Below are 69,131 nucleotides of genomic sequence, written 5' to 3'. Positions count from 1 at the left end.
AAAACCACCAGACTTGTCCAAACAGAAGGGAAACATCTTGAGATGATCACCAGTTATGACTGCAGCCAATTTTGCAGCACCCTGGATAAAAATGTCATCCCTCCTTGCCTGGAGATGCGGTGCTGAGCCTGAACCAGCCCTTACAAGCACAAAAGTGATGGAACCCCAGGCTGACCATTGAAATCCCAAGCTCCTGTGCTCTGACTTCATGGCACAGCATTGGGGGATGTGGGGTAGTTACCCTGTTACCTCATTGTATGACATCCAAATGGTTTTCATTAAAAATCTTTAAAGAAAAAGGAAAAAAAAAGGAAACTTTTTGGAGTCTGGAGATCTTTGACAAAGCTCAGCTGGCTCCATGGTCCCTCCTAGGTGTGCCCAGGGTGGTTCTCCATCCTGCCCCCACCCTACCATGGGCCTGAGGCAGCACAGTGTAGCTCTGCTTCCCCTGCAGCAAGGAAGCTGGATTGTCACGTTGATGGGAGTGAACACCTCATCCAAAAATCTGTTCTTGGGGAGGAGGATCTGGTTCAAGGCTGATGGCACTTAAACAACTGCCTGGAGCTGCAAGGCTGTTGAAAACAGAAGTAGAGAAGCAGAGAAAACAGAGCTGGAGGGGTGCCTTGATGGACTGCTTAATCCCCCTTGTTCCAACACAGGATAAGCACAACTTAAACCCTTCCTGATGGGTGTTTGTCTATTCTGTGTTTTTGATTTTTTTTTCCCCTTGAAACTTCCACTAATGGAGACCTGACGTCAGGCAATCTGTTCTGGCGCATTGCTGTATTTACATTTAGTCAGTCCCCAAATGTGTAACTAAAGCTCTCTTACCGCAGCTTCATCCCATGATTTCTCATCCTCTCCAGGCAGACACAGAGAAGAGTTTATTCCTGTCTTCTTCGTGGCAGCCTTTTATTTATTGGAGGAGGTTATCACAGCAGTGCAGGAAACACAGCTGCTGAAGGAGACTCTGGAGGTCAGCTAGTCCACAGCTGTCTCGTCTTCCCCCAGGCTTCGTTTCTCTGGACCAAACAACCTAATTCTTTCATTCTTCCCTCATACATTATATTTTCTAGATTTCCACTAATCCTTGCTGCTAGCAAAAAAAGGAAGTTTTTCAGGACCAGATGTAGTAAGGAAGGAGCAAGTCCCCAATCCTTGGAAGTGAGGAAAGCCTGCTGTGGGTTCTGCTGGGGGATTGCAGACTCACCTTTCATCGTGTGATCATTGCAAGAGCGCAGGGCTAGGAGAGAAGCCAGCAGTACGGCAAGCAAAGGCAGCAAAGCAGGAGTTTTGGAAGGACCTTTGTCCAGTCTTCAGAAACTAAAAGGGTTGCACCAAATAAATATCCAGATCCATCGGAATTTTTCATCCCTGCTGTGACCTAAAAGATCCTGAGCTTGCTTGCTTTCACGAAAATAGGTGATATATTGGGTTGTCTTTATCCGTCAGCTCTCCTGCTCCCTACAGATGTCTCAAGCAGTAACACAGAGGGCCTTCACCCACAGCAGCAGCCGCTTTCCCTGCCCTCCTTTTGGCAAAGGCAGAAGGTGCCTAGAACACACAATGGTTCCCTGATACGATGCTGCTTATCCTGACCATAAAAAAAATCAGCTCCTAATTTGCCTATCAAAAAAAAGGCTTTGAAGGCTAATTACAATCTCTCTATAGTGCTTTTTTCCTGGACTTATTCTATTCTTTCTATTCTATTCTATTCTATTCTATTCTATTCTATTCTATTCTATTCTATTCTATTCTATTCTATTCTATTCTATTCTATTCTATTCTATTCTATTCTATTCTATTCCATTCCATTTTACCATTCTATTCCTATTCCTATTGTTAACACAGCTGCAATGGGACACAGTTTCCAAGTGGGAATTCTAGTTTAAAGGGCAGGTTTCCAGATATCTAAGATGTAGTGAAATGTCTAGGAAGATCCCTCATAGATACCCGGGCTCCCAATGCCAAAAGAATGTAAAAAATCTGCATAGGTATTTCCCTCTATCTCAAATCTTTAAAATCCACGTATCTTAAAAAAACTGGCACAGTGACTTCAGCTGCATGGTATCAGCAGAACTCAATATGACAATCATCCATTCGTCATCAAACACGGTGCCATTCTAGCAAAAGGACTCCCGAGGGCATGAACTTTCCCAATCAGTCATGAAAAAAATATGTTGCAACTGTTGACAAGCTTCCTCCAAACGACTGCAAGCCGAGCAGCCTCCAGCCTGGAGCTCCTGGCTGTGGGAGAATCATCCCAGACATGAGTCAAACGCAGCCAAGTGCACCAGAGTCTGCTAGCAATGACCTTCAGTTCCTCTGTGCCCCAGTTCCTGGGAAAGCCTTGGGTGTCTATGTGGGAGAACCAAAAAAAAAAAAACAACAAACCCCAAAACCAAGGACTAGAGCTGGGTGTAGCTTAGCAGAGATTCACAAGAAATACAACAGCTGAAGAGAGGTCCTGGATGTGCACCTCAGTGGTTTCCAACACGGTCGGCATGAAAGAGTTTTCCCTGGACCCTGGAGATCTGGACTTGTCTGGCTTTACTTCTGGCTACCAGAATTTGTGATCAGCAAATCTGTGATGGGCTTGAACAGAGAAGAGTTTTGTGGACTTAAAGAAGTAAAATGATTGAGGGCATGTTGTTAGCCCAAGTCACAGCAAGACCCTGTGAAAGGGAGCTGGGCTCAGTCTCCCCAGGCTCACCTGCCCCTCTCCTTGGTGTCTGTGTGCAATGGGTGTGCACGAATTTCTTCCTTACAGCTAATCTAAATCTACCCTCTTTCAGTTTAAAGCAAGGACATAAAGCGTGGTACAGAGAGGATGCAAGGTTGGTGAGTTTGATCTAGAAGGACCCAAGGGCCAGAGGGAAAGCAAGAGGAAAGAGATGAACTGCACGAAGTTCCTGCCAGCCCATTTCTCCAGGTCCCTCTGGATGGCAGCACGACCCTCTGATGTATCACTCACCAGTTTTGTGTCATTGGTAAATTCTGTGCCACATCATCCAGATCATTAATGAAGATATTCTCTCTCCAAGAAGTTCTAGGGAAGAGCAGGAGGAAAATGCTTAAGGTAGTAGGAGTCAAGAAGAGGGCACAGGGTTGCTGTGCTCCAGAAAAAGCCAGAACCATTTGAGTGTTCAGTGAATGAGTCCTACCACCACTCAGCCAGTGACTCCTACAGTGTCCCTGCCACAACTCCCACTTCTCCTCGGGGTTACAGGGTTGGGAACTGTCGAGCTGTGCTGGCAGGACAGGCAGAACAGGCGGCTGATGCTGCACTGCCCTCCGTCCTGCAAAAGGCGTCTGTGTCCCAGCATCCCCATCCCTGCCAACTGCCTTCTGCTCAGGGACCTGCTCTTGTCCTACAACCACACCCTGATCCAAACAAGGCCACCCAAAGTGCTTAGGAAGTCATTAGCTCCTAGTATACAACACACAGTATGTTTCTCCCCACACTTCTTTCTTTCTCCCGTCTCCTTTCTCCTGGTACCACCACGCAGCAATGACCAGAAGAGGCCCAGACCCCTCCACTGCTCCCCAGCGCTCTGGTCTCTCCTCCTGACTCTCTGCCATGTTCAGGGAGGCCAGGAGAGCATGTTGCATGGTTGGTAGCCTTCATCCTAACTAAAAGAGTCGGGAGAAGCTTACACAGCCTCTTCCTCGGCACCAGCTCTCGCTGTGGCCCCACGATGCCTGCAGGGATATAAATCACGAAGAGCTGAACTCGGACCTTTGGCGGGGATGACACCCCAGAGCTGAACTGCTGACCATGTGCTTGTCAGACCCGGGTCCCCAGCTTGGCCACCCACCCTGACACCAAGCAAGGCTGAGGACCTGCACCAGTGTCCCACCGGGCTGAGGACAAGCACTAGATGGAGCCACTCCATCGGGAAAGCGGGGCCTGCTCCGGCCAGCAGCACCCCCTGAGCCCCTGCACAGCCAGCCCGGCCTGAGCAGGGGGCTGCAGCCTGGGCCCGTGAGTAAGGGCATCTGGGATGGGATGGGATGGGATGGGGATCCTGCCTACATGGCAGCTGGAGGCTGTAAACGAGGCTGGTGCCACCTCCATCACTTAGAGCTGGATGTGGATGAAGAGAAAGTGTTTTTAAGATGGTCATATATAAGTTTGCATAGCTCAGAAGAACAAATGAAGGCTACATAGAATAGAATAGAATAGAATAGAATAGAATAGAATAGAATAGAATAGAATAGAATAGAATAGAATAGAATAGAATAGAATAGAATAGAATAGAATAGAATAGAATAGAATAGGACAGAATAGAATAGAATAGAATAGAATAGAATAGAATAGAATAGAATAGAATAGAATAGAATAGAATAGAATAGAATAGGAATAGAACAGAATAGAACGGAACAGAACAGAATAGAACAGAACAGAACAGAACAGAACAGACCATTTCAGCTGGAAGGGACCTACAACGATCACCCAGTCCAGCTGCCTGACCACCTCAGGGCTGACCAGGCCAAAGCAGGTTATTAAGGGCACTGTCCAAATGCCTCAAACACTGACAGGTTTGGGGCATCGACCATGTCTCTAGGAAGCCCGTTCCAGTGTTAGACCACCCTCACCCACCTCATTAGGAAATGTTTCCTGATGTCCAGCCTAAACCTCCCCTGGCCCAGCTGTGAACCATTCCCACACGTCCTGTCCCCGGATCCCAGGGAGAAGAGCTCAGCACCTCCCTCTCCACGTCCCCTCCTCGGGAAGCTGCAGAGAGCCAGGAGCTCATCCCTCAGCCTCCTTTTCTCCAGACTAGAGGAGCCCAAAGTCCTCAGCAGCTCCTCACAGGACATTCCTTCCATGTCCTGTGCTTGACTGCCCGCCTCTGGGCTCATTCAAGGACCTGAACATCCTTCTTAAACAGTGGGGCCAGAACTGCACACAGTTCCTATGTATAGGAAGGGGGGTTACTGTGTAAATGTGATGTAGGATGGGGAAATTGGGATCTAGAAGGTGGGATGAGGGACCACAGCCATCAGCATGTTGGGGAACCTGAAGCAGGATTGGGATCCCACACCCATGGTGCTACCCATGGCTCAGGAAAGACTTGATCTCTGGCAGTTCCCATGGGGGAACAGCAGTTTGACACTGGAGGGTTCTTCTGTCTGGCCGAGAAAACACAAATGCATGCCAGCACTGTTGGCCAACTGAGGCATACTGAGACTGGAAACACAGCACAGATTTTTAACAGGGGAGGTAATTAATTGTTGGAGCAACTCATTAAGGTATTGGCAGGCTCAGCCACTGACAATCTGAAATAGGGTTGCATACCTTTCCTGTAAAATGTTTTTATTCAAATATAAGTTAATTCAGGGCTATACTGCATCACCCAGATGTTTTCTTCAGAGTCAGTCTGTCTGGATTGAAACACTGGGTTTAAGTGTGGCCCTTGGTGTTGGGGAGTCACAGCTGAACATGATGCTCCTGCAGGCGTTACGCCTGAAAGCACAGCGTCCTCCAGTGATGATGTGGACAAATACATTGCACAGGTCTTTACTCCATCCCTAAGTGAGAGAGTCCTCTTGCCCTCTCACTTAGTCCCACTGTGGTGCAAGCATACAAGAGCCTCACCGAGTGACAGCACAGGCATCCATTCAGTTTTCTCTTGTAGCACTCTCCTGATGCTATGTAGCGTGAGCCATGGCCATTCAGGCCTGGATTAGAGCCTAGATCATATATCAGTTTCTGTCATCATCTTTTCTTGTTTTTGACACCTGGCACCAGGCAGACGCTGTCTTTACACTGGCCATTGTGTGGGACCGTGTCCAACCGCGTACAGATTCACAGGTCTGGGAACAGTCGTCCCCATTCCCAGTAAATGGGCAAGTAAACCCTTTGCCTCTTCTTGGTAAGAAAGGTGAGAAAAACAAAATATACCTGATGTTTCAGGGATGCAAGTTTTTGCTGCATTACCCCTGCCCAGGGTGTTTCCAGTTAACAGCTTATTTCTGAGTGTGAACATCAAAACTGCCACTCGGCAAGGTGAACTGCAGCTCCCCCGCTCCAACACCGAGCGCGAGTGCCAAGAGGCTGCACCTTGCCAAGTGTTTACAGTAATCCTTGGCAGGTACCCAGGGTTTCAACAAAGACATCTGCTAATCTGCACAAATGAGCTTTCAGGAAAGAGAAGCTTGAAGGTTTCAGGAAACCTTGCTCCCAGCCAGGCTCTGCGAGTTGCAAACTTGCCTGTCCCAGCTGGGGAAGCACACCTGAGTCTCCTGAGACTGGGATTTGTTTCAGACAGCAGTTCCCGGTAGGTTTCCTCACTTGGATTAGTTATTCGGCAGCGTTTCTGGCCCCCATCCTTGTTTCTGCTGCGCATGGATCAAAGGGGATTCTTGTGAGATGTCCACATGGGACCCGAGTCAGGCCAGGCACTCAATGCCTGAGCAGAGCTGCTCCCCCACCCCCTGCACTTCCCTCCCCTTAATCACGAGACTGCGGGGAACCAGGACAAGGAGCAGAGGTGCTGGGGAGAACCTGGGTGCAGAAGAAAGCCTCATCCTGCTGCTGTGGGACTCAGCGGCACTATTTGTCCCATATGGCCATAGGAGCCAGGTGCATTATGCTATAGGGTGTATGGGGTTAATTCAGCAGGGATGTCCTTGCATCCCCTGGCCTTAACGCGCTGAACCGGGCAGGTGCACCCACCATGCTCCCATTCAAACTCCCTCTCTGGAAACATGCATCAATACTTTTATAGCTCTGAGAGAAATACGCCAATTTCCCAGGAAATGTGCTCAAAATCTAAAGACAGATCAAAAGTTTTAAGTGTTTTCCTTCTCCAAAGGCTGCAGCCAGTCCTCCTGCATGGCATTCCGAGGTCCCGAGCTGCAGCCCCATCTCCTGTGGCAGGGGCCCTGCTTGAACACAACCCCCTTGGAGAGTGGATAAAGCCTTTCCTCCCGAATCCCAGCTGGCTCTCGCACAGCTCCTTTCCCTCTCATGGAGAGAGGCTCCTTTCAGTTTCCGGGCTGGGAAATCACATGCTTGATGGCTTCAACATGATGTAATTGTTTTTGGAAGAGACCTGAGCACTGGTTGGGTTTGCTTGTTTTTCAGGCGCACACCAACGCTGGGAAGGGGCAGGCGGCGTGACCGTGACCAGCCTGGCCTCCCTCCCGGCACTCCCAGCAGGGTCAGGTGTCCCTGCCACACTGGCAAAAACACTCAAGTGCTGATTTTCACCATTAATAATTCCTGCAGAGGGGAAACCACTGAGAGTGGCTGGTGGGTGCAGTGACACTGGAGAATGCCTCAGTGTGGGTCACAGCGGCCTTTCAGTTTCCTCCTGTGCGCTCGTCTCCAAAAGTGGGGGCTCCAACAGAAGCCGATAAGCACCAGTCCAGAGACGGCACCCAGTTCAGAAAGTCCCGAAGCTGCAGATGGCTGGAAACCAGGAGGGTTTGCTGGGAAAGGGCTTGTCCTTGGGCTCCTTCCCCTGTACCCTGTTCACTGCATAGGGTTCCCCCCTGGCACAGCAGTACCAGAGGTTACATGTAGGGCGGCTGTAGCAAACCCGTCCTTCAACTCCAGAAGTCACTGCTGGAGAGTCCTCGCTCTGATGCCGGTTGGTGACAAGGTGCTTTGCCAGATGGATCTTCGATCTGCCTCATTAACGCAACATTTTATTTTTAACAGCCAAGAACATGATCTGGAACGCAACCTCCCATCCATCTCTGCCCGCAGGTCCCCAGGGACATTGCATGGGTTAGTCCTCACCTGCCTGAGATGTAAAGTGGCAGCGCAGGGAAGGCTGGCCTGGCCAGCCATCTGCCATCGTTCACCCCCTCTCTGACCCAGCCTGGAGCCACTGCAGTGTCCAGAAACTCAATATCCAGGCCACAAAATGAACCCTGCAATAGTTGAATTAACCCTACCTGCTCCAGCAGACTTATGGTTGAGAGCTGGAGTGAGCACAGCTCAGAAGCTTGTTTGACTTTCCAGCACAATCCTGCCCAAAGCTTACTTACTCTTTCCTTGAAAGGTGAATCCTCTACACTTCGCTGAGAAAAACTCGAGGCAACCTTGGAACAAGTCCTTGTGGTATGTGCATGCAGGCTGGGATAGCCGCAGCCCGTGGGATTCAAGTGTCAGGCTCCCAGACCAGCTTGTGGACTCACCAAATCCAGGTGAATGATGCTGCATTTGCGATGGGCAGGAGAATATATCCTGCTGGCTGTTGCTCGTCTGCACGTGCGTGGTGGGCTCTGCCCTCCGAACTGGGTAAATACGGAGAATATAACAGGGACGCTGTTCACAGAGATCAGGAGCAGAGAGATCAGTCCTAAAAGTGGCATCACTAGCAAAAGTGATCTTTGGATTTTTTAAAATGGCCTGTGCAGCCGTTTGGTGAAACAGGCACAGCAAGGCTGCTTTCTGCTCGAGGAATGGGGGAGAGTATGTGTGGCTCCAGGCGATGCAGCCGTCCTGGCTGGCAGCACAGGCTCCTTTAGCCAGAGCGCTCAGAATGCATGTGGCAGGGGGGAGAATGAGTGTCCTGTGGGTAGGAAGGGATGAAAGATGCATTATATTCTCCTTAGACCTGTTTTCCTTAAGACAGACATTGGTTTCTTTTTTTTCAGAAGTGACTTTTTAACATTGTGTGATTATGTTAAAAAAGAAGAATCTATTTCTTATCTTCACGGGGTGGAAGCTGTTGCTATTTAATACGAGAGTTGTTGCTCTTTTCTATAATAATTCTTTGATCGGTGAAGACATGTCTAAGCCTGCATTTATGGAGAACAGAATTATGCTCCCATCTAAGCTTGGCAATGCAACAACTTTTCCCCGTGATGTCTGTTGCAAGAGCATCTTGGGATCTTGTCGATGAATAAGGCTCTTTTCGCATCTGGTGTTATATGAGCCAAAACATAGAGTTTGTCTCTGAGTCAAATCATTTACACTGTAACATGACACAAGGCAGGGATAGGATATAAAGATTAGTTTATCTTTTGCTGCAATTCCATGTTGTGGCAAAACCCATTGATTTTAATGCAGGAATTACTGTGGGAGATGGTCAAGCCTGCAGCTTAGACACTTGATTTGATTTCAGGACTTCACTGATGGGAGAATGGTTAAAGTGGATCCAAGGAGCCTTTCCAGCTCTTCACGCTAGCCTGAATTTTCCTCCTTTCTCCTCCTGGCTGTTAGCACTTGTTATTCTGTTATTTGTTAAAATAAATATCCTCTAACATCAGAATTTTCACTGGAGACTGTGATCGAGTCACTCCTTAACCTTTTTTTAGTTAAACTCAATATAGTGTTGCTTTAGTCTGTTAGGTGGGTTTGTCCCACCTCCAATCATTCTTGTAAGTCTTGTTGAACCCTTCCCAATTTGTCTTTCGCAGTGGCAGCATGCAACCTGCACCCTCATTCCAATAACCCCGGGCCCAGGTCTGGTTAGATCCATTCTGATTATATTCAAGGGTCTGACTCAAGCTGTTTTAAGCATCTGACAGTAACAGAAGTTCATCACCACACATAGTCTGGCCTCTTTCGTGGTCCTGAGTCCACCTGCAAGAACAGCCTGCCTTTCTACACCCAAGCAGTGTAGGGACAGGAACTCAGCTAAAGCCGAGGAGAGAGCTCAGGCCCCATGCATGCCGCTGGCCAGAAATCTTTTGTTGACTCCATTTCCTTTTCCTCCCAAACTTCCTTCTGATTTATCAACAGAAAAGTATATAACTGGCAGAAAAGGACCAGCTCTATCAGCCAGACCCCAGCAGGAGTTTTTGCTCCCCTCCCTGCCTGCACAGTAGGATTCTGCACCCGGTAGATACATCACATCAAACACTGCAAAGGTCTGGATGGAAAATTTGAAGTTATGGTGACCTCCAAACAGAGAGGTTCCCTAAAGCTCAGCTTGAATTTTTGTAAGTCCAGCTTATAACAGGAATGAAACAAATACAAATGCTGCTCCCAAACTTGGCCTGGAGAACTGCATGGATAAATCCCAGGTGCTTTCAGGGAGATTGAGGGAATTTAATCTAGCAGTACTACTTCACTTCTCCATGCTACAGACCATCAATGTTTGCTGTGAGGGCTTTACCCTCTTTTCAACTATTGGTCTTGGAAAAAGGACTCCCAAAGAAAGCTGTGCGGCTAACAAATGTCTAGGACTACTCAAAGGCTTCTGGTTTGTAACAGTTTGAGCTGACTCATTTCTCAATTTATTAAGTGACCAATAAATTCAGACAGCCTCAAGATGACAGATGGCCCTATGGGGAACCGTTTTTATGACAGCAGAACCCCCTGGGGAGAAGAGGTTAGTCTAATCAGAAGAACATGGGTTTAGGACAACAGAAACAGCGTGGGAATGGGTTGGTGCAGTCCTAGAGCCAATATTATGTCCTCTGAAGAGTGTGAATTTTTTTGTCTGGAGATCCAGCAGATTCACCACAGGGTTTCTTGTTGTGTTTTTCAAACCCATTACTGTTCTGTTGCTCTTGCTACTGGATTCCTCGAGTCAATAGCACACCCCATGAACACAAGCACCTCGGCTTTGCAAAACCCAGTGACAGACAGTAATGTGCAACTTCATCTGTGTATTTGCGCTGTGGGAAACCAACAAGTGCTACTTTGGTTAAAGTCTAGAGGCCGGGTGTTTGGTGTGGGCTGGAATGCTGTAGCTTTAACCCTTTAGGCATGACCAGCCCTGAGCTTCCTCTAGAAAAAACGTCAGGTCATGGATCCATCTCTCTGGTGCAATCTTGCAGCAAGCACGTTTTGATCTCACCACCAACTCTAACTTGCACTATTAACATCAACAAAACAGACATGTGTTGAGCGGTGCTCCAAAGAGCAAGTGGAGGAATTTAAAAGGTTTGCAAAGGCTGAGACATTGCACCCACCTCACAGGTGTTACTGTGATGAAATGTGCCCAGGCTATATCATAGAATCATAGAACAGTTTGGGTTGGAAAGGACCTTTAAAGGTCATTGTATTGGGTTTGCATGGCAAGGTTTTGGTAGCAGGGGGGGCTACAGGGGTGGCTTCTGCAAGAAGCTGCCACCAGAGAATCAACCCACCACAGTCATCTATTCCAACCCCCCTGCAACGAGCAGGGACATCTTCAACTAGATCAGGCGGCTCAGAGCCCTGTCCAACCTGACTTTGAACGTTTCAAGAAGATACATGTGATATATGGGAGATGGTCACTTGTGGAGGGAGAAGCTCTGGCTCCTGCCGAAGCTGGGAGCACGCGAGGTGGCCAAGTGCCTGGCTCCAGCGTAGCGGAGCTACCTCTGCTGCTCCGGGACTCACTGGCCAGCCTGATGGGCCGGGAGGAGCGAGCCAGCCCACAGCCTGTGCCACCTCCCTCCCCGGGCAGAGGCGGCCAGGCTGCGCTGCAGAGGTTTGAGCGAGTGGCCCCGAGGCGGGAGCACGAGGCGTTGGGGTGTCAGAGCTCTCCCTGTGCTCTGCTGCTGCCCCGCGCACGGCTGAGAGACCTCAGGTGTGGGGCAGGCGGTCCCGGAGGGGGAAGTGTGGGGGATGGCTTGATGTTGCCTTTGTGTTTAGTTGGTATGAATTCTCTTTTTGTCTAATGGATGGATCATACCTGAAGACAAAACCTCTGTCCTACAGCATGCTTTAGGGACTTCTGTTATTTTGCAACAGATTAATATGAACTTTAAAGCATTGCATGCATTTTTCTGTAAGATTAATACCAAATGTCTGATTGAATTTTTAGCCCATTTCCCTTTATACAGATTTTTACAGTCTGGTTTAATTTCATTAGAAATTCCAGTCCCTGACACTTTTGATTTATCTTAACAAATTTCATAAGCAAAGACTCAGCCAGATGCTTTTGCTGGAGCGCTACTGCTTTAAGGAGGAAAGTGTCAGATCTGTGTAAAGACCCACTCTGTGTTATACTCCTGGTCCATCCTGTGATCTGTCTAACGAAGATTCTGCCTAATTGTTGCTACTAGAATTTCCCAGGCTGCAGTGAAGAGCAGAGACGAGAGGCACTGCCTGTTTCCTCCTGCGGGTCCAGTGAAGACGTCCCGTTTACTGGCACAGAAGCTGAAGGATCCTCACAAAGAGCAAAACCACAGGCCCCACATTATCAGCACAAATCAATGGTGCCTGTATGCTCTCAGCCTGTTTTGTAAAGGGCACTTTCTGCGTTAGGAAAGCAAAGATACTTCGGGTGTTGGTTTTTGCATGTTTTGCCAGGTCCTAATATTAGCTGCGGTTTGCCTGCCTACAATAAATCCTGATTGATCTGTCTGTAAATATTTAGCTAGTGACCCCCCCATCTAGCCATCAAGCCTGGTGAAAGAAATCTTTCTCCTTTTTAGGTATTTTGTTTCAGGAGGAGGAATGTCATCTTCTTGTACGGTCTTGTAGATGAGATGACTTTGGACATGCCTGTGCCCTGTTTTATGCCCAGCTCTGGGCCCCAGTTCTTCCCCCAGCAGTTGTGCTGCTCACCCCTGGGGACAAGCCATGCGGAAGGAACCCTGGATGTATTTCTCTTCATGTCTCTTCACACAGGACAGTAGGGATGAGGGCCATGCCAAGCTGGGCTTCCTCCACCAAGGTCATCCTTCTCCTGGGAAGTTAAAAATGAAAGGCATCACGAAGAGGGAATTAAAGCTCTGAGGTTTGTGGGGGTTATCTTATCTCTGGGCAGGGTTGTCACTGGGAAATAAAAGGAGGAAGGGAGAGAGGGAGGGGGGATGGATGGATGGATGGATGGATGGATGGATGGATGGATGGATGGATGGATGGATGGATGGATGGATGGATGGATGGGCAGGGAGATAGATGGAAGTAGGACTTTGAAAGTAGGAAACCAGCAGAGTTGGGGGGGAGAGCATGGATGCCAGTGGAGGTGGCACTGGGCTGAGGAGCTGGTTGGGAGGCTGAGGACATCAGGAGAGGGAGAGGATACCCAGAGTAAAAACTAAATAAAGCACTGGAGATAAGGCATCTCTAACTAGACTGTGGTTGACTGCCTTTGCTTTTCTGTTTTTGTTTCTTGGTAGCCCTTCCCATCACATATGATAAATAGAAGAAAATACGTGAGTATATCCCACATTTTATCATATTTCCAATCTGAGAAAATTAGTAACTTGCACTAGAATTGCACTTAGTCATTTTGTTAGTTTGTGCAAGAGCTAGTGAAAGGAGCTAGCGGAGTTCCCAGGGTGGGTGGCAGAGGAGTTTGGGCAGGACGACAGCCTGGAGTGCCACAAGAGCCTGGATGGGGGACTGGGACGCAGCAGCCAAGTAAAGAAAAACTGCTAAGAGGATACACAGCATGGCAGCTCCCCCCCACTGCTGCAGTTCCTGGTGGGGCTGGGAGGAGGTGTGAACATGGAGCTGTGCCGACATTCTCACAAGGCAGGGAGGCAGCCACTTTGCAGAAACGGAGTGGAAGTGCATCATAGCATGCTGCAGCTGCTGGTTTTTAATTCAGACCATCTGAATGTCTGTAAGAGGGGAGAGCTTATCGACTGCTCGGGATTTCTGAAGGTTCAAGTGGAGGACAGGGGCTGGGATGAAAGGGGACATTCCAGAAGGGAGGCTGCACAACAGCAGCTGCCAACAGCTGAGCCTCCTCAAGGGCTGCCTGCCCCGACGCGCTCAGGATTTCCTCTCTGCTCTCCTACCACATCGCTGGATCCGTTCCTGCCACAGGGAACGTGTCCATGCTACCCATCATTAGTCGGTGTGATGGCTTTGAACATTTCAGCCCTGTGGGAAGCTGGAGCAGGTCTTCCCAACATGATAAGAGACTGTGCAGAGGCAGGGGGAATCCTGATTGCCTCACAGACACAGACCTCAGGATGTTTCATAACAAGATTCCAAATTATGGCATTCAACAGTGACTGCAGAGTTGAAATGCCTGAAGTAGAAGTTTGGGGTCAGGCCCATGCTATTTGTCTATTTGAGAGTTTGTTCCAAGCCTACATCTGTAGTGTTGGGAGCAGAAGTGCTTCCCAGCCCCTGGACCAGACCTTCTGCTTCCCCAAGGCAAAACCTGGGGGTGATGGCTGTGCTCAGCCTGCCAGGGGAGGAAACTGCTGCGTACACTGAGAGGGACGGTGTCCTGGAGCCGCGGCACCTGAAGACATCGCACACGGCAGCACACACCCGCCCGGCCTGCTAGAGACAGCCTGGGTCTGACACCCGACTCACCCGACCGTGCTGCCCACCTCTGCCTCCCCCAGCCCCTCAGATGAGGCTTCACTCCGGGTAACACCCTGACCCTAGACACCCTGACCCTTGGGAAAGGGCATAGTTTATTCAGCCTCATTCGGCTCCATTGCCCAGCAGAGATCAGTCCCAGTATGCTGACAGAATCTTGCCCAAAGTATAGGAGTACAGACGTGATGCGGGCATCTTCCTGCCCTCCCTCTGTACTGAGGAGGGAGGAGAGTGCACACAGAAATGGTTATTTATAGACTTGTAATCTGGGGAGGAGGAGCCTTCACAGCCCGAGTAAGTCAACAGGTTTTTGTCTGCATCCTGCGGACTTTAAAAATTGCTCACTAGGTTAATTCTTGTAAATGAATGCGCTAGAACCTAAACTGCCCTGTGTCTACGTGCATTCTGCCATGGAACAAGCAATGCCTTCAAATGTGAGGAGCACTGTGAAGTGCTGCTGCCATGCTGCAGTGAAAGGTAAAGCCATCAGGCAGCTTGGCCAAAATGTAAAGCCAAATTCTTCCTGTCAGGTGTCGTGTTTGCAACAAGCTGCATATTATTTTGGAATGATCTGCACACCACAGCTCAGAAACCCAGCAAGTCAACCTGGCTTTTGGACTCTGCCTGCCACTTCTTAGCTTGGGAGCATATAACATTAGCTGCCAGGGATCTACTAATAATTACTCATGTCTTATCTGCATTGTATCATATGGTGAAATTACGGTGGGATGTGACAAGACCGGCTATCTAAGAACAAAGTCCTCTTTATACACAAAGCAAAACCTGTAGAGTGAATATCAACTTTGGCTCCTCCTTCTGCTGAAATACTTCAGTCCTGAGCTGTGTTACCTGCCAGGGACAGGCATCTCCATTAACTTCTCGGTTACTGATCTCTTCAGATCAGTGAAGACAAAGTCCCTCGAGAAGTTAGTCTGAAAATCCAGCACAGATCTCCCCCCAAAAAAGTACTGTATACTTAGATCTAGGTGCTGATCAATAAAAGTTGTAGCTGGGATGTGTTTTTGACAAATGGCTACAGTGAGTTGAATTACAGCCAGCTCCCTTGGAGGAAGTTGTTGCTCATTTTGGGTTAAGGAGTTACCGGTTAAAGCAAAGAGCATTCAATCAAAGTAGTACTGTCAACCTCTCAACTTCTCAGAGTTCATGAGCTTGATCTCTCCAAAATAGATGTAAAGAATTTCTTTTTAAAAAGCAATATTTGAATTCTTCATTTACTGCTTAATTCTCAGAGCTGGGGCTTAAAAAAAAAACCCACATGGGGGGAATATTGTAGAATTTTGTCAAAATATTGTAATATTCTGACAAAAAAAAAAAAAACAACAAAAAAAAAACAAACAAACAACAAACCGTGCTTATCTTCTAATATATCCTTAAATATCTGAGATGCTGTAAGGCTTCAGTGAGTGGCATCTCTGCTTCTGATGCAATCTGTGACTCTCAGTAAAGTGATTTTGAGAGCACTGCATTTGGAAACCCTTTAAGCCCCCTCTGAAAAAGGAGGCATCAAAGAGAAGTCCTGTAATCTAGAAGAACGCTCAAATTTCCCTGAACTGAGCAACCAAGACCCAAAATCAGAGGCTGCTTTTAATAATCTTGGCTTTATCTTTCCAGTGCTCATTTCCTCTTTCTATACACTAGTGCTGGTGCCTCTGCAGAAGAATCTGATGAAGATTCAGCTTCACAAAAGTTGGTTGGTTGGTGCAGTGCTGAAATCCTCGGATGACCTCCACAGCAGAGGCAAAATCAATGTTTACCCGATACTCCTAACCATAAATGAGCAAACAATAGCTAGCCCTAGCCCTGCTCACTACGCACCCAGCTCAGATCGAGAGCTCATTCTGAACGGGACATACAACTGTTAAAATGCTGACATGTGTTTCCCGATGATACACCAGAGCCAAAAGCAGAACTTGTTCAGAAAGACAAGCAATTTGATCATATTTTGGCAAAGATAAGAGGAAGCTGTACAGAAGCGTATTCCCTGCAGGGGCCAAACTCTGATTAATTGGAACTGCTTGGTATTCAAAAGAGCTGATAAAAAACTTGTGCAAGCCATTGGGGCTGTTTCTTATTTTTCACTGACACAAGCCATGAATATGCCATTCAGTTGAAAGGAATTACACATCAACGCAGAGTAACCAAGATCAGAATCAGACCCATTCTACAAAGGCCTGGATTTGTTTGTTTTCATATCTCCCACCCCAGTGAGATAACAAAACCAGCCTATTTCCAATGTTAGGATCAATTTATGTGGACTTCTTCTGCATAGTCCTTTATCACCAGAGAAACGCTCACATCCCAGCGTTATACAAGTGAGGGCTTTTAAAGTCTTGGGCTCCATTTCCCGCAGAGGTACGGCTGCAGTGCTAGGCTGCTTTGCTAACCTTGCTCAAGTTCAAGTCTGGTTGTGAGAACACGGCTTGCTTGAAGTTATGTTATGCAAGAGGATGAGATAAGATGACCCATTAATTTTTAAATCTACCGATCTACGTGTCTTCATCTCTTTCTCAATAAGAAAGGGATGTTACAAACCTACTCCAAATAAGATCATATACAGAAAGAGACAGGATATTTATATAGGATATTTATAAAACATCGGCACCTGAGAACTTCAGTCATTGCACCCTACAAAGACAGAGCCTACTGTTTGAGTTTCTACTATATATACACAACATGTAAAACATGAGAGAAAAGCAGTATCAACTGTTTTACACGAGACTGAAACCAAGGAGCTAAGGAATTTGTCAAGGATCATAAATCAGTAACAGAATCGGAAATTAAAGCAAACTACCTTAAGTACTTCTTTCGGTTTGGGCAGGAAAGTGCTCTGAGATCTGTCGATAAATGTGCATATAAAACACTGTTACTCCTAAGGCAACATCTTTAGCTACGTGATATCCAAATAGCTTGAAGAAGTGAGGTTTTCCAGGCTAAGTGCACTAATTCTGGGTGCAATTCTACTCCCATTTACAGCGACCTGCAGCAGCTCGCAGCCTGCGGTGTGAGTCTATTCTGCAGAAGAGGTGGGTTCCTTGCCTGTGTTTACTGAAAGACAGCTCAAGGGTTAAGGCCTGGAGTATGCAAGTTACAAAGCATGCTGTGTCTCATGTGTGGGAGTAAATGTCATATCCCACTGCACAGGGTATTTATAGAACAGCACTATTTGGGAAGTGAAACTTTTTAATGGTGAAGTTTTCAACCGGGTGCTTCAGGTTTAAGCTCTGAAGAATGAAACAGCTGAGAACCCCATTTTACACTTTGCAGCTCTGAATGTTACAGCGAAACAAGAGGGGTCTGAGTCCCGTAACCTCGGGTCTCTCCCATCCACGCTAACAGAGCGTTTCTGCAGCTGACACATCAATCCCACGTCCCCGAGCACTGCTCATCATCGCTGCCCACACTACCTGGTGGAGGAGCTCTTCCCATGCACAAGGTCCAACGCAGCCCTCACATGGGTCACCCTCAGACAGCCATGCAGCTCCTGGGGAACACCCCGCAATCCTGCTGGCTGAGCACCCCAAACCCCCAAGTTACTCCACATAGGTCCTCCGGTGTAACTGTGCACGGCCCAGCACCGAACCTCAATGCAAACTGAAGTAGGTGACTCTCTTTTCGAGCGGAGACCTTCAACCAGGATGAGTGGCTCTGGGAAAGCCAGCAGCAGCCTAAGGCGCGAAGGCAGACGCCTGCAGCGGTGGTGCTGCGAGTGCAGCGGGGCACACGAGGGCTGGGCCTGGCTTTGTAGAGAAGGGATTATGATGAGAGAGCACGGACTGCAGCCACCTAAAGCCAGGGGTGGCAGGGGAGAGGTAAAGTGGTCTGAATTCTCCTTTGTTAAACTGGTGACGGGCCACTGGGGCTGAAGCTGGGTCGGTGGGATGAGGCTGAAGATCATCCAAGGCGGTACGAGCTGTCCCCATCTCTAGATCCAGACTGAAGCTCTCACTGCCAAAGGCCCGCTGGGTTCAAGTTCTTATACAACTGAAACATGCTGCTCTTGGCTCACATACACACAGCGAGCACCAGACATGAAATAACAGATCGAAAACTCCACGCTAAGAGCTTTTTTTGACCATTGGTCCCAGAGTAGATCACTGTAATCAAGCCAGGCAGGAACAAAAGGCCTTTTGTGAAACTAGCTGTGCTCTCTGAGCTGTGACTACAATCACAGCACGCATTCTGAGAAGTAGGTCTTGACATTATTGGGTCACCCGAAGGAAGGGCTATGCATATTTTGCACCAATTATTAATGCAGCTATTCATGTTAACTCTCTAAAACGAGTAACCAATACACCCTGTGCAATTTACATAAATAGGAACACAGTTATATTTGCATCTGCTCCATTTGTACTCACGTTGAGAACTACTCGTGGGTTTTATTGCCGCAATAGAAACCAGAGCTTGGCTATACGTGCCCGTGTAACTACAAAGAAGGGGCAGAGCAGAGGTTGGGCAGCCAGTGCCCGTCTCCCAGCCTTGCCTTCACCAGCCGGGTTGCTTTTGCGCTGGTCAGTCAGACACACAGTGTTCTCACCCTCCTCCAAATACACTTTTTCTGCTGGAGAGACATCAGAAGTGTTCTGACAGATCAGTACATGCTCCTGTTACTTCCAACTGATGGACTCCTCACACCTTTGAGCTATTATTGTACTGCTTGCTCACTGGAGCAGTCATTATTACATTATTTACACTCTGTTCGTGCTTTCAAGACATTCTTCACAGCTTCAAGAGTGACAAATTTCTCTACTGGTAAGGTGATTGAGACCATTGATTCATTTCATATAACTTAACCACAAAAGAAACGCAGAGTATTCTGGATTTCAGTATTGAACCTGGGTTTGTAACAATTTCAACATGTGCTTCTCATACTCTCAATCCTGTATACTTCCTGTCCGCTCTCTTTAGACAACAATTACAGAATGTAACTTCAATGGAAAACATGGCTTGTTCAAAATCCACAAAAATGAGTATCAATGTCCATTATATTTTGTCAAAAGCTTTGTTTGATCTTCTTTCCAATGTGATAAAAATGTCAAGGTCATAAATACCTCTAAATGCAACATTATGATCACCTCAACTACTCTGGCAAAAATAACCTAACAAAGACTCCCTCAGATTTTTAAAGGCAGGACTGTTGTCAAATTATTTCAACTTCTGAAAAGCATTGCCTTGTATAAATTTCTCTAATTGTTCTTTATCTCAACCAGCAGACATCCCACATTCTTTAAGCGAGCATAACAGCCAGAAAAGTTGAAAAAGATGTGACCGGTCATTTGCACAACTCTTTGCAACTCCTTCCTCACTTGAGGTTTTCCTACTGCTTGAACGCAAGGATGATTCTATACTCAGGGGAAGTCAGAGATCGAGTGGATCTCAGGTCTGCGACTGTAACACATGCTGCCCAAGGGGAGGAGCACGCAGAACATCAACTATCCTTGAAGCTCAGTTCTCTCCATACAACCCACTCAGCTCAGTCCTGCCAGGAAGGACTAAAAACCTCCTTGCAAGAGCTGACCTGATGATAGCAACCCCACTCCCAGCAGTTTCTATTTCCACTTTAATAATTTCCAAAAGTGTTGGAATAACCTGCAGAATAGCCTACTGACTACACCATACCAAGTATGATAGTGACCTACTGCAATAGATTAATTTAATTCTGGTTCTGTACTGTAACTGGGCAACATGGGTTTATGTTGCAAAATTATACAGCTTATTTGCTTAGGAGAGAGCTCTCAGGACTGAAAAGTTGTCTTCAAACTATGCAGAGCCCAAGCAGAAGAGGCACTTGTCTGGAACCAGCCTGTACTGAATGTGAGGGATATGGGATCTTGCTACTAATTTCAAGACTGCTCAGAGCACCATCACAGAGGTTATTATAGAGACTCTTTGCCACAGCAGTGAGTCATCCCCTAGCATGGAGCAAAGCATATTGTATGTCACACGAGTCCAAATCCAGAGGGACTAAGCAAGTATCAGAGCGTCCTTTATTGAAAGCTCTGAAATTACTACTTCTGACATTACTTATTTTCTGTGGTCCCCACCTCTCTGAGGCAAGGTGTTTAGTTACCCAAAGTGAGCCCTGCCTTTAGCATCAAAACAGAGAATAACACTACTCGGGCAAATTAGAATCTGAAGAATAAACTGTCACTTACTGAGGAGCATCAGACTCCATGAGGGATAAAAAAAAAAAAAAACTACTAAAGTTACCACAAACCACTCAAAAATCCTATCTCCATAGCACAGCTGAAACCCTTTCAATCACCTCCACAGTGACTGGGGATGAAGGTTCATCCTCATCTCTCCCATGGCCCTGATATAGCTCTGACATCAGATGTGGACATCCCTTCTTGCAGCTTTTCTCTTAGCATTTGACCGGTGAAAGGTAACACAGTCTTGGCACAGGGTAAGAGAAGGAGAAAGCCAATAGAAAGTCTCAGCTTTTTGAGCCAAAAGCGGTTTCATTTGTAAGCGTCAAATGAGGCGGCTTGCACAGAAGTCATTACAGCAGCTCTGGTCTCCCCGTTCAAAGCTACACGCTCCTCCAGCGCCTGTACAAGCAAATCTCACTACGTTTTCTTGGGAAAGCCTGTACAGCCGCTACAGCCTTACAGCAGCGCCTTCCCTCCCGCGCGGCCTCCTGAGGCGGCGGGGACCCGAGAGCCGACGGGAACCCCGGGCCAGGCAGCCGGTAGCGTTACCGGAGGGGCGGCGGCGCGGCACCGAGCCGCCGGAGGGGGGTGAGGGGGCGCGCGCCCGCCTCCTCTCTACGCCTGCGCACCGGGCCGCCTCCGCGCCCCTGCCCTCGAGGCGCCCCGCCGGCCTCCCGGCGCATGCGCGGCGCGACGGCGGCGCCGGGAGGAAGCGGGGGAGGGGGCGGGGACTGCTCGGCAGGAAGCCCCGCCCACTTCTGGGAAACCCGCTCCGCCCCCGGCGCTCTCCGCCCCATCCCGGGAGCCGGCGGTGAGGGGCGGGGCCGGGCGGGGCCGGGCGGTGGTTTGGCGTGGTGGGGCGGGGCGGGGCGTCGTCACGCGGGGCGGCGGGGCGGTGATTGGCTGCGCGGCGGCGGGGGGGCGGGGCCGGCGCTGGCCACCGCCTGTCAGTGAGCGGGGCGCCGCTGAGGAGGCCTGAGGGGCCGCGCCGGGTCGTGCCGCCGGGCCGGAGCGGTAGGTGCGGCCGCTCGGGGGGCCGGGATCTGGGGGGCGGTGTTCGGTCCGGGAACGCTGGAGGGCATCTGTCCCGCCGGGCCCGATGGAGCCCGCTGCCGGCCGCCGCTTCCGTGGCCGCCGCCGGGAGGAAGGGGTGAGGGAGCCCGCCGCTCGCTGCCCGGCCCCGGCGGGAGGGAGCCCGGTCCCGGCCGGAACCCGCCGCGGGGACAGCCCTGGCTGCCCGGGAGCGGCGGGGAGCTCTGAGCGGTTCCTAGCGACTAACGGGCCCCGACTGGCAGCCGCCCTCCCTCGCCCGCACACGCTGCCGGCAGCTCACAGAGCGCTGAGCCGCCCTCTCTGTGTGCTTTTTATTTTTTTTTTTTTTTAATTTTTATTTTAAAGCTTGGATGTCGCTTTTCTGCGCGGAGGCTCTGCTCCTCGGCTCCTGAGCTGCCCGGTTCCCCGCCAGCCGCGCCTGTCCCGGAGCACCCGCCGGCCGGAGGAGGTGAAGCCGCAGACTTTGCTGGGTGCCGCTCTCCGAAGCGACCCCCGGCCCTGGAGAGGGGAGGAGGAGGAGGCAGGCCTGAGATCAGCTAATCAAAATATACAACTGAATAAGATCTGAAGTTCGGTTAAACTGCCTGTCTGCTCACCTCTCACATCTAGCCGTAGCGCTTCTTTTTGAGATTACTTTTTTCTTCTTCTTTTTTCTGGCAAAAGGTTAAAATGCTTCTTTGCTGATTAATAAGTTGCTGCTGTGGTTGATCTCAGATGCTTCCTGTCTACTTCAATCGGTTACATTAGAAACATGTGTTCAGTGCTTCGCACATGTAAGAAGCAGCAATCGAAACTAGCATCCATAAACAACGTCTAAATTTCTTTTTTAACTGGCTTTCTGAACTCTTTTATGAGTAATAACTCGCACCTTCTTTGCTGTGACATTAGTGATAAGAATAATCAAATTGGGCTTTGAAATACGTGTCTGCAGTGTGCTGCTCTATTGCATTTTAACTAAGTTAAAATCTGTTATTGGCACAGCCACTAGATTCCTTTGGAATGAGTCATTTGCTATTAACTATTAAATTTTAACTGCTATAAGAGAGTGAATCTTTGTGTAGCATGCTGTGAAGAAGGAGTATAACAAACAAACACATAACAACCAAAAAACCTAAAGGTTTTGTGGGACCCTATGCAACATTGCTAGAGTTAATGAGCTTTGCCACTGTCTGTCCTGAATCTTATTTCAGTGTTATATGTGAGAAGGCAGAGCTGAGCTTTTGTTGTAACAATGATGTGGTGCCTAATTATTACTCTGGGTGCTAAGAGGATGGTGGCAAAGGTGACTGTGCTGTCTCTTTAACTTTTCTTCTGTGACTTTTGAAGTTTGCTGACAAGTGTCAGTTGAATCTGGTGGTGGAGACAGGGGGATAGAGGCCTGGAAGACAGAAATGTTTCCAAGTTCCAAGAAGAGCAGCTGACTCAGAGTAAAAGAGACCTGGGTTAGGAAAGGGCCTGGAGATGCTGGGGAAGGGAGATTGAGAGGATGTGTGGGGGAACAAGAAGGAGGTTTGTGAGGGCTAACCAGGTGGGAATTTAGTCTGTAGGAGACTAGGCTTTGCTCATCACAGTTTAGTGACATCGGGGCCCTGGGCCCTGAGGAATATGGACCTCCTCTTGTCTAAAAGGCAGTTCTCTCCTGCTGTTAATATGGCAGTCTGTCTCATGGGAGTTTGCTCAGCCTGGACAGTTAGCAACTACTGTCAGTTCATATTTCTACTCTATAGTATAAAATCATCATAACTGAATTCGCAGGACCAATCATAAGATTACATAGAAATGCTTCTGTCTATACTAAATTTAACTAAACTTTTGATTTTGCCTGGCATTTGAGACTTACTGCTTCCATATAGAATTACATGGCATTTTATAAATGTGATTGAAAATTTAAGCTGCAAAGCAATAGTAGTATCTGGTGAAACCTTGGTCCTGCCTGCTTGAGCAGAATTGATTTTAGTGTGTATTTGTGGTTGTTGTTGGAAGTTGTCCATTTAGGTGCTTTATTATTATATCGTTATAATTTAGGAAATAGCTTCATTCCACAAGTGGGTCTTAAAAATCAGGATGTCTTTAAGCAGTGTCCTGAAAACCTGTGTGAGAACAGCTAAGCCAGACTGGAAAGCAAAATCTTGTTAGGTTGATGTTTGTTCTGATGCTTTCTGTTACGCTTGTTTGCAAGGCAGTTTGGAAACAGCTGCTTCTTTGAATGAATGGGGTTGCAGTGATGTTTATAAACTCTGGGCAAATGGTGTTATTTCTGTCTTTGTTCAACAACATGAAAAGAATTATTAAGGGCTGAGTTTTACTCAGGCTTGTACTTGAGGAAGTGAAGATAGGTGTGTTTAGATACTTATAGAAATTTTGCTGATGGTTAAACCCAGTCAAATATTTTGCTACAGATTTTGTAACCAAACTATTGCAATATACTAGTGTCTGGCAGCTAAGGAGACAGTTGAAGCTCATTATCCTGATGTTTACAGTAAGCAACACAAATGGCTGAAACAGGATTTTGAAGTATTTACTATCAAACCACTTTAAAGAATATGTTTACATACTTATTATCATTTGTAACATAACTTACTCATGAACATAAGGCTGATAGTGAAATCCTTCAAACAGGCAGTTCCATGGTGGTTTAAGTAGAAGTTTAGCTTTACCCAGTGATCTTCAGGTAAAGCTGTGTGCTGCAGTATTTGACAATATATGGGAGACCAAGAGGAACCAGACAGGATTGTAAAGGAGCCCCTTGTGCAGATGAATGGATAACACTGGTTAGAGAAAAGGAGGTGATGGCTGTGAGCATCCTGGAATAGCAACTGGTGATCTGACTCACCAGTATTTTAATCAGTCAGGCATTCTATTTATTTTTACTTTGGAACTCTTAGATACACAAGGGAAGTCTTTTTTTCTCTTAAGCATGTTAACTTAAAATGGCATTAATTGTGTTTTAAGTCTGTGTTGAGTTCTACAACTTTTTTTTTTTTTTAAGTCCCTTCTGACACAAATTGAAACTTCTCCTTGCTGACAGCACTGAGCTTGTTTAAATAACTACCCCAGGCCCATGCTACAATAATATGCCTTAAACTGACATGGCTGAAAACGGAACTGTCTTAATTTCAGTTCCATCTGATATGTGGGTGGGCAGGGAAGCTCATCGATAGCATCCAGGCAGAGGAGGACAGTGGCGAGGAGGCAGGTATAAAGGGAAGTGGTGCCGGGGGTTTGAAGGGGTTGTACATATATCTACTCCTTGGGCCACAAACCAGATCTTTAGTGTGATTCATTTTTTTTTTTAGCTAGTGTCATCTCTTTTTTTTCCTTCGGTGAAATGCGGTTTTTGGCAAGGTTTGATGTCTATGTGATGATTTTCTAGCTAATACTTTGGATAGGTTCATTTGGCTGCAGACTGGGCATTTTCTTGAATACTTACTGACAGTTGTTAGGACTGGAAGGTCCCCAAAAGGTGTGTGCTCTTCTCACTTGACATTCCCTGCTCTAGTGATGCATAAACTCCTGGCTCTTCCCAGCTGTTGCTTTGTTGTAGTGGTCAGCAAAGCAACATTGCTAAAATGCTAGTTGTGTTGTTTTAATAAACCAGTGGCAGCTGCAAAAGAGAAGGCTAACCTAAGTTAATGCATTGTTCATAAAACTCTTCTCAGTAAGGAAGTGGGAAACCTCACTGAGACAACATGATTTTTTTTTCTTTTTTTTTTTCTTCAAACTAAATGTCAATGTGAAACTGCTGCTGAACATTCACAGTCAGACTAGAAGAAATATGCATACTTTGAAGCTGACTTATCAAGTCTTATGTATATTTTAAAGCTCTTTCCCAAGCCTTTTTTAACCAAATCTATGGGCTGCTTCGCAAAATACTAACTGAAATTCTCCAAAAAGCCATTGGAAAGGGAGATTTGACCCAGGCAGACCAAGCGGGATTCTATATTATGGTGTGCTGGTGAGGTATTTGCATTACTTTATTTCTAGCTATGAGTCTCTCTTACTATGTATATAGAAACTTTGTGAAACACAGAAGTGTTCTTTTAAGGTCCCTGCCACAAATGGCTTCCAGTTGAGATGGAAGAGCTGAAGAGGCACTTGTTTAGAGAAGGGTGGAGGGAGGAGGTTTTAAAGGAGCAGAAAGCACATGGTTCTCTCTTTTATATTAATAATATTTGAGTGTCTCCTTAATTCTGACTCCCTACAAGTCTCAGATGACCTTATCCAGTATCTTAGTTTCACACCTGAGCCCAGACATTATTTGAGAGAGGAGTTGCCACTGCCATCGGACCAGTGCCTCCACAGCACAACTGATACTGTGTTTGGCTTTCATTCTGTAAAAACACACTTTCTTTTTTACAGCAACGAGAACTAACATTAGTTAACCAGAAGTGAGTGTAAAACCTTAGTGAAGATAAGGAACAAGTAGTCTTTAACGCTGCTAGCAGAAGCCCATTGTGGGTTAGGAGTGTAGTATTCACTTTTATCTACTGCATCATTAGCCGACTTCCCCTTTCTTCCTTGAAAATAATGAGCCCAGACACACATCTACAGAAGGAAGAAAGTCGGGGATATTGAAATCAAGAATTACAGATGAATTTGAGTGAGCTGGGTGAGGGAGAGAAGGTTTTGAAGACCAGAGAAGCGTTCTGGGGTATGAAGCAACCACCCTTCAGCTCAATATCCTGAAGCTCCTCATATTGCACATACATAACTTATGTCTGTACAGGAAGCTGTGCTCATCCTGGAGCGGTGGCAAGTAAATAGGCAGCCGAAACCGCAGCTCCAGTGTGTCTCATGTGGGTAAATCCTGTTCTTAGTGGTCTTGCTGTGGAACCCGAGGTACCCAGTTACTGCTCCCAAAGCTGCCTTTTATCTAGAGCTTCCCTGAGAAGGGCGGTGCGTGGGGCCTGGGCCTGAGAGACCCAGTGCCTCTGTCCAAATTAACGGGGTTTACGAATGCTTTGGGCCTCTCTGGATTGCCGCCCCCTCCAAGTGCACAGGGATTAGTCTGGCCTGCTCAATTCTGAATATGTAGCCTCAAGAGAAGTTATGCTTCAAAAAATTATTTAAAAGTTCTGATTATTTTTTTTTAAATCACAACTTCTGCCAACTAACTTTTGTTGTATGTGCCATAAAAATAATTGTGGTTTTGATTCTTATAAGGACCTGAAAACTGTGCAGCAACAGTTAAACTGGGCAGGGCTTGCAGCTTCTGTGCCTACACAGCCTTGTAGACCTGAGTCACACATTAAACTGTCTGAGCTCTGGCTGCTGCTGTGTTAGAGGACGTTGCTTACAATAGCTACCTCTTGGGTTTTTTTTAGTCGGCAAGTGAGGTATGTGCTTTGTTGACTTTAATCTCGGTAATGTTTCCTTGTTATTCTTCTCCATTTCAGAGGGCAACAAGGACTTGCAATTTTGCTTCTCCCCTCCCTCTGTTGTCTTTTAACTAAGCTGAGGAGTGACTTGCAGAATTACGTATTTTTTGGCGATGGGTTGGGATGGGTTTGCGCTGCAGACCTTGAAGGTCCTTGAAGGTGAGGGGAGGGCAAGGAGAGACAGAGTTAATGCAAATCAGGAGAGAGTGAGTCTAAAAATAGCTCTGAACTTGTCAGTTTGGTCACTGGTGGCTTGAGTTAGTCATCTGGCAGGCTCTCTTTCTACTGCTCCAAGGGATTATTTTACAGCACTGAGATTTGACATAATTTCTGTAGAGGAGAGGGAGCAAGCCGGGCGTAATGAGTGGGATACTGTCATCAGCACTTCTTTTGCACAGCAGCTGTTCTCTGTTTAGCCACTGAATGTGGTCATTGTTGACTCTCCTTGTATACCTGCCAGGTTGTTAGGTGACTCATTTACACATCACACCAAGGTTCATGCACTTGGCTCCCCAATGGCTCCCTTCCCCTTTCCTTGGTGGTCCCTTAGGCACAAAGCACCCACTAGTTCTGTCATTTTCCTGACTGATCCCTGTGTTGCCAGGAGCCTGCTAGAGTAAATGTCCTGTTGCCCCAGGCAGCTGTTCAAGGCAGGGAAAAAAGAAAAGAAAAAAGGAAAAGAAAATCCATGGTGCAGATTTAAACTGATGAGCCTCAAAAATGTGCTCCTGTAATAGTTCTGAGATCTTGTTTTTACTGGCCTCCGTTCAAATGTCCCTCCTTGTCTTATCTTGGGTTTGTGGTACTTAACACCTGTATGTGTTTGCTAAGGTTTCTGAATTTTCATGGGTTGCTTAATGATGGAAATGTTAATTTTAAGATTTTGCACTTGATCTGTGAGAGGACTGTCACGAGGAAGTGACCTCTACAATTAAGGGGCAATAGAGCATATTCTGGTTTGAAAGAAAACAACTGTTTTAACTTTTCCGGAATCCAAGGTGAGGAGATCAGGGGCTAAACTAAAGCCATACTTCCTGTGGGCTCGTGTTCCATGTGGTTTCAGGGAACTCCTAACTCTTCATCTTCCTGATTTTCACCCCACAATATACCCCTGTCCTGTCCCGCAGTGCCTTGCATCCATGCTTCTTCATGCTTCTCCCTTTCCACCCCTGGCTCCCTTCCACCTCCCTCTGCGCTGCCAATTGGCCAAGATTTGGCATGTGCTGGGACTTGTTTGGAGCTCCGTTTACGCTAACTGGTCAGCTAGCAGCCCGTGCTGATTGACTCGCCAGCTGCTGCCAAGCGGAGGGGATCGTCTTTTCCAGCACCATCACTGTCCTCCAACACCAACTTGAATTAATCCGATACACCATAACAGCTCTACTTTTGTGGTCTTGACTAAGAATTTCAAAAGTTATTGGCTGTTAAGGGGAAGGAAGGGGGAGCAAAGGAGGAGTTATGGGTGGGCAGGCTGATTGCCTAGTCTTGTTTCATTGGAAGGAAAAATGAGAAATGGATTTGAGGGTGACTGAGTACAAGGAACAAAGCAATTAGCAGGATTTTATGGCTGTTTTATGTGGTGTGAGAGCACAATGTAGTTTCTCCGAGGTGTACTCTAGGAGAAAATCTTTCATATCTTCTCTTTTTTTCTTTTTTTTTTTTTTCTTTTTTATGTGTGAATATTCTTCCTGTTTAGTGATATGAAAGTTCCCTCTTCTATATGGTTTCATTGTTTGTATTCGTGCTAATGGAATATACCAAGAAATAAATTTCCCTTGGAAACCTGTGTGGTCTCATATTTTTAGTACTGAGAATGGCATTGATAATTCAGCTCTTCAGTGGTACAACTCAGGGATGGAGAGCTGGCAGTCTGGGGTTCTTTTCTGGTTCCATGCGCAAAGATTGGGTAGGACCTTGAATTGGTTTAAATTATTTAGTAATCTGGTACCTTCAGCGGCCTCCTGTTTCTCATGAACTTGAAGCTGCTTCTGCCTGTGAAGTATTTTGACAAGTGTTTTGCTTTGGTTTTTTGTTCTTACTCAGTGACTCTCTGAACCTGTGAAATGGCAGTGATGGGAATTACGTGCCAAGGAGCTCCTGATCCAGCCGTCAAGCATAAGAAGGAGCTCACAGCTACCAATGGGCTGAATGAGACAGTGAGTGAAAAGCAGAGCAGTGTTTGCAAAGTAGAAGATTCAAAGAAGGTCATCTTTCACAGTCAGTGGAAAATCCTGAATGATGTAATCACCAAAGGAACAGCAAAGGAAGAAACAGAAGGAGGCTGTGCATCAATTTCTATTATTGCCCAAGCAGAATGTAAGTAGCAGGGCAGTCTGCTCTTCATTGAGAAAAAGGAATGTGTGATGCAGTATGAGACTTCACTGGCTTTGCACTCCTGGAGAGCTGAGATGAAATCTATTTGTAATCCCGAGTGGGGTGCAGTTGAGTTAGTGACACATCCCAGTCTCTGTTTAGGAAGCTCATGAAATCTCCGAATAATGTGGCAGCATCCACTGAATAAAGCATAAATAACAGAACAGCATGTGGCCATTGCACCTAGCTGCTTTAACAAAAATCTGTGTCCTGCTGGGTCATCTGTTCTTGGCTGACTTCTGAAAGGTGTTTTAAAAGAGGAGGGGAAAGAGAAGAAAATCAAAATAAAGCTGTTGGGAGGAAAAGAGCTGGGGGATCAGGAGATCGCTGTTCTGGGAAGCTGTATAATGCTGGGGGAGGAAGAACATAGTGTGGGTGATATGGCACAACTGTTTGGTGATTTGTCTGGATCAGTGGTTTAACAAGTTGGTAGAGCTGTTTCTTAGTCCAGTTGATACTAGAAAGGACTGCTTGATACTGAAGACATGTGATGATCCTGTTTTCTTTCACACAGGTGAAAACAGTCAGGAATTCAGCCCCACTTTATCAGAGAGATCCTTTATTGCTCATAGTAAGCGTTACAGGTGAGAGACCTTGCAACATGAATACCCACCTTCACTGTTGTGTGTGCTGACTTATTCCAAATCACTCCAGCTCTGTGTGCTTCCAGTATTTTTTCCAAAAATACTCCTGTTTGAAATAGCTTTTCTGTCTGAGGCTCAGGAAATGTCTTTCCCCAAACATCTTGCTCAAAACCCTTTTGTGTTAGGAGAAAACATAAGTTTTAGCACAGACCACTTGAAACACCTTGCATTGTCTTCTTGTCAGCAGCTGCTGATTTACTGGCCCTTGTAGTCTTCTGACTCTATTTCTGAGTTGTCAAATTTGTTTTGAAGTGACTAAGTAATTTTTGGAGGTTCATGGGCTTGAAGGAGAAGGATCCGAGGGAAAATTTTCAGTCTTTTTTTACCTGGACCGTTCTGATGCTTTTGAAACCATATTACACTACCCTCTTTGAAAAGTTGTGGGAAACTTAGGCTGCTGCTAGAAGTAGTCCTGAGAAAAAGGAACCATTTTGTTTCTGGGGAGGATGAACAAAAGGGGATGAGAGAAGAACCTTTGCTTAGTGACAGCATCAGCAAGAGAAATAGAGTTGTGAAGAGAAGATGAAAGTGGTAAAGGGAGAGTGACGTTGCAGTGGAAAAATGGAGGCCTGGGACTTGCTTTTCTAAAATCATCTGGGAGTGAGCCACTTTTTCTTTATGAAGAATATGTGCCTTAGTGGGGCACATACTGGAGCTTTATTAAGCAGCTCCAGCACTCTGAAGTGGGTGACTGGGATACAGAATTGGGTGCTGCCTGTTTTCTGGCAGCTTTGAGACACTGATTCTGGCCTTGTGAGGTATACGGTTTGACAGTGCCCACTGACTTTATGACATTGTCCCTTGAACCAACTGAAGAAATGCAGAGTGAACCATTACGTACGGTGTTTATGTGGAATGCACGCCAGCTGTATGTTCAGGTTCAAGGCAATGTGATAATGGCATCACCTAGAACTCTACTTACTGGATCTTTCAGCACTCAGTGGTGCACTGAAACAGAAGGAAAAGATGGAGAGAGGAAAGCTGGCTGTGAAAGTAAAGGCAGATGCATATATCGTAATTGTTCTGTTGGTTCAGAACAATTATGATTTCTTCATTTGAAGACCAAATATTCCATTTTCTCCTAAAACTGGATTTTAAAAAAATTTAACTACTATGATTGGTATTGAATAACTGCAAGCTATTGTTTCTCTTGAGAGTTGCATCTATTTGTACAGACCCCCAGTTGGTTTGCTGGCTGGTGCTGGTTTGTATACGTATATGTTCCTAGAAATCATATTGTAGTATTGAGCTTTACATGCCAGAACACTGTAGCTTTTTGAAGCTGTTTTGTTTAAGTGCACTTAGTCATTTATTTTCTTTGGTGCAAAGCTCATTTTTCTTTCAAATAGAACAGACGTTTATATTATGAGCACTTCTATTAATTTTAACAATTTTTAAAAATAGATTGCATTTATATGTAATGTGTGTTCACTATAAGTCATAGGCACAAACTGTCTCAAAACAACCTGGAGACATTCAGTGCTTTTCCTGCTGCTTTGCTATTTAGCCTTGCTGTTCCTTGCAGAATTTGCAAATATTGGGAGACTTAATTCTTTGTTTTCCCCCACCCCCACCCCATATTTATTTCTTATAATGCCAGATATGCTACTGTGCCTTTATTGAAATTACAAATGTTATATCTTAGAAGGCAAGAAGTTATGTTGTCATGCTCTATTCCTTAAATCTCAGAAGGCAGAATTGCTAATTCTCATTCTTGTTCTGTGGGTCATAATTGTTAACTGGAGGTGTGCTTTCACCGTCAGATCTAAGAGACTTCATGCATTTTGGTTTCCAATAGCCGGTCAGACAGTCTTGATCAAATCCCTAACAATGTGGCCCATGCAACGGAGGGGAAGATGGCACCTACCTGTTGGAGAGGGAGGCATCGTGGTAAGACGAAAAAGAAACGTCACAAGAAAAGATCCAAACTGAAAATACAAACAGTGGCTGCTGGCAAACGAGGTCCCAGAACTCCAGAACAAGAGAGCTGCACTCCAATTCCCGTCCAGGTGAGAATCCTTAAGCTTTCCTTTTGCACTGTTGGGACCCCTGCAAACTCCTAACAATTCTTGGTTGAATTTGGGGTAGCTGTATTGAGGTTTGTGCTCAGTGCTTTTGTTTTGTTTTATTTTCTAGGAGGATGAATCACACCAAAATATTCTTTACAGAAACAATTTTTGGGTTTCAGAATTTAACAAGGACTTGGTCTATGATCCGCTGCCATTCGAAAAACCTGAGAAAGTTCTGTCCACGGGTAAACTCCATTCACCAAGGAGCCAATACAAAACAGAACTGCACAAGTTGATAAGCCCTATTCAGTGCCTTAATCATGTTTGGAAACGGCACTATCAGAGGGACAGTGTTCCACAGCCTGAAACTCTCCATCCTTTTCCCTACAACATAATACCCCCTCATTTCCCACATCTGGACAGTCCTCTCCATGCCATGAAACAAAATCCTCTCGAGACGTACTTCCATGGTGATCTCAACTATCACGACAGTGAGCATCGCTTATCTGGCCTAAACTTTGAATATAATTTCCCCAAATGCATCAACCAGTCCATGAAAAACAGTTCGGACAAGATTTCTGTGGAAGAATACTTGGTAGATGCCTTGAAGGGGAGTGTGAGTCTGGGTGAGCCACAAAATTTAGCCAGCCTAGCCAAGACGTGGAGAGGAGGTGGTCTGGACCCGAAGGAACAATTTCATGAAGCAGATGAAAATGAAGGCGTGCTACTTAATGAGGTGATCTTCTGACCCTATGCACTAGTGCCGTGGAAGGAAGTTTCTTCTGGGCTGCAGAAGAGACCATTGCATCCATGTGCTAGCTTCTGTAACAAGACTGCATTTTCTGATTGGCTCTTGATATGGTTGAAGACTGACAGTTAAAGATGCGGTTTTGTCTTTTGAAGGATATAAAGCCTTGTCTTAATTTGTTCCCTCATTCACAAAATAGGCACGCTTGTCCAAGAGAAGTGTTTCTGTGCTTAGTCAGTCTTCAAACCTGTCTTCTCTGTTTGTCTGTGAAAGAACCCAGTCCATTCAGGTGAACAGCCTACAGTTTTATTGGCTACAGATGACCTGAACTCTGCCACAGACAGAAACCAGGGCTGTGTAGATTGTGACGGTGCAGAAAGCATGTCTGCTGCCTCTGGTAGGAGGCCAACAACTCGCCCCTTGTCCCTTGCCAAACGCAGGGCTTGGGCACAGAAAATACGTGTAGATCTTGGAGGCATGATTCATTTCTTCTGAATTCAATTCTCTCTTGCCACCTTGAACTCCTCCTAGAGGACTATTCTCTGGAATTAGTGTGACCCTGTCAGTATTGCTGGTGGAGTTCAGGGTTACCTGCCTGAATATGTTTACACTCAGACCTAAGGCAGTCTCAGTCTGCTGGCTGTAAAAAAGGTTTAGCTTATACATAGATGTCTACATTTAGTCACATGAATCTTGGTTTTTTTTTTTTGTATGATGTAGCTTCATAGTTATGTCCTGTGTGTAAAGGGAATAGCTTGGATCCCCAAAGCTGTCCAAATACTGGTGGCCTTTCTTTACAGCAATATGGGGCACTCATTTAGATCAAACAGAGCCCACAGAAATCAAGGAGGTCCTACCATATTGTTTCATCTCAAGCCCGTGACAGAAGTAATTTTGTACGGGGATTTTTAGAGAGGTGCAGCAATATCTGTCATTGTGCTTTTTCTGAAAATGTTGGTCTCTGTCTGTGGAGCTCAACAGTTAAGTGTTTCTTTCCATGCTTCATCTTGTTTTCTGATTTTTAACTTCCAGAAACTAAAGCCAGTGGATTATGAGTACCGAGAAGAGGTTCATTGGACGAAGTGTCACGGTTCTTTGGGCATTGGCTCTTTTGGAGAAGTATACAAAATAGAGGACAAACAGACGGGATTTCAGTGTGCTGCCAAAAAGGTAATTATGCGTGAGAGAGGAGGGGTTTCCTGACACAAGAAGGTATATGAAGAAAAAGCCTTCTCCTTCCAGCTACCATGGACTGTAGGTACCTTATTGTACAGTCACAGTGAAATGCTGCTGTGGTTATATCCAAGGAAAAACTTCAAGGTGATGGCATGGAGAGAAGAAACAGACAGAGAACCTGTATGTGCACAGGGGGTCAAGCTTAGCAGACAGAAATAGGTTCATTTGGCCTTCAAAGTGTGCTACAAGGGATCTTGGGTTTTGTGCTGAGACAGACCAAGAGAGTGGAGATTTCAGAAAGACTGCAAGTGTATTCCTAGTGACAGCAGGGGAGAAACAGCTCTGGGAGTTGTCTGCTTATCTAACTGTTCTCATCTTAAAACACGTCTAGTGTAAATGGTGACATGGCAGGTGTTTCTCTGTTGAAAAAGGAATAAAGTAGGAAAGAAATAAGGCAGTTGGTAGGCACTTAAAACAGAGAAAGCTTTCATCTGTTCGTTGAGTGTCATGCAGTACTGGCATGTTGTAATGAGGTGATTCTGTCACAGATGCGGCAATGGATGTGTATTTGTCCAGAAGTTGGCATAATAATCTATTGTACACCAAGATACGACATTGTCATTCAATGTCTGAAGTGTGTGGAATATAACATGAGTCAGGGTATTGATCTGTAGGCAGCCATGGGGGGGGCCTCCAAGGTGAAGGCACAGTGATAATGGAAGTAGTTGATGAGAATGTAAACTATTTTGTTTGAACTTAACACTTGAATAGTTTCATCACCTCTGTGAACTGATGTTTCTCACATTACTCCCAATAGAAAATGTCAACAAGTGTGTGGGAAGCGTTTGTCTTGAGTACTAATATATCATATGAAAAAGAATTGGAACTTGCATTTTTCAATTTAAAAAGTTTGCTTTTTCTTGTTTACATTGATCTCAACTTGATGTATTGCCTGTGGAAAGATGTAAGAGGCAAGACTAAGCCAGTTTATCCAGTTTTTTAACCATTTCATTTGTCAGCTGTATAGAAGCAAACATATTTAAAACATGTAGAAAATTATTTCCTATTCTTTATCTTCACATTTTAGATGTGGTATTTTGTGGCAATGTGACCAGCTTGTTTTCTGAGAGTGTGTAGCTACTTAAATTTATTATCTGTTTTGCAAATACACAATTTTAGGAGAAATACCTGTTACTAGTGGGGTATATTTTTGGGACGAAGGAGTGGTAGTGCTGAAAAGAAAGATGTGAGAGTAGGAGAAACTGAAGTCTCTCAAAATACAATTTTTTTTTTTTTCCTAATTACTGGAGGATTTCAAAGGATACTTCTGTAGATCAGAAATACATCATTTCAGACTAAACTCTTAAACCAGTGAGTTCTAATATGCAAGTTAAACACTTAACTATGCTATATTTCATTTTATATCATTATCTGTCTGGAATTACTGCTGCCTGCATGTGTTAGGGGACTACCTGACCTTCTTTCACCATACTTGATGTTGTAAGCACCTATTCTCCAAATTCTTGAGATTAAAGAAAATTAGCTATAGCTGGATTGCTGACAGTGAAGAAATATGATGCATCCTTTTCCCACCAGAATCTTAATGACTCACGTTTTCCTTCCGGTCTTAGGCAAATTCTTGTTTCATTTTGTTTGGCTGAACTTAGTGAATAGTTTTTCTTTAACCAATTTTTCTGTGCTGGTTGAGTATCACCTAAAAAGGTGATCACTCACTGCTTGAGTCCATATTTCATATTCCCTCCTGTTTTGGGGGAGTTTTATTTTTGCCAAGTACTGCACCATCCTTAGATTCTTTTTTTCTTCTTTCATGAAAGCAGAATGCTTAGATTATCAGTATTAGCTTTTTAACTGAGACAGAAATTACCATCCCCCTGAGGGTTGCCAGTACTCACTCATAAGGCAGAGGTATTGCAACTTAGCATCTTTTTTGACAAATCTTAATTTTACTCTGACACTGAGGATTTCGGGACTCTCTTTGCTCTTGTTCAGAATCGTTCTGAGTGTTCCCACTTCTTGCTGTACCCACTGATTTCTGTTAATGAAGGTTATGCTTGTGCCTCTGCTGTTAAACAGTGCAGGACACTCTGACCCAAGGATCAGGGAGGGATGATTCTGTCAGAATGCATCACAAAATTTGTTCAGCGCCTCTTTGTTTCTCTAGGTACAGGTTGAACACTTCCGTGCAGAGGAGTTAACGACGTGTGCTGCAATAACAAGTCCTAAAGTTGTCCCCTTGTATGGAGCTGTGAAGGAAGGACCTTGGGTGACCATCTTCATGAAGCTGATGGAGGGTGAGAAAGGACCAACCACAAAGGCAGCACCATTGTAACTGTTGAATGCAGTGGACATTGATCTCTTCTTCCTCCTGCCCCAATTTTAAATCTGTTAATTCTTGGGTGTATCTAGAGTGTTCCTAGCATTAATTCCTGAGCGGGTTGGGGTAGGTATGTGTAACCCCTGCTGGTGGGTAGCAGTGGTCTTTCTTGGGGGGTATTGTTTCCAGTCCTGCCTCACTCCAGTTCCAGATGTATATCTCTTGAGCAGCAGCTGCAAATTCTCACTGAAACACACAGCTGGTGCTGTTTTTGCTTTCATGTTTATTCGCATGGCACCACGTAAGACACATTGTACTGGAACAGGGGATACTGTACCAGCAAACCTAGTTGCTTCTATTGCCTAATGCTCCCTTTTTCCAGCCAGGACTGTGGAAAACACAGCCTGTGAAGGATCAAGCTGGTGATCAGTAGCTCCTAGAAGTGTCTGATATATCACAGAGCAGTTGCTTTTGATAAAGCAACACCATTAAACTGACACCAGGCAAAAGGCTTCGTGAAAGAGGCGACTTTCTGTGGGCAGTAAGAGCTCTTGGAAAAAACAAAAGGAGCAGACCCCTGTGTGGACAATAAGGGCTGTCAGACCTCATTTCCTCATCAGAAACAATGAGGAACGTTGATGATGCTGGGAAGAATTTAAAGATAAGCTAACACAGACTCCCTGGATTCCTTTCTAGGTGGCTCACTGGGTCAGCTAATTAAACAGAGTGGCTGTCTGCCAGAGGACAGAGCCCTCAGTTATTTGGGCCAGGCGTTAGAGGGCTTGGAATATCTTCATGCTCAAAACATTCTCCATGGAGATGTAAAAGGTAGGATGGTACTTAAGGTACCTTGTTCTTCCCTTTTTTTTCCAAGAGATGAACTGCTTGGAGATTAAGTTACTGAGTGGCAAAAGGTTATTTACTAGATTTTCAGCTCTACATTTAAGATTAATGCTGATCTTCACTCTAAACAGCTGGGCATATCATATCTGTCACCTCTTGCTTTCTTTCTGTCATCTGGTGGGCCTGACAGGCTGTTTGCCCTGGCTGCCCCACTGCTGGGGCAGAAGAATCTCCAGGGCAGATAACTGGTAGCTTGTAAGTAGAGGTAATTCTAGATATGTACTTGCTTAAGCTGGTGACGCTCTGTAGGAGTAATAGACCTTTGTTTAGGCTCAAAATACTGTAGTTCTGTGGGCTTTTGAGGTTTTTTTCCACCTTGGTGACGATAAGACAAAGGAGACCGACTAATTAAAAACTTCTCATTGCCAGCGGAAAATGTGCTCTTGTCTGATGATGGAAGCAGGGCTCTTCTGTGTGACTTTGGTCACTCTGCTCACCTTCATCCGGATGGCCTGGGAAAGTGCTTGGTCACAGGTAAGGATTTCCTGCTGTGATTCTAAAGAATTGCCCTACTGACTCATTCTTTCTTTTTGAACATTTACATATGGCTAATTTGCAAGCAACTGTATTTTCCGGTCTTATCATTGCTCATAGTGTTGCGTTATTGATATTACTGTGATGTATCCCACTGACAGCTAAAATGAACTTAAGGTTGGAAGGTGGACCTTACCTCCCAGCCTAGAAATCCGTTGTATTTTTTTAAGATTACGTCAGCATACTACAGTCAGTGTTTTGCCCTTCAAGAAACCACATCACGACTTAAAAATCTAACTCTTGACTTGTCAGGTAACCTCACTGAACAGCTGGGGAAGAATCCTCACCACCACCAAAGCAAAATTTCTCACTGACTTTTGGGCAGTTAAACTTTACAGTGCTTTTTAACACAGCTGTTGAAAGAGAAGGATATGTTTTATACTGCTGAGCTCTCCAATGGAGGGTCATGTTTTGCCTCCCAGATTTGCTGGAAAAGGGGAGCTTAATACCTTTTCTATGTATAAGGGATGAGACTAATAAGGAGATGTAGCCTTTGAACAGTTTATAAGAGCACCTGATGCGGATTTTTGGGTTAAGGTGACTTGTTTCTCACTTTAACTGAAAAGACAAGGAGGCTGCCTTTAGGCTTCTCAGCAGTTGCATTGGAACAATTTTCTAGTTTACATGCAGTGAGTTTTCATTTGAATGGTTTTAGGGAACTATGTGCCTGGCACAGAGACTCATATGGCTCCGGAGGTGGTCATGGGAAAGCGTTGTGACTCCAAAGTGGATGTCTGGAGCAGTTGCTGTATGATGCTGCATATGCTTAATGGGTGCCACCCTTGGACCCAGTATTACAATCACCCGCTCTGTCTAAAGGTAAGCAACCCAGTGTATCTCCAGTAAAAGGTACGTAAGCCTGCAAAATCTCATTATACCTGGCTAGAGAGCAGTCATTTCAGGGAGGCTGCCTGAGAGCCAGCTGGGCATCTAAGATGATGCCAACCTTGCTTTGGAAGCTGATAATTTCTTACGCCTCTTAGACGACTGTGTATTACACATGCTACGGCTGTTTCTTTTGTATCCTGCTTATGACTTGGGTGCGACTTTTTAGCCATTCAGCTGTAATAGAATTACTGCTCAGGTCTCATTTAATTCTGTCATTTCAGTTGGAAGCACTCTCAGGGTGGGAAGAACCTTTCTGAAATCAAATGAAGCCTCTCTGGTCTAACCTCTTTCACTTCCTGTTTGTTACACAGATAGCTAAAGAGCCACCTCCTCTGAGGGAAATTCCACCTTCCTGCAACCCTCTCACTGCTGAGATTATTAAAATGGGTCTGGAGAAAGAGCCTGTTCAGAGAGCATCTGCGTCTGAACTGAAAAATAAGACCAGTGTCGCACTTGAAGAAGGTAGAAATGTCCTGTCTCTAAAGCTTATCATCTGCACTGGTAAAGTGGCCAGTTGCTAGTTATGTCAGAGCAATCCTATGGGAAATAGCAGTATGTTTTACTGTTCAATATATCATTTGCACAGGCCTCAACATTGATGTATATTTTGGGGTGGATAGCTTTTGCCTGCAGCTGGGTGTTTCTCACCCAAATTAAAATTTCCTGTGTGCTATCACATGTTCTTTCTTCCTTCTCTGCTTGAAGCAGATAATGTTTTGCTTTATGTGGGTTTATTAAGGTGTGGGCTGTGGCTGGGCTTATATTCAGCTGAAGTATCAACTGCATCTAGTGAGCTAGAGCCTGGTATGCAGCAAAACTGAAAGCAGAGGCTTATTGCATCCTGAACTGTAACATGTACTTGTGGTCCAGTCTTGCCTCTAAGACTGTCCTTAAAGTATTTCAACTTAATCCTGCTGAAAGGTTCTGTAATACAGCAAGAATTTTTAGAGGTGATCTGGTTTTGTCTTTTGAAGAAGCTGGGCATTTTACATCAAGATACAGTTCAGAAACTCTTCTTGTGAAGGAAGATGTTTACCTCTCTTTTTCTTATTTGTTAATGTTTGTGTGCATTTTGTTTTTGTAGTGGGAGGTGTGACAAGCCCCTGGAAAGGCGAATACAGAGAGCCTAGACGTTTGTCTTTGAACAAGGAAAACAATCCACAAACATCCCTGTCCCCCACAGTGAGCCCAGTTTCTGAGAATGGTTCTGACCCACAGTTGGCAGTTAGAGTTTCTTGTGCAAGCCCAGTCCTACCACCACCATCTCTGGAGCAAACAGAGGAGGTCGAGGGAACCCCTTGGAACGTGTGCAAGGAGTTATCTGAAACCTGGGATCCTCCACCTCTCTCCTCAACTCCTCTCCCCCTGAAGAGCTGCAGCCATGTGGAGAGAGCAACAACCATTTCAGAACAAGAGCTTCAGCAGCTGGAAATAGGTAAGCAATGTGCTATGTAGGGAATTTAGCTTTTTGCTTGACAGCATGATAAAAATACAGCTGCTTTCTTTTGGCCTCTTGGCAGTTATTTCTGGTTTTTGAGCTTGGATGTCATTTTGTTCATAGTTCCTCTCTCATTACACAAATTGCTCAGTCTTCCTTTAAATTACTGAAACTAATAGTTCTCAACCAATTTAAAATGCCACAAAGGTAGTGGTCAGGATTTCCTTCCACTCTCTGAACAATGGAGTGAACTTCTGAGAGGTGCAGGAATCTCTCAAAAACCAGCCAGTTTGACTTGTGCTTGTGTGCACCACATAAACAGTGTCTGCAATTCCAACTTCATCTGACATTTTAGGTTTTCAACCATAATTCTTTTAATAAAGCGGTAAGCCTATTGGATGGGAGATGTCAAGTGAAGCAGTATAGTTAAAATCAATCTGCAGTTGTTTTATTCTGGGCATTGGAAAGCCTGTAGCCACCAGCCAGTGAATTTGATTACCAGCAGCAATCCAGAATTTGAAAACCAGCAGTAAGTTCAGTGTCAAAATCAGTGAAGTGCTAGTCCAGCTCCATTGCCTCGGTTTAACACAACTTTTCACTTTTTTTATTTCATATTTGCTACCCTTTGTAAATGAATTGAAAACTTCAAGCAAGGAAAAACATGTCTTAAAGTGTAACTGTTGTCACAGAACTGAGGAATGGTGTTTTAGGGGTTGCTGGGGGTCAGCTTTCTTCTCGAATGGCTTTGGATCTTCAGCAACCTTGTAAGGTCTGGATATTATCAGGGCAAGTTACTGCAAGTGTACATAAGGTTGACCTTTCTCTGGGTATAATATGGATGGATCTAGAGTGAAGACTGATAGGTGACATAACAGGCAAGAACTGGGAATTTCTGGGTGCTAATCCTGTCTCTGGCATTTTGCATGTCATTGCACGATTCATCTGTCCTTTCTGGCTCAGTTTCCCTGCTTTCACAGTGGTGGCTGCAGCCTCTACTTAGCAGAGGATTTGTGTGTCATGTTTTGCAGATGCTAATGATAATGCTGAAGAAACTTTGGGTATTGATTGCAGTAACTGATTAGAGTAGGGAAGCATGAAAGAAAACACTGGAAATGTCCTCCTTCTCTTTCCTTTTGCTTGCAGAACTGTTTTTGAACAGCCTTTCACAGCCTTACTCGCTGGAAGAGCAAGAACAAATGCTTTCATGTCTCAGCATTGACAGCCCGTTTGTGTCTGATGCCAGTGAGAAGGTGAGTATAAATGGGCAACCACCTCAGGGAAACTGGGAGCTGCGACCAGTGGACCTCTGGAGTTTCACACGTTTGCTGGTGCTTTTTGACACCCAGTTTGGTGGAGAGTACATTGGGAAGAAATCTTTGTTCTTGGGCAGTGGGATATTTAGGATTGTAGTTGTTCTTTAGTTTACTGCCCAGCATGGATCCCCACCTCCCAGTTGCTCTCCTGTACTGTATACTCGCGGTAAGCATCAAGAGTGCAAATATGGAAAGTCTCAGTGGCCTTGACCCCCTCTCTGCAGAAGAGAGAAACTGAACAAGCAGTGGTGAGTGTAGGAGCTCCAACCAAGTCGGACTAAATAGCCGTGCAGCTCAGGGTCTTCTTCCTGGCAATGGCCACGCAAGGGATGTTTAGAGAAAGACCAGAAGAATAGGGCAGAAGAGAGACCCCAATCTTAGATACTCATTCCTAGCCTGTGGGTCTGATCTCCATGAACTTCTTTAGACCCATTCATACTAATGACTTACATAGCCTAGTCACTTAAATACTAAGTTTAGTTAATTTTTGTTTGCTCTATCTCTGGTGTTCTTAAGGTAGGGAATACCAATGAGAAACACAAAATAAGCCTTGCTGAACCAGGGAAGGACATAAGCCCTTCAGTCATTGTTTTCAAAGACACAGAGTCCAAAATTGTGTAGCCTGCCATCTACAGGAGTAATTTCTGAATGTGATCATCTTTGTTTCCTATTTCTGTTCCTCGTCTCAGCCTTCTCATGCTTTCTGAGAAGGATTGAGCAGAGTTCTGTGCAGTAGTTCAGCTGTTGACACAGTATGGTGTGCGGTGTGGGATGTGACTGTTGGTTTTTTGTTTTGTTTCGAGTTTTTTTTTTCCCTTAATACCTAACCCTAACATTTCATTTGACTTTTGACTGGTACTTACCACTATATTGATGTTGTCAGATTGACCTTCTATGACTCTAAGATAGTATAGACTTTTCCAAGCAGTACAGCAATGTAGGGTCTCTAGTTGTTTATGTAGTTAACTGTTTTTCCTCTATGGTACTTGTCACCCACTGATGCTAGGATTTTATCTGATGCTTTATTCTCCTGTCACTCAGTATGATAAAACCATCTTTTCTCATCCAGCTCTTCAGCTGATTATTGATTTGCCTACTGAGAATATCTTATTATGTCTGCAAACTGTTGCATTGCTATTCCTTCCCCTTTCTAGATGGCAGGTAAATGTTGACTAACTCAAGACCCAGCCTTAGATCCCTGTGGATCTCTACTTCCTTCTTCCTGAGATTATTTTAATGTTTATCTCATGCAAGCTCATTTTATTTAAGAGTCTTTGACAAGCTTTTGCTTACTGCTGCAGAACTCCATGAAGGCTTCTCATAGCTTGAGGGACACTATGAGCTCTGGTATTCATTCCTGGAACAGCCAGGCGGATGGACAGAGCTTCAGTTGGAACAACCTGCTGAACCGCAGTCGGCACACAGACACTCCCAGCTATTTCAACGGTGAGTCTGAATTTCTGAAGTTGGGATAAATGGTCAGGTATGATTTTCTCAGTATCTAGAGGGTCTGGGATATGGAGTCTTCGAGCTCTTCTTATCCTTCTGTTGCTGTGTCAGCATAGACCTTCCTAAAAGCACACGGGCTGTCAAGAGGCCAAGTCTGGCCCAGGCAGAGATGGGCGGAAGGCACGCCAGTCTGTGTAGTCTGCTAAAAGCCAGAGAAGTTGCTGAACACACAGAGTGTGGTTCAGCTTTGCCTTGCTTCCTACAACTGCCATGTGCAAGAATGCATGCTTTATAACCATAAATGTCTACAAAGTAATTTTGAGGGCATGTTGTGCAAATCAGTACATCTCTTCAGCTGCTTTCTTGCTAAATCCAGCTCTGCTCTGTGAGTCATTGTTGTCTTCAGCAAGCCTCCATGCTCAGCGAAAGACCTACATAAATTAAACGCTTAATGACAAAAACGAGTTGTTCTGATGTATGTGCCTTGCTAGTCAATTTTTCTGTGAGGTTGTAATGCCTACAGCAGAAGTTAATGACTTCTCTTGCGCATTTCAGGAGTAAAAATCCAGATCCAGTTGCTAAGTGGAGAAAATTTACACATCAGGGATTTCCACAGGACAAAGGTGGGAGACATTGCCACTGGGATAAGCAGCCAGGTGAGACACAGCATTTTGTCTGAGAAGGAATTTCTAACATTTTGCAGCCTCATAATGCCTTGAAACCAGTGACCCAGAAGTCCCTTCGAGGATCCTAATGACACATTTAGTAACATAACTGCAGTGCTGCTGTTGTGAGTGTGATACCAGAAGATGTTTTCTGAATCATAAGCCATTGCTAATTGTCATAGGGACCATAGAGATCTCCATCTTAGAAAGTACCTGTGCTGCAGCTTAAAAATCCTTCTCTATGACTATAAAGATAAATTCTTTCCCCTGTCCCTAAAGAATAATCACTGTATGACTTTTTCATCAAGAGCAGTAATGTCAGCTAAGGGAAACGGGCTGTGTTTGGGTGTGATGCTGCAAACTTGTTAGGTTGGAGGAGATCTTGGTAGACTTCAGTGAACCTCACTGTGGGCCTTTGGCAGTCCCTGAAGGAAACTCCTGAGTGTCTGAGGGACTGTGACTCAGCTGAGTATAAAACGTGGTGATCATCTCTAAACAAAGAGGTTGCAGAAGCCCAGAAAATGTTTTAGTGGTGTTGGTTCTCTTCAGCGTACTTTATGCTCTTGGACATCACAAAGCAAAATACCACTAGCCTGCAGAGGAATTCAGAGTGCCCGAACTTAGGCAGTTCAGGAACCAACAGCAATGGTCAAAAACTTGGGTGAGGCAGTTCAGCAGCAGGGTGAGTGCTACCTAGTCCAGTTTGAGACATTTTCTTACAAGAGGAGGTTAGGATGTTCCTGCCAAGCACAAGCCTCTCTCCAGACCTGGGTTGGGAAGCTATTTGCTGGGTTTGATAGAGGGATGTTATGTTCTGAAAGAGACTTGAAGTGCCGCTTAGATCTGTTCTGCTTCACAGGTACCAGTCCCTGCTTTCAGTCTCGTTACTAAAGAAGGCCAGCCAGTTCACTACGACATGGAGGTCCCCGACTCTGGGATTGAGCTGCAGTGCACCCTCGCGCCTGACTGCAGTGTCAGCTGGACATGGCGAGTCAAGCACGGCCAGCTGGAGAACAGGCCATGAAGCCATTCCTGTTTTGGAGGTTTTTACCTCGTTGAAAGAAGGAATTGCAAAAGCTTCCAACCACCCCTGCCATGGAGCACCAAGTGCAGTTGCTGGTGTTTTGTGCTGAAGTAGGATAGCGGTTCAGCAGCTCACTGCTCTCGGGCCTCACTTCTGCTGTCTGTTCTGATCCAGTTCCAAGACGTCCTGAGCTTAGACGTTCCCCAGAACAGTGGGAATTACTTGTTTTGGGTGTGAGTGTTAGGTTGAGCTTGAGAATGGTAGGTGGAAATTCCTGCTTTTCAGAGGAATGCGATTGTGCTTTTCAGGAGAATAGGAGGGTTGAATGAGAACTCCTGTTGCTCAGCCTCCAAGGTGAAGCCGGTAGTTGCTGGGTTTGCCTAAAGGAGAAGGTTGGGTATCTTCAGTGCAGCTGTGGTTGGTTGTGCCAAGGGGAGCTGGCTAACTTCCTTCTAGTTGGAGGAAAAACTTAACGTTTCTGTAGGCTTTGGGTAGCATCATCTCTACCTCAAGTCTTTTGCATGGGGAAAATGACAGCAGTAACTAGCTGGGTTCTTGGTTTCACCTCCCACCCTTCCCCGCAGACGCTTCCTTCTTGAATCAGAAAAGATCTTTGTTCCCAGAAAGAGCTTTGCTTGCAGCTCTAATCTTCAGGTCTCCTCCCCGATTCAGGAGCTGGTGCTGCTGCCAGCGCTGGCTGGCAGGTAGGGCAGGAGGAGAGCATGGTATTCCTTGGTGGGCAGGGTGAAGGGGTTGTATTCCTCCCTCCTGTTTCCACCGCTGCGAACTGTTCCATCCAGGCAGCTCCCCCTCGGAGGGGAGAGGGCCAGCAGCTCAGTCACCTCAGACAAGGTCTGAATTTTGCTGCAGTGTTTGTAAAAACTCTCACTCGCAGCTATCCATCCGGCCGGCCGCTTGCCCCTCCGCTGGAGGCCAGTGCCCCAGTTCTGCCTGGTGTGTTAGCTCAGCCTGTCTTCACCTGCACTTAGACTGGCACGAGGCTTCGTCCTGCTCCCCTTACGTCAAAATGTGTTAACGGAGTGGGATGGGCAGCTGGGCCTGGAATGCCTTAAGCTTTGAACTTTTTTTTACTGATTTGTGAGTTGTTCGGAGTATACTGAAATGGGTCAAATTCAGGTGGGCAGGTTGTTCGATAACCCAGAACAAAACCAGAGGGAGGTGTAAGCGATGAGTGTACTTGTTCAGGACTCGCAGTCCTTGCGTGCCTGGGAATCCCGGTCGCTCGGTGGTGTGCTGCGGTACCTGCAGGGGCCTCTGAGCAGGGGCCTTCTGCATCCAGGCTGAATCGTGAAACAGCTCCCAAAAAGCAAAGTCGGCCCTGCTAGATCCACGCCGGTTCTGGGGGACACAACGGGGAATGTTGGCAGTTTTCTGAAGTGAAGTTCACTTAGAAAATATCTGGGAAAAGTTGTACTCCAGGCCTCCCTTGTTGAGGACCAGTGCTCCTTAAGCAAATGATGCTCTTTCCCTTTGGTCTCCCAGAACATCATCTGGTTTTGATACTCCAGGCAGTGACGAACCTATTCAGAAAACTGAAGTTGTGATGTAATAAAAAAGTGGAACTCTGGAAGAAAAATTAAGCCTGTCACCACTATGGGTATAATTTTTATAGCACTTTTTGTTCTAAAGCACTTAATATGTTGTCCAAAATAGACACTTAATTATATCTGAAATGCCACATTAAGAGTCTTTTTAGTAAACAATTAACACATTACGCACATGTCTTCCAGGAAGGAGTGGGGGGAGTGGGTAGGTTGGCTTGATTTCTTTTTTCAGATGCCATAAACCGCTAAGGATTGTAAGCTCTGGAGCAGGAGTGATTAAAATGCCTCTCCAGGGTTCCCAGGAGCTCCCAAGCCTGTGTTCAGTGCACCAACCAAACTCCCCACGCCTGGCACCCTTCCTGGGCTTCCTCTGAGGTGGGGAGGAGAAAAACCTGTTGGTTGTTTCTAAGAAGAGTCTGTTGGTGATGTGTCAGTATGACACATCACTGTTGGTGATGTGTCAATACGAAAGCATGGTCTGTTCCCTTCCCAAAGGCTGCATCTCGTGGCTTTCACTGTTGTCTGCAAAATGCTTCGATGTATAGGTGTACGGTTTTGTACATTGGTGTTAGACTCAAGTTCTGCCGAGCAGTAGGGCAGGATGCAGCAGCCCTCTGTTTACAGGACTTCTGAGCTTTACACTTCATCTATAGCATTAACGTTAATCTCAGGCCACCTACGCGAAGGGGTGAAAGGCAGTAAACCCTTGTGAACCCAGCATGTCTTTGTTGGGTAGATGGAGATGTCCGTGTTCTCCTGTACTCTCACACCAGCATTAGCCAGTATCTCCATCCTGTTTGTTTTGTCCAAAGCCTTCAGTCCTATTTTGCTGCCATCTCAAGTGAGAAAGTGAGGCTGCAGATTTCCACCTAGCAAACCTTGTAGGAGGCAGCCGGCCAGACAAGCAGGCTGTGGCCTCAGCAGTCCCTGCCAGCTGGGAAAAGACGCTCCAGTTAATCCCACAAACCATTGGTGCTTTCTTACGGTCCTGAAGTGTGGTTCTCCTCTCAGGAGTACCTCCAGGGTTTTTGTGTTTTTGCTACCTACCAACTTGGGCTCTGCTCAACTCCGTCCTGCTGCCAGGATGGTGTCCCCTTAATTTGACTGTTCGTTTTTTTGTCTGTGACAGTCATAAAAAGTCCAGCTTCCAGATCGAGGCCAAATGTGCAATACTGACAGAAAAAACTCAGGAAAGGTTTTTGCTATTCACATTAAAATTTGGCTGAAACTATAACATAACTAGTCTTTAGGACAGAACCCCAGTTCAGGATAGGGAAGACAAATAGCACTAGGAGTGATAAAAACAGATGGCTTTTGTCATGTAGCTCCTTCTGAAAGTGTTGGCAAAGCAATATGAAGCTGATAATCTCTTTGGGATGGGCTGTACTGGCGTGGGTGAAGGCGATGGAATGACTAGCTTGTATTGAACGAATGACACTTTATAAAACTGTGATTTCTTGAAATTAACATTTTTGACCTGCATTTTCACAGGGAAAAAAAAAAAATAAAGCTGGAAAAAAAGATTCTTCATTCTCATTGCTCGTGGTTTGTTATGTTGCCCCAGAGAAAAGACAGTGGTGCTGAATAAGATGTTTTTCAAGAAGGAAAGCCTGGTCTGATTAAACTCTGCTGTATATTACCCTTGTTTTGGGGGGATGCAGGGAGAAATCATTTCTGGGTATGAAGAGGCAGCAATAACTTGGATGGACCTAAGCACAGGGTTTGCTAAATACACTGGCATCTCTTTCTATTTCCAAGTCGATCGTCCCTTTCCCTCCTCCTCTCCCATTGCAGGCCGGGAGATTTGCTGTCCTGGGAGCTGCTGAGTCTTCTCCTTGCTAGTGCAAAGTGGGTCTGGGATCCAGAGGCAGCGGGTTCGGCAGGCAGAGCTGTGGAGCTTCGCCCACGCCTTGCAGCAAGTGCTTCTGCTCGCCGGTGCTGCAGGAGCCGTTTGCCTCCACGTCGCTGGCGCGTTTGTCACATCGGCGCGGCGGGCTGGGGGTGCGCCGGGAGCAGCGCCAGGGCGCGCCGGGGGTCAGGGGTCTCAAAACATAAACCCCAAACTGAAGTTGAGAAGCAGGCGTGGCTACTGTGCACCCCCGTTTGTACCGCAAGCACGGAAGTCAGGTCAGTTGTCCACAAAAAAAAAAAAAAAAAAGACAAAGTGGGTGTTTTGTCACTAGACCTGCCCGTGCAGGTACGGATCAGCTTTGGGGAGCGCTGGGCTGCCTCTCTGCGCCCAGCCCCGCTGAGTTGCGGTGTAAAAGGGCCTGTGTGGGGCCTTTGCCCCCAGCCCTGTGCTGGGCCCAGGCTCCCCCCAGCCCGGGGCTGCGGAGGGCAGGAGCTGCGGGCTCCTCGCCCAGACGGGGCTGTGCTGGGGCCGGGGCCTGGCAGCCCTCTCCTCGGGGACACTTGTGCAGTGAGAGGTGGGACTGCTCCTTGGGACAGCCACACATCCTGGCTCTTCCCTCCTGTTGCCCCGTGGCACTCCTATCTGACCTGTTCTCACCCATTAGATCACCTCTGCCTGGAGGCTGCCAGTCCTGGAAGGAGCTGCCTTGAAGTTACCCTATTTCCAGCTGCAGCCATGGGCAAGTCTGAAATACACCTTCCACCTAAAAATGTTCAGAAGAGCACGGTCACAGCTCCTGGCAGCTGTTCCTTACGCAGGAGGTCACAGCTTGTGCATCCCTCCCTCCCTCCATCGCAGCATCCCCTCCATGCAGAGCTTCACCCCTTCTCACAGACAAGTCCTTTACCCTTAGAATTGTTTTATTACCAGTTCTGCTTTAGATTAAACAGGCCTTCGGTTTATAAAAATAATGTATACAAATTAGCAGTTGCTGTTTTACATTTCTGGCTTAAAGGCATTTATAAGTTACACATTCATTTCCCTTCCCTCCCCTTCGAGCTTGTGTGTGATACCGAGCCGGCTGGTGCTTAGCATCTTAATTACAGCAGGAAGCAGGCGCTGGTCTGGCTTATTACAGCAGGGACTTACCCTGGTCTAAAAGCTGGGGCTAGCGAGAATGTACACGGCAGCCACGCGTCCCTGCAGCAGGGCGAGCGGGGGCCGTTTGGGGAAGTAAATGCGTTCACAGGTGAATTGCGACAGTGCGTGGGTGGGATTTACTGAGCAGCAGCAGGGGCAGGGGAGGAACGCTGTCCAGTGCGTTATTCGGAGGCTTGCGCAGGTCCCCAACCCCTTTCTCCTGCGTGGTTCCAGCAGTGACCCTGCGGCGTTTCGGGATGCTGGGGTCTGCTCAGGGGCTGGAGGCTGCCGAGCACCTGCATGGCGCATCCTGCAACCGCTGGCTAACGGGGAGCAGCCTCCTGCTCCCCCGGGGCTGATGGTCCCTGTTGGCTTGGAGAGGCTCCAGCCCCGACAGTGGAGGCAGGTGCCGGGGATGCAGGTGGGCAGAGCTAGGTACTGCCTCGCAGAGACTCGAGGACAGTAAATCCTTGGCCCTGCTGCTGATGCTCGTAGCTACGGAGCCTCGCCTGCAGCAAGGAACAGCCCACTGCTGCTCACCGCAGCTTTAGGGTCCTGGTGAGACCCCTGTCTCTGGGTGTTCCAGTCCCTGCGCCCATAGCACAGAGAAATTTTAAGGAAGACTTATAAAATCATGGTAAAATAGCACCCCTGCCAGCTCCTGGGGTACGGGAAGTGCCCAGGGTGGGATCTTTGCAGCAGGCTCCTCGCTGGAGAGGAGGCGCAGCCCGTGCTCACTCAGCTTCGCAGCGGAGGAGAACATGGGTCTCAAAGGGCTGGGGGAAAGTGGGGAGAGGTGCAGGGACCGCTGTATCCCTGGCTTCTTACAACCCTCCTCCCCTCCTGCAGCGGGAAATCAAAGGCACCAGCAAGCTGAGGAGCAGGGCACACCAGCGCGCAGGGCTGACCCTGAGACAGGCGTGTGATGGAGCAGCTCCGGGGTAGGGGTGGGGCAGCCCCTCTTTTCCTTCCAGGACAAGCTGGGGCCCATTCTGTGTCCCCCCCCTGCCTGCCCATACCCAGGAGGGTCCCCCAGCCCTGCCGGCCTGGGGGAGAGGAGCTCAGAGGCATTGCTAAGCAAGCACCAGGGGATCCCTGCGCCGGACCCAAGGGCATGCAGGGTGGGAGCTGGCACGCTAAGCGGCTGGAGCAGCTGGGAGCGAGCACTGTCCCTCCGCCCCGCGTCGTCCCGGGCTGACGGGTTGACGTCCTGTGGTCCCGTCTGTGTTGGGAGGATGGTCCTGCCCCGGTCCTGGCAGCTGCAGGGACGGCGCCGGTCACAGCGAGATGTCCGGCGTCGCCTGCAGGCTCTGCCCCGCAGCCCGTTTCTTGGCGCTGCCGCGGCCCTTGTCTGCGCGCCGGTAAGGGTTGTTCCGCAGATCTGCACCAGGGAGGAAGCGCAGAGGCTGGCTGAGCTCCGCTGCGAGCTGGGACCCAGGAGTCACCCCGTTTGGGTACGGACCCCCCACTGCCCAGGAGTCGCCCCGTTTGGGTACGGACCCCCCACCGCCCAGGAGTCGCCCCGTTTGGGTACGGACCCCCCACCGCCCAGGAGTCGCCCCGTTTGGGTACGGACCCCCCACCGCCCAGGAGTCGCCCCGTTTGGGTACGAGGATGCTCAGAAGCCCGATTCTGCACGCAGAGATGGGAGGAGCAGCAGCTACGAACAACCAGCCCGGGGGAGCCCCGTCCCTCGGCTCTTTCAGGGCCCAGCACCGTATCGCGGGGCTGATGCCGTGGTGCCCCAGGGTTGGCTTTCAGCATGGGGCAGAGTCCGGATAATCTGCCACGGAGCCGGAGGTGACGATGGGCAAGAAACCCAGGAGGGTGGCAAAGTCTGGCAGCCCCTGCCTGCGCGGTGCCCCCGGCCCCGCTGCCCCCACGTTACCTACAGAGGACTCTCCTCGTTGAAGCTCACATCGCAGAAGAGCCGGGACGAGCGCTTGCCCGTCCGAGCCGTGAAAGGAACAGTTTTTAGAGCTGAGCAGAGCAATCCAGAGAGACAGCAGGGAGGAAGAGGAGGAGGAGAGAGGAGGAAGAATCAGAAGAGGAGGAAGAGCTATGGGACAGGGCAGGGAGCGCTCGGCACTTTTGCCACATGGGATGGGAAGGTGCTACAGGTGGGTTTGGTCCCCACAATGGGGCTCAGTGGCCCTCCAGCTCCAGGCTGTGACAGCCCCCCACAGCCCCCCCATCATCGAGGGTCTCCCCGCTGGCACCAAGCGCTGGGTCTGCTGCCGGGGGGAAGGCCCAGCCGCTCACCTGAAATAATGTCCTCGATGGCCCCATCTTTCCCTTCGTAGATGAGCGGCTCCTTCACCATCTGCTTCTTTTTCAGCTCGGCGATCATGTCCATCTGCTGCCGCCTGGCTTTCTGGATGGGCAACTGTGGTTGGGGACAGTGAGGGGTGAGCGGCGTGGCCTCCTACTGCACCCCAAAGGAGATGGGGTGCCCCCACCTTCGCCCCCCACCCGGCTCTCCCCCACCAGGACCAGTTTTGCCCATCCCCACCACGCAGCCCTGGGGGCTGGAGTGGGGCTGCCCCTCCAGGACAGAGGGACACGTGGGGCACCTTCACCTCAGGCTGGTCCTCGCTGCCGAGGGGGCCGGATTCTGCCTCTCTGGCCACGGCTTCTTGTTTCTTCCACAGCTCGATGTCCTGCTCTGCTTTCTTGGGAGAGATGCAGGGAGGGTGTGCTGAGTGGGGGGGTCCTGCTGCAGGAGCACAGTCCCCACTTCTTCCCCCCCCCAGCTCACCCCCAACACAGCTCCAGCATCTCTGACCACCCCAAAGGGCAGCACTGAGCCCCAGGGTCTCCCTGTCCCGTGAGCCCCCAGCCTCATGTGTGGCTTCTTCTGGTTACCCCAAAGTGGGGTCAGACCCCCCCCCAAGAGACCAAGTCCTCTCCCAACACCAAGAAACAGGGCACCCCCCACCCCCTCCTACCTTGTAGGCTCTGATGAAGCGCATGAACACAGGGAAGAAGGTGGTGGGGGGACTGGTCTTGGGGTTCTCTCCAAAGTACTCCACAGCTGACTCATATGCCTCCTGCGGTCAGAGACACCCCGATCTGGGGGGCTGGAGCCGGGCAGCAGTGGCCACTGCCTCCTTCCAGCCTCTCCCACCTCGGAATCCCCCTCCATATCCCCCTCCAGCTCCTGGGTCTCCTGCTGGAGCCACGTCCCAACTGGGACCCTCTCCCACGGGGCAGAGGTGTGAGCAGAGGGCACCCCGAGGTATCTCCATGCAGGGGTGGGGTGACCCAAACCTGCCCCACGACCCTCCCCACTACCCCCAGCACCCACCTTGGCGGTTTTGCTGTCAGCCTGCAGCTTCTCCATCACCTCTGTGTTGACCTTGAGGAAGTCCTTGAGCACCAGGCTGTCATCCTGCCGCATGAACTCCTTGCGGGTCAGCTCCATCCCCTGCTGCAGGCTCCGCACGTCCTGCAGCACGCTGTCCAGGGAGACTGCGGGGAGGGCGAGCGGCGTCGGGGTCAGGGCAGGCTCAGAGAGCCCCCGCACCGGGGCTGCAGCCTGCGGCCACCCCCCCAGCCCGGCGCCCACGGGTGCTACCTGTGCCCGCCTTGTCGAGGAAGTGCAGCTCGGTGTGGAAGCCGGTCAGCTCAGGGTACTTCTCCATGATCACCCGCACCAGGTAATGCAGCAGCGTTTGCTTGCGGTCCGTCGACTTCATCTCCAGGAGCTGGGAGAGAGCAGCGTCGGCCCTGACCTGCATCCCACCACCCCACCTCACCCCTGCTCAGGGCAGGCTCTGCTGGCCCCCCATCCCCACGGCTCATCCTGCATCCCCCCATCCCCACGGCTCATCCTGCATCCCCCCATCCCCACGGCTCATCCTGCATCCCCCCATCCCCACGGCTCATCCTGCATCCCCCCATCCCCACAGCTCATCCTGCATCCCCCCATCCCCACAGCTCATCCTGCATCCCTCCATCCCCACGGCTTGTCCTGCATCCCCCCATCCCCACGGCTTATCCGGCATCCCTCCATCCCCACGGCTCATCCTGCATCCCCCCATCCCCACAGCTCATCCTGCATTCCCCCATCCCCACGGCTCGTCCTGCATCCCCCCATCCCCACGGCTTATCCAGCATGCCCCCATCCCCACGGCTGGTCCTACATCCCTCCATCCCCACAGCTCATTCCGCATCCCTCCATCCCCACGGCTGGGCCTTGCATCCCTCCATCTCTCCATACCTGGTCCCCGCATCCTCCCAACCCCACACCTAGTTCTTGTGTATCTCCAACCCTTTAGCTCCTCCCCCTGCCTCTCCAACCCTGTAGATGGTCCCTTCACCCCCCCATCCCCACAGCTGATTCCTGTGTCCCTCCATCCCCATGGCTGGTCCGTGCAACCCTATAACTGCTCCCCATGCCTCGCCAAACCCTACAGATGGTCCCAGCACCCCTCCATCCCCACAGCTGAACCCCCATGTCCCTCCATCCCTATAGCTGTTCCTTGCATCCTTCCCTCCCCACAGCAGGTTCCCATGTCCCTCCCTCTCTACAGCCAGCCGTGTCCCCTCCATCCCCAGGGCTGGTCCCCGGGCGGTGACAGTGCTGCCGTGCACCGGGCGGCCCCGCGCCGACCCTACCGCGTCGAGGCTCTGCAGCCGGAAGCCGTAGGCTGCCCCGCGCTTGCTGCTGTTCATGTAGTTCCCAAAGGCCAGGACAATCTGCAGAGACACAACAGCTGGGGGACACAACTCGGCACCAGGGGGTAACCCCGGGGTGGGGGTGGGGGGCACAGTGCCTGCACGCACCCTGGCAGCACCCTGCGTGCGCCCGGCCCAGCCCGACGTCCCCCCATCAGGACCACCACCCCTCAAACTCCTCACCTCGAGGATGTGGCGCAGTTTGCTGGAGGACTTGAGGGACATGGAGGCGGCGATGATGGCGTTGAGTTGCTGTGGGTGGGAGGAGAAGCGTGTGAGTCTCGCTGCAGGATGCCACCCCCCTCGCAGCCTGCCACCCACAGCCACCCCGTGTCCCCCCCAGCGCCCACCGGCATGAGCAGCTGCGCCGTGTCGTTGAAGTTGCCCAGGAAGATCATGACGTTCATGCGCTCGGCCAGGCGCGGGATCTTGCTGAAGCGGATCATGAACTGGTCCTCGTCTGAGAGCTCCTCCGGTGGCTGCTGCTCCCGCTCGAACCTCCCGATGAGCGTCCGCTCGTACTCAGTGGGCAGGAAGCGCAGCAGCAGCTCCAGAAAGTCGAGGCTCAGGGCTTGCTGGTCGTACCTGCAGGTGGTGGGAAACCCCCAGTGCAGTCAGAGCCTGCAGCAGGTCCCCCAAACCCTTCCTGTCACCCACGGCTGGTCCCCATCTTCCCTCCATCCCCATGGCTGGTGCCATCACTCCTCCAACCCCAGCACACCCCGCACCGTCCTGACCCCTCGGTGTAGCTGGGCTTGTGCCCGACCTTCTCTCTCCAAGGGGGGACACACTCACGTCTCGATGGCTGTGCAGATGTCCTGGATGCTGCGGCCGCCCTTGCGGAGGGTGATGGCCAAGTTCTTTGCTCGGTTGGACTCCATGAGGGTGACCTTGCTGGGAGCCTTCTGCGTGGCCTTCACCTTGAGGGCACTGATGTCCAAGCCAGGGCCTTGCGCCTTGGTCTTGAATTGCTCCTCAAAGTCACTCATGTCCAGCTCCTGTGGGGACACAGGGATGAGGGTGTGGTGGAGAGGTGACACAGGACATCTGGGACAAGGACGGGGCCAGAGGACCGGGACAAGAGGGAGAGGAGTGAGAGGATGAAGATGGAGCATTGGGATGAGGTCAAGTTAAAGAGAAGAAGATGGAGCAAGGGGAGAAGGACAGGGACAGGATGAGGGGACGGAGAAGGGGTGAGGGGACCAGAAGATGAAGATGAGGAAGAAGACACGGACAGGATGTGAGGATGAGGATGGAGCCAGGGGACAAGGATGGGGTGACAGGAGATGCACAGCAGATCCCACGTTGACCCTCACTGTGGTGCCAAGGAGCTGCTCCAACCTCCAGCTCCTCCAGCTGACACCACGGGTCACCGTGACGGGTCACCACATGACACCACGGGTGGGTGCAAGGTGGACACGGGGGGGCAACCGCAGCGGCACAGACTGAGGCACTGGCCCAGCCCAACGCCCTGTGCTCAGACCCCCCCTGACCCCCCCGTGTCCTCACCTGCAGCACCTTCTCGTCGTTGAGCTCGGTGAAGACGGTGCCATCGATCTGGCTCGGCTTCAGTGCCACCCAGTTGAAGATGGGCATGCGAAACTTGGTCTGGATTGGCTTCTTCACCTTCACTGCGGGGTGACGGGGGGAGGGGGGGGGACACACACACGACACGTCACGGAGTGGGGGGATCCCAAACCCACCCCAGGGAGCCCCCAGCCCTTGCCTGGGAGTCATCCCTACCATCCCTGGGTCACACTCACCTGAACCGCCAGCAGTGGGGGGGGGACCCAGCCCGGCTGGGAGCTCCCCACCGAGGGGTGGAGGGGGTGGAGGGGGGGGGACAGGGCCCTCCAGCCCCCCCGGGAGCGGCGGGGGTGGGGGTGGCACTTGCGCACCCGGGAGTGGAGGGGCTGGGGGGGGGGTGGTGCCTGCGGGCAGTGGGGGTGCGGGGGGCAGCGGGGGTGCGGGGGGCAGCGGGGAGCTGGGCTCAGCCCCTGGCAGCGGTGGGGGTGGGGGTGGAGGGGGGGGGGCCAGGGGGGCGGCGGGTGCTGCTGGAGGAGCGGGAGCATCTGCAACAGAAAGAAGACGTGAGTGAGATGGGGGCATGGCAAAGGCTGCCATCACGTTTCCTCTGCCACCGAGTGCGTCTGCGTCCCTGGGCACGTCCCTGCGCCCCTGCCTGCGCTTCTCTGCCCAGAGACACGCCGCCACCCCTCCTCCCTGCCAGCTGTCCCCACCGCGAAGGGGACATCGTGGGCTGCCACCATCCCCCCCCCACCCCGCACCCGTGGTACCTGTGCCGGTGGCATCTCCGGTAACCACGGGGGCTGCTGGGGTTTCTATGACAACGGGGACAATTTCGATGGCGACGTCTCCGTCGGGCCCACGCAGGATCTGCACCAAGCCCTTCTCCTCCAGCTCCGCCAGCCGCCGCTCCAGTGCCAGCCGGTAGCACTCCTGGGGCTGCGGGGCCGGCGGGCTGGGTGGCCGTGGTGGGCTCAGCTGCTCCTGCAGTGGTGACAAGCCCCGGCACATCACTGGTGTCCCGCTGCTCCCCTTGAACCCCAGTCCCCCAGTCCCCCAAACCTTCCCCCAGCACCGTAGCACCCACGGGTGCTCACCCGCAGCGCCTCCAGCTCCCGCCGCGCTTGGCTCAGCTGCTTCTCCAGCTCCGCTATCTTGGCCATGGAGTCGTTCTCTGCATCCTGCAGCTTCTCCGTCAACTGCGGGGGGGGGGACACAAGGCAACGTCACTGAGCCCTGTCCCTGTCCCTCCCTCGGGGCTGGCGTCAGCAGCTCCTGCCCACACGCCCACGTCCCACCTGGCTGACGTGCTCCTGCAGCTCCTCCATGTGCTCCAAAACCGCTGTCTTGGTCTCCGAGTCCTCCAGCATGGCCCCCACGTCGAAGACGTTGTCCAGGTAGGCTTGGATCTGCACCTGCAGCTTGTCGCTCTCGGTGAGACGGAGGGTCTGCCGGGGGACAGCCGGTGGCACCGTCACGGCCGGTGGTACCTCCCCCCCCCCACCTCCAGCACCCACCCACCTCATCGCCAGGGGCTCAGCACCCGGGCGGTGCAGCATCACCCACCTCCAGGTAGTGGTCCAGCCCCAGGTGGGTGAACTCGTACTGCAGGAAGACGCGGAAGTTCATGTTCTCCACCGAGTGCACCACGATGTTGATGAACTGCATGCAGGCTACCTGCGGGACAGGCACAGGCTCAGCGTGGCTACCAGCACAGCACAGTGGCCTGGTAGTCCTTGGGGACACGGCGCCCCAGGGACTGCGCAGTGGATCGGTAGCCCTCGGGGGCATGATGCCCCTGGGGAACGCCCGGTGGTTTCACAGCCCTGGGGACATTGGGACCGGGGGAAGGACCAGCAGCTCGTAGGGGACACGATGGCCTGGGGACAGCACAGCAGCTTGGCAGCTCCTGGGACATGGCACCCCCAGGACAGCCTAGTGGCTTGGCCACCCTCGGGGACAGCAAAGCACCAGCCCCGCCAGCCACTCACCATGAAGTCGATGTTGGTGTCCTCATTTCGGAAATACTCCATCAGCTTCTCAAAGCGGTTCTTCTCCCCGCAGACCTGGGGTGGGAGCAGGGGGCTGAGGGCCAGGAGGGACACGGCCCCAGGGTGGGCACCCAGGGGGGTGGCAAGGCAGGAGGCGCCCACCGGCGATGCCATCCCAACCCTGATGGGTGCTGCCTGGCACCTAGTCCAGCTGGGACATGTCCCTCAGGACACGCACTGGCACGGGGACATCAAGCCCAACGGCTGGAGCATCCCCAGGAGAGTCCCAGGACGGGTGTTTGCAGGATGGAGGATGCCCTGGTGATGCAGGGCTCTACCACCCATACGGAAACTGAGGCACAGACTCAGCCAGAGCATGGGTGTCAGTGTAGCCCTGCTGGACTCACCTCCTTGAAGTTGTCGAAGGCGGCCAGGATGATGTCGTGGCCACCTCGGACCAGGCAGACGGCGGCCAGCAGCTCCAGCACCAGCGCCTTGGTTCTGCGGAGACACGGGGCGCAAGGGGGTCAGGGCCATGGGGCGGGCAAGGGGACAGGGGACAGGGGACAGGTCCTACCTGGCATTCTTGTTGTTGAGGCTCAGGGTGATCTCGTTGACACAGGCTGGGTGGTTCATCACCAGGCTAAAGCCAGACTTGGCAGAAAAAGGAGCATTAATGGGGCTGTTCACCTGCCTGTCCCCGCCCCGGGGATGCCCCGGGACCTTGGGACATCCCCATGCCACGTCCCCACCAGACGTGAGCTTGAGTGAGGAGGTCTCAGAGCAAGGGGGATGGAGAACGGGTCCCACCCCAAAACCCTGACCCCGAAGACGGCACTGCCAGGGGCTGGAGACATTTGGGGAGCCCCAGGTGGGTCCCCGAGGACCTGGTAGTTCACCTGGTAGTTCATGATGGCGCGGAGGCACATGATGCAGACGTGGACGTCGTCCTTCTGGCTGACGAGGCGGGAGTTCCTCAGCGCCTTCCTGCTATGTGAGGGGTTCAGCCTGGGCAGGCGAGAGGGCGGCTGAGCGGAGGCTGGAGGGGTGGCCGGGGTGGGGGGGGGGGGGGGGGGGGGGGCGGGCAGCGCAAGCTGGGAGGGGGCAGCGCATGGGTGGGTGACAGCAGCGGGGTGGGAGGATGGGACATGACACCAGAGGACCCAGGCGGTTGCGTCCCCGTGGGAGTGACCCCCATGTCTGTGCCACCTAAAAAGCCCTTGGGCTGGCGGGGTGATGGGCTGGCGGGGGTGGGATGGAGGGCGGGGGGCCCCTCGTGCGCACGGGTGGTCTCGGAGGCTCACCGGGGCGGGTAGGAGCTGCCGGGTGACCTGGGGCTACTGTCCCCATCGCTGCCCGGGGCGCCGCGGGGGAGGCTGGGCTGGACGTGGCGGAGGAGGGTGAGGATGTGCTGGTTCGAGAGGCAGCAGCTGGAGGCGCGTTAGAGCCTGCAGGACAGGAGGGAGAGACGGGGCTCCCGCGTCGCCCCTGGGACACCCGGCCTTGGGGACACGGGTGGGGGGGGACAAGGACTGGGACCCCCTGCCACGTCACTCCTGACCTGTCCCTGCAGCTGGGGTGTGTGTGTGTGTGGGGGGGTGACACCACGGCTCCTCCGGAGCTGCTGGCAGGCAGCGAGGGACCCCCACGGTCCCCGGGGTGCCACGTTACGGCTCCCGGGGTGACCTCCTGGGACCACCCCCCCCTGCCCACTGGGGATGCCCCGCAGGCACCGTCCCCAGTGCCGGTGACCGGCAGCAGGGTGTCCCTGTCACCCCAGCGCCCTGGCCCCGTCACCTACCGTCAGCGCGTCCCCCGGCAGCGTGCAAGAGAAGAGCGGGGTTAGAAGGGGGCTGCGGGGCGAGCGGCACCAAGCGAGAGCCACCGGCCACCGGCTATGGGGGGGGTGAAGGGGGGGGGTAGGGGGGGCGCAGGCCCGTTCCTCCGCCATGGTTTTCAACTGTGGGGATGCAATTTGCACCCCCCCAAAATCTCAAGCACCTCCGATTTTTGCTTATTCATGGCTTTTACCTAAAGCAGCCCACAACGGTCACGGAGCCGGGCTGGGGGGGGGGACTGTCACCACGGGGATGTGGCTTTGTGTGTGTCCCCCCCCACCCAAACCACTGCTGGGGACCCCTTTTTAGGACCAGGCCTGCGTCTCCCTGCCGAGCCCCTCTCCGAGCACGGCGTGGCCGGGGGTGCAGCGAGGCAGAGAGCGGGGGGGGGGGCGGTGAGGGGGGCGCACGGCGCGGGGAGAGGGGGGGGCACAGGGCGGGACGTGGGACCCCGCGTTACCTGACGGTGAGGTGCCGCACTTTGGAGGCGCCCTGGGTGGGGGACGAGGAGTTGCTTTTGCTCAGGTCCTCCAGCGACCGCTCCAGGCCCTTGCCCTTGTCGGAGCCTGGGCTGCCGTTCTCGGCGCTCTCCATGTCGTACCTGGAGGCCCGGGGGGGACGTGGGGACGGGTGAGATGTGGCACCCTGCTATGGGCAGGCACGCCCCCCTTGGGGTCCCCAGGACGGGGGAGGTGGGCACAGAGGTGTTGGGGGTGCTCTGCTCCACCCCGGCCATGGAGCATCCTTAGCTCCATCAATCCGATGAGGGGGGAGAGCACCCCCAGGGACCCCCCCCACCCCAGGCCCGCCGGGTCCCAGGGGAGGCTGATACCGGCCTGGGGGAAGGGGGACCCGGTGGGGACGTACGTGACGGAGCACTGGGCGAAGGCGAGATACTCCAGCAGCACGTCCAGCCCGTTGTTCTCCTCGTTGAGGAACTCCTGGACCCAGCTGGGGGGGGTGCAGGGGGTTAGCAGGCTCCGCCATCCCTCCTCCTCCTCCCTTCTCCCCCCGGCAGACCCTCAGCGGAGCCGCCGGGGCCAGAGGTCCCCAGTGAGGGTGGGACACACTGGGGACATGAGGCGGCACCATGAGCTGGCACCTGTCCGAGGCAGGTGGGTGCCGTGGTGACCCCCGATGCGCAGGGGACGCAGCCCGAGGGCTCCACTGCCACCGCTGCCACCATGACAGGACAGCCTGGCCCTGGGCGGGGGGACCATGGGCACCCATGGCTCAGCACCCACCACACCACGGTGGGTCGGGGCACCCAGGGTGGGGGCCAGGGTCCATCCTGGCACCTAGAGGGTACCAGAGATCCCAAAGGGGGTTCAGGTTCTACAGCACCCACAGCACAGCCGGCTCCCATCCTCCCAACAGAACCACCCCAGAGGGGCAGGATGAGGCCCCCAGCTTCCACATCCCACTGTGACCCCCACAGCCAGAGGCCACCAGCATGCCAGTCCCTGTCCCAGCAGTGCCGGGGACAGCAGCAGCGGCTGGGTGACAATGAGGACACCCTGATCCTTACCCAATGTAGTTGGTCCTCAAGGAAATCTCCAGCTCCCGGAGCACCTGCGTTGACTCCTGCACTCGCCTCTTGAACTGTGGAACAGGGAGAGTCGTTGGCACTGTCCCCGCACCCGATCTGGGATGGGGACAAGGCGGGCAAGGGGGAGCCCTCACCTTCCTGCTTACGCCACCCGTGTCCAAGTAGCTCTTCAGCTTCTGGATGTAGGCTGACGGTGGGTTTTTCACCTGGAAACGCTCCTACAAGCCCCAGAGAAAGGATGAAACCGGGCCACCCACCTGCAGCATGGGGACGTGCCACTGTCCCCGCAGCAGCCACAGTGTCTCTGTCCCCACCCCAGAGCTGCATCAGTGTTTAAGAAGGTTAATAAGGCGCTGTATTGCTAACGGAGATGGATGTTGGCACTCGGCATGTCCTGGGTTGGTGCCCACACCGTGAGTGGCAGCTGGGGACAGTGATGGCACCGGGGACACCACGACGCCCAGACCTCACCTGGTCACAGATGAGCTCCCACTTCTTCTCATTGTCGTACTGGTTGAGCAGCTTCATCTTGTCCGGGGGCAGGTTCATGGTGTTCTGTGGGGTGATGGGTATCAGGGCTGGGGGTCACCCCAAAAACACCCGCCGGGGCTGTAGCACCTGCTGCTTGCCCAGCACCTGGTGTCCTTGCTCAGCAGTGGGATGATGGGGACACTGGTGGGATGATGGGGACACCAGTGGAGGGATGGGGACACCGCCATTCCCAGGGTGTTGGCACCCCACCAGCCATGGACCCATCAGCAACGTCCCCTCCTGGGGGTCCCCAAGGTGGAGGGCAGGGGGTGTTAGTGGGGAACAGGAGGAAAAACTGGAACCGTCCATCCATGTCATGAGTGCTCAACGCTCCTGGCCTCAGCCAGCTCAGTTCTGGCAGAGCCACTTGGGGTGAGGGACGGGGACACAGGCTGGTGACACAGAGGAGGAACCCAGGAGTCTGGGCCCTGCTCAAGGGTGACGGTCACGTCCGAGTCCCCTCGCTGCGGGCGCAAGACAAGCCCGGCTGGTGAAATCAGTGTTTCTTTAGAGACATGATATCAGGTCAGGGTCTGGCATGTCACCACATCCCTCTGTGCCACCGTTGCACAACCCTGTCCCCCGCCGCCCCCCCGGGGCCGCCCCGGCAGGACGTGACGTGGTTTCCGCTCCCCGAACGGCACGAGGCAGCTGCTGAAACTGCTCCGCGCCGCGGCCGGGCACTCCGGGGGGCCCCGGGTGCAGCTCCTGCCCCTGGGGTGCTCGGGGACATGGCGGGTCCCTGAGGGACACCACGGGGTGACCGGCTGAGCCTTTCATGGGGCTCCCACTGTGGCCTGGGCCATGCTGGGAGCTCAGCTTGGGTCACAGGTGATTTATTTTCCCCAAAAAAAAACATTTCTTGGTGATCTGGCTCCTAGAGAAAAGCAGGAGCTGCTGCTCGCTTGGAGAGCCCAAGCAAGCTGGCGTGATGGAAGCAATACACAGCCCCAAGTCACCCTTAATCTCCAGTTTTGGGGTCCCGTGATGTTGAGGATGGGGACGTGGGGTGCATGCACCCCTGGGACACCCACAGCCTCGGGGAAAAGGAGTCTCACAGGGGTTTGGTTGCCCACAGAGAAGCAGTTCCAAGAGGAGAGGTGCCACAGTGACGGGCAGGAGCGGAAACCTCGCCGCCCGCCTCACCAAGGACCTGTCGAGCTGCTTTCGCAAGAAACCAAAACCAGGAGATGTGGGCGGAGAGGAGCCAGCACTCGGCTGGATTTAGTCAGGGGACGGCTCGGCAGGGAGGGTAGAATTAGGCTGCGGGGTCAGAAATAGGCTCATTGTGAAGCCACCGGGGCTGCACTGGGGCTGCCAGGTGGGTCCCGGGATGGGCAAGGTGGCAGCAGCACCTGGATGTCCCCTTTGCTGGGAGCCCTGTCCTTGTGGTCCCCGAGCTGCCATCCTTGGGGTGGGTGAGCCCCTCCAGGAGAGTCAGACCAAGGGACAGGGCCGTGCTGAGAGGGACCACACACCCAGACACCCCACCCAGGGCTCCGGCAGCACCCGTGGCACCCTCCGTGGGCAGAGAGGGGATGGTGGCACCTGCCATGCTGACCACCTCTTCCAGGGACCATGTGTAGGACCTGGAAAAACCAGGACCAAGCGTCACCAGTGGGACAGGACCTCCTGTGGGTTCCCCACCCACGAGGATGCAGGCAGGGTGGGGGGATGCTGGGGATGTCCCTGCGGAGGTGGCTCTGCCACCGAGCCCTGCGGTCCCTTCCTCGCAAGCAGGGCTGGGCCGGGTGGCAGGATGTGGCACAGTTGGGGTGCAAACTGGGCGGTGGCTGCGTCCCACCACGGCCCCGGGTGGGCACGTGATGCCGGGGGGGAGGAAGTGGCTCCACTGTGGTCCCCGGCATCAGCCAGTAGCGCAAAGAAACTGGTTCTCATTTCCTGCTGGGGAGGGGGGGACCGGTGCTGTGGGAGGTGTGGGGCAGGGTGAGTGATGTGGGTCCGGGTGGGAGATGTGGGGCAGGGCAGCAGCTGAGCACCCTGGAGGTGGCAGAGGACTTAGTCCTCCTCCTCTTCCTCCTTGGGGGATGAGGACAAAGGGGCCACGAGGACTTCCACAGCAGCCACATCCCACCTCCCATCATCCAGCACCCAGCACCCTTGTCCCACCCCAGCGTGGGGCTTCCCCATCCTCCCCCCTCAGCCTGCTAGCAGTGTCACAGCCCACCACATTACAGAACAGATTTCACCAAATGTCCCCCACCAATCCTCCTGGGACAGGAGGTGCCCACAGTCTCATCCCACCCTTGCCCAGCACCAGGATGCGGCCGGCTGAGACCCCCCACCTCAGCCAACACCAGCCACGAGGTTGAGCTGGGCTTTACCCTACACCTAAAACTAAGACTGGGGGGAGGCAAAGCAGCACCTACATCATTTTCCGGTACGAAAAGACCTTTTCTTATCGCAGCATCCGCAGCGCCGAGGCTGCTGCCGGCGGGGTGGGCCGGAGCTATTTTGGGTGTCAGACACCTTCTTTTTGTTCCACACACGAGCAGACAGAGCTGAGCAGAGCCAGGCTCTGCACCAAAACCCAGCGCAAAAGATTCAAAGCATCCTTTACGGAAGTATTTGCTCTGAAAAACACCGCCTGGCTTGAGTGAAAACCAGGCTGAACCCGGGGAGTGTTGTTTCTGGGGCACGTGGGGGATGTACATCCACGGAAAGGGGATGGAAAGCCTCGATGGCACACGGCACAGGAGAGCATCCTGGTCTGGACACCGGGTACCAACCCTGCCCGCTGCAGGGGCGGGCCAGAGCAGCCCAGAGATGGCGGTTTAGGGGCTTCCACGGACTGGTTGGCCACGGCAAGGATTAACGTCACCGGGTGCCTGGGCTGGCAGCCGAGGGACCATGCCACTCCCGGGATGCTCCGTCTCTCGTGGCCATGGTGCAGGATGCTCCCACCCAAAGGGGTTTGGGACACGCCAACCCCGCAGCGCCAGCCCTCCCATGGTGTCCCCTCCAGGGACCCTGACTGCCACCGGACCCGTCCTCCTGCCTCTTCCCCAGGCTCAGTGCCAGGCACCCGGCAGGATCAGGCCCACCCAGGGCTCTCCCAACCCCCAGCATGCAGCAAGCCGGGCTGGGTGACGCTCCCAGGACCAGCTCATCCCCTCAGGGAGTCCCTGGGTCCGGTCCCAAACCCACCATGTGTCAGGCAGGGACAATTTGGTGGAGGAGCAGACAGATCCCCACCGATGGCCAGATCCTGCTGCGAGGGTGGCAAGGAGCAGCTAAGGGATGAGCGGCCGCTACTGCCTGCTGCTCCTGGCTCTATTTTAAGAACAAGCAGAAGCTGCTCTCGGCACAGGCTGGGGAGATGAGCCTGATCCAGCCACAGCACCCACACCCCTGCCGGGTGCCTGCCTGCCCACCCTGCGCCCACGCATGGGGGGGTCCCTGCGCTGAGGTGGATCCCTAAGTCATCCAGGGTCGGATCCAGGCATACCGGGGGGATCCCAGTGCCAGGATGCCCCCCTCATCCAGCCAGGGCCGGATCCAGCCACATACAGCACCTCACAGCCCATCTCCCTTCCTCTCCAGGGCACATGTCCCCGTGGGGACACCCCACCACAGCCCCCAGGTACCCAGCCAGGCCCACCCGCCGTGCCGGGGCCGGGCTGGGGACGGCTCCAGCAGAAACCCCAGTGTCAGTTTTCTTTCCCAGTTGAGCCGAGGCTGACACCACAGCCACGGCTCGCTGGTGACCGGTCCCACTGCTGGGGCCAACAGAACATCTGCAAACATCTGCAAACATCTGCAGCAGTGACGTTTGCTGCCCTCTCCTCCAGGTCCCGAGAGAAGCGGCAGCAAAGCCCCTGCCAGCAAAACCCCCTGTCCCCATCAGCCCCTGTCCCCAAGGCTCCAGCCAAACCTTCCCAGCTATTTTTGGCATCACCTCCACCACACCCTCGACTCACAATTTCATTTATATATTCCCAATCGCTACCTCTTAATGGGCAAAGTGGGGAAAAATAAATCCCAGCTGCTCCAAGTGGAGCATCTGAGCATCCCCGTCCTGGCCGCAGAGATGTTCCCCTCTGCTCCATCCCCAAGAGCCACCTCGGCACATCCCAAACCACTTGGCACTGGGACAACCCTCCCGTCACTCTGCCAAAGTGGCATCTGCCACAGTGCCCTAGCTGGGAAGAAGCCAACTTTTGGGGAATAAAACTAAACTCCCCATTTCTTGGCATGTGACGGATTTATCCATCCCCTTCCTGGTGGCAGTTTGAATCCCCTGGGCTCTGCCATTGGCTTTTCTGCCAGGCTTTGCTCCACCAGCTCTCCCAGGTTAGGATGTCCAGCCCAAAACTGGTTTGTACCAATGTGCTCTCCCAGCATCGTCGTAGCTGTGACAACATATCAGATCTGGTTTGTGCCCCACTGGGAGATTCCCAGCCCATCACTTCCTGCTCCATCACTGATCTCACAAGCTCAGGAGGTGAAAAAATGGAATTCTGAGTCAAGGAACATGGTTGGGGACCCCCCCGCCGTCCCTGTCCCCTCTGGGGGTCCCACTGCCCCTCCAGCCATGAGAAGGGGGAAGGGAACCTGCGAAAGGAGGAAGCGAGATTGGGACAGCTGATTTCACAAGATGCCTGGTTCCTGTCTGGTCCAAACCCAGTCCCTCTGCGTCCCCCCCAGCTCCCGGGAAAGAGCTTTCCCTTGGGATGGACGAGCTCTGGGTGGCAGCGAGGGTGTGGAGCAGCGTTTTCCCCTTTTCTGATTGTGTTTTGGCTTAGGATTTCCAACCTGCTGCCACCCAGCCAGTGGAAAGCACCGTTTCCTGAGGCCTCGCAGCAGCAGCGGAAGCACCCCGAGGTCCCTGGCCACCCGTCCCCTCCTGCCACCGCCGCTGCGGCACCCAGGAGCCATCACAGGCACCGACGCCCAGCTCAGCTACCCCCCGCACCCACGGCGATGGGTGTCGCACAGCAAAGCCCCATCCTTGGGGATTTTGGGGGTCCCACGTGGATCCCCACCTTGCAAAGCCCTTCGCCATCGTCCCGCCGCGGCCGCACCGAGCCGGAGCTGACGCTGTCGGCGGCAGGGAAACGGCTCCGGCTGTGATCCCCATCCCCAAATAATCCTATAAACACCACGAGATAAAAAAATTTTCCAAATAATTTGTGCTCGGGGCTGGGGTGGTGGATCCCACCGAGCGGATCCCAGCATGCCGGCATCTGTGGGAGCTTTTGCCCGCGGCTGCTCCCGGCGCAGGGTTGGCAAACGGGCTCCGTCTCCCGCCGAGGGGTCAAGGGATTAAAGCAGCAAATTTTTTTCCCACTCCCAGCCTGACCCTCTGTCATGGAGCGTTTTTGGGGAGGGCACGGATACGGGATGGAGTGTGCCCCGGCTGCCGTGGTGGGACCGTGGCCGGCTCAGCGCGAAGGTCACGGCCGGCCGGCCCTGCTCAAGGACAGCGGGGAGCAGGCAGGAGCTTGATCCCCCCGCAGCTCCGGGTGCCTCAAGGAGCTGACATCCCCCGGGAACGCGGCTTCGGCATCGCCTGCTGCTCACCCCACGGCCGGGCCGGGGAGGCCGGCGGCGATGCCGGGGGGTTGGGGGGGGGTTTCCCGGGGGAGAACGGCCTCGAGGAGGATGAAGAGGAGGAGGAGGAGGAGGAGGAGGAGGAGGTGAGCCGAGCACTTCGCCAGCCGCAGCACCGGCTGCCTGCAGCACACGCTGCCGGCTCCCCGCCATGGCGGAGCGTCCCCGCCAGCCCGAGAGCCGGGGTCACCCCAACAGTTTGGGGCTGGATCTCCGCCCCCCCCCCGCCCCGCTCCCTGAGAGCTCCGGGGATGGGGGGGGGGGGGGGGGGATCCCCCGGGCAGGAGCATCCCCCAGCAGAGGCGAGGCGGGAGACGAAACATTATTATTACTAATTATTATGACTAATTCTTATTAATAATTAACCAGGAATCAAAATAACAAAATAGAACACTCAGACATCACCGTCGTACAGTCCAGTAAAAATACAGCGATGCCAAGGAGCGGCCCCGAGGCGGGGCGCCCCCGCAGCCCCCCCCCCGCAGCCCCCACTCACCAGGACGCGGCCGAAGCGCTCCTCCAGCTCGGCGGCGCCGGGCATGGGCTGCCGGGCGGCCGGGGGGGCGGCGGCGCTGGGGGGGGGCCCCGGGAGCCGGCACTCGCGGCCCTCCCGCCCCGCAGCCCCCCCCTCCATGCCCCCGGCCGCGTTGCCCATGGCGGGGGGCGGGAGGGACGGAGCGGCTGCTTCGGGCTCGGGCTCGGGCTCGGGCTGGGTGGGGGTGGGTTTTCTTTCCACACACACACCCCCCCCCCTCCCCGCCCCGCTTCTCCGCCGCTGCTCTTCGGCGTTTGCAACTTCTCCGGGGCGTTATTGCGCTGTAAACGCCTCCCCCCCACACCCCCCCCCGCCTCCCCCCGCCCCGCGGGCAGGGCTCCGCCGGCCCCGGCCCCGCGGCCGGGAGGCGGCCCCGGCACCTGCCGCCCGGGCTCAGCACAGCCTTAATGGCATCGGGCTTTATTTTATTTTATTTAAAATTTACTTTCATTTTATTTAATGATTTTTTAATATTTTTTATATATTTATTATTTTATTACTTTTATTTTTAAATGTATTTTATTATTTATTTTAATTTTAATTTCAATCTATTTTTTATACTTTTTATTTTTTATGTTATTTTATTTTTTAACGTATTTTAATTTATTTAATTTTCTTATTTATTTTATTTACTTTTTAAAAATTATTTTTGGCTTTACTTCATTTAAAATTTTTACCTTATTTATTTTATTAATTATGTTAATTTATTTCCTTTTAGATTTTATTTCATTAATTTATTTTTTTCAGGGGCAGATGGGAGCAAGGGGGGCAGCCAGGAGGTGTTGGGCTCCCTCCCCTCTTCCTCTCCATCCCCACCTCGGCCACCCCAGGAGGGAGAGCTGAGGCTGAGCAAACTCATTACACCCCTGGCCGGCTCACCCTGGACAGGGGACCTCTGGAGTGTGTGACCCCAGGTCTGGGGGCTCCCCGGGTGGGGACCCATCCCAGTGCCAGGGCTGGCGTGGTGCGGGCAGGGGACAGCCCTGCCCGCAGGGACAGACCCTGACGGCCCCGGATGCTCCCGCTTTGCCGCTGGGCCGGGATAAAGCCGGACGAGCAGAACCACCTCGCCCACGGGTGCCGTGGGCTGGGGCACGCGGGGACGGCACTTCCAGGGCAGCCGCGGCGCCCAGCACCTTGGGCAGAGCGCGCCCGCGCACGCCGGGGACGCGGCGGCAGTTTCACCCCGTCGGCACGCAGCTCCTGCCTGCTCCCCGTCTGCACAGGGCAAGGCTTCTCCCCGCAGCGTCAATAACTGCAGCTTTGAACCACTGCCAGGACATGAAGCGCACTGAGATCTGGCAAGATTCAGCGAGATTTGCTGAGATTTGGCGAGATTCGGTGAGATTTGCTGAGATTTGGCGAGATTCGGTGAGATTTGCTGAGATTTGGCGAGATTTGCTGAAATTTAAGATTTGAGGAGAGATCTGCTAAGGGACAGGTGGAAGATGGATCCAGATGGGACCCTGGGACCCCCAGGATCCGCTGTGGTCCAGAACCCCCCGTGCAGCTGTGGGGCCAGACACCAGCGTTACCGAGTCCATCTGGCTCTCGTGGCATCTCCTGTTCGGCAGGACCTACCGAGGTGTTGGTCCCGCAGAGACCAGGGGAACGCGACAGACCTGTTCTGCCAACCTCTCCCGCCCCCCCGCAAACCCCAAATCCCAGCCGGGGGACGCGAGCAGGCAGCTGCCACCGATTCCCGAGCTGCCCTTGGCGCGATGCTGCGTCCTCCCCAACCTCTCTGGGGGTTTGGGAGGTCGGGGAGGAGCCGCGGGTGGCTCAGCAGCACCGAAATTGGGGTCACCCACATTTGGGTTCGTTCTGATTTTCCGAAGCTCAATTTTGCAGTTGAAACCTCTTTGTTTCATTAAATATTTCAGCATCTCATTAAATATTTTGCATTTAATTCCCTGATCCTGGTTTTTAAGGGAAGGCCTTGCGACCCTTTGCGGGGACGGGGACAGGCACCCTGACCCAGTCCCAGAGGTGTGCCCAGGAGGGCAGATGCCACCAAGATCAGGGCTTTCACCCAGAGCTGTCCCATGCCGGGGACAG

General features: G+C 51.3%; 2 protein-coding genes across 8 annotated transcripts; one reads left to right on the top strand and one right to left on the bottom strand.

Annotated features, from left to right (window-relative positions):
* Positions 1-21,272: 21,272 nt before the first annotated feature.
* On the top strand, positions 21,273-47,382 carry MAP3K14 (mitogen-activated protein kinase kinase kinase 14). Of its 3 annotated transcripts, none has more exons than XM_042787423.1 (17): positions 21,273-21,375; positions 21,760-21,862; positions 28,836-29,108; positions 29,680-29,749; positions 31,608-31,818; positions 31,946-32,554; positions 33,599-33,736; positions 35,925-36,054; positions 36,774-36,905; positions 37,350-37,454; positions 38,170-38,333; positions 38,714-38,864; positions 39,487-39,837; positions 40,984-41,090; positions 42,455-42,599; positions 43,158-43,258; positions 44,127-47,382. In XM_042787423.1, the coding sequence occupies exons 3-17, from the start codon at positions 28,856-28,858 to the stop codon at positions 44,289-44,291; spliced, it is 2,832 nt and encodes a 943-aa protein (XP_042643357.1). In that variant the 5' UTR covers positions 21,273-21,375; positions 21,760-21,862; positions 28,836-28,855; the 3' UTR covers positions 44,292-47,382. The 3 variants fall into 3 exon arrangements, with proteins under 3 accessions (XP_042643357.1, XP_042643358.1, XP_042643356.1); XM_042787422.1 differs by having other exon boundaries at positions 21,325-21,379; XM_042787424.1 differs by lacking the exon at positions 21,760-21,862 and having other exon boundaries at positions 21,284-21,375.
* Positions 47,383-48,610: 1,228 nt separating this feature from the next.
* Positions 48,611-67,354, bottom strand: FMNL1 (formin like 1). 5 transcript variants are annotated; one of them, XM_042787466.1, is made up of 28 exons: positions 67,035-67,354; positions 60,905-60,988; positions 60,568-60,651; positions 60,413-60,486; positions 59,752-59,835; positions 59,345-59,485; positions 58,351-58,476; positions 57,946-58,054; positions 57,624-57,700; positions 57,454-57,547; positions 57,047-57,121; positions 56,622-56,732; positions 56,354-56,503; positions 56,153-56,254; positions 55,826-56,039; positions 55,292-55,600; positions 55,038-55,159; positions 54,324-54,526; positions 53,879-54,113; positions 53,712-53,780; positions 53,469-53,549; positions 52,426-52,555; positions 52,156-52,319; positions 51,797-51,898; positions 51,428-51,520; positions 51,111-51,234; positions 50,737-50,828; positions 50,076-50,229 (listed from the first exon to the last, which is right to left on the bottom strand). In XM_042787466.1, exons 1-27 carry the CDS (start codon positions 67,191-67,193, stop codon positions 50,737-50,739), a joined length of 3,408 nt encoding a protein of 1,135 aa, XP_042643400.1. In that variant the 5' UTR covers positions 67,194-67,354; the 3' UTR covers positions 50,076-50,229. The 5 variants fall into 5 exon arrangements, with proteins under 5 accessions (XP_042643399.1, XP_042643403.1, XP_042643401.1 ...); XM_042787465.1 differs by lacking the exon at positions 50,737-50,828 and having other exon boundaries at positions 48,611-50,229; positions 67,035-67,353; XM_042787469.1 differs by lacking the exons at positions 50,737-50,828; positions 58,351-58,476 and having other exon boundaries at positions 48,611-50,229; positions 67,035-67,352.
* Positions 67,355-69,131: the final 1,777 nt, after the last annotated feature.

This window comes from Tyto alba, unplaced genomic scaffold (genome assembly GCF_018691265.1).
Source record: "Tyto alba isolate M040663 unplaced genomic scaffold, T.alba_DEE_v4.0 Super-Scaffold_12, whole genome shotgun sequence".
NCBI classification, from domain to species: Eukaryota; Metazoa; Chordata; class Aves; order Strigiformes; family Tytonidae; genus Tyto; species Tyto alba.
This window is presented reverse-complemented; position numbering and strand designations above follow the sequence as displayed.

Coding starts and splice junctions, on each gene's coding strand:
- MAP3K14 (XM_042787423.1), top strand. CDS start 28,856: ATGGCAGTGATGGGAATTACGTGCCAAGGAGCTCCTGATCCAGCCGTC. Junction 38,865..39,486: donor CAGTGTCGCACTTGAAGAAG/GTAGAAATGTCC, acceptor TTGTTTTTGTAG/TGGGAGGTGTGACAAGCCCC. Junction 41,091..42,454: donor TGTCTGATGCCAGTGAGAAG/GTGAGTATAAAT, acceptor TTACTGCTGCAG/AACTCCATGAAGGCTTCTCA.
- FMNL1 (XM_042787465.1), bottom strand. CDS start 67,193: ATGGGCAACGCGGCCGGGGGCATGGAGGGGGGGGCTGCGGGGCGGGAG. Junction 56,733..57,046: donor ACACCAACATCGACTTCATG/GTGAGTGGCTGG, acceptor CCTGTCCCGCAG/GTAGCCTGCATGCAGTTCAT. Junction 51,235..51,427: donor GCAGCGAGGACCAGCCTGAG/GTGAAGGTGCCC, acceptor CCCCAACCACAG/TTGCCCATCCAGAAAGCCAG.